Raw genomic sequence first — 60,948 nt, forward strand, 5'->3', positions numbered from 1 at the left:
ACAACAAGACGCTTGACTTGAAGGGAAAACTATCTAGGAATCTTTTTTTTTAAGAGTAATTTACCCCTACTTAAAGACAGATTGCCCTACATGTAACAGCTACGTACAAAAAAGTTATAAAATTGTCCTTGGTTTTACAATGATAAATGAAAAACATTAAAATTCTCCAATCGAACAAGGTATGCAAGGATTTTTATGTTGTTCAGGTTTTTTTTGTTTTTTGTTTTTTGTTTTTTGTTAAAACAGTGAGAGCAAAATAACTTACTGGAATATAAAGATAAGAGCTGAATGAGCATGCCACTAATGGAGAAAGGGGATAATTTCACAGAACCAGTATTTTTCCCCATCCCATCTCCATTTGATGTCAATCAAAACATATCATTGGCCATTTAGTTAAAAAAAAAAAAATGCAATATGCTTGTACACATACACCAGTTACTTTATGTACAATAAAGGAATGGGGAAGGGGAAAATGAAAGAATAGAGAAAACTATACTGTAGTAGTCAGGATGTGGTGGAACCAAATTGCAGTTTTCTAATTAAGAATGTATTCTTGGTCTGTAGGAACAGAGTTCTGAAGTAAAGTAGCAGGTTCCCTTTTTAGTAGACACCTCCTGTCTGCTGCTGGAACACATCAATTGTATCTTCATCCTCCATTTCCAACTGTGCAGGTGTGTCTGTTTCATTAATTGGCTGCCCATCAAATCGGAATCTGATCTGCCTCATCGACAAACCCTGTCGTTCACAATAGGCTTTCATTAGTTTACTAAGTGGTGTATGCCTCTTAATCTTAAACTGCACCACAGAACCATCCTGCCCCGCCACCTTCAAGTTAATATGATCGTTGTTCTCAGTCTTGACTCCTTCCTTGGGCTTTTCGTCGGCCATGGCGAGCGCCGGAGTCTCCTCACTGCCGCTTCACAAAAGAGGTACCAGGTCCGCACCGAACGAGCACACAAGCAGCTCCAGGAGCGGCAGAAGAAGGAGGCGGCAGCGGTGGACGAGGGAGAGGGCGCGCGCCTCTTTTTATTTTTTATTTTGAGACATGGTCTCACTAAGATGCTTAGGGCCTTGCTGAGTTGCTAAGACTGGCTTTGAACTTGTGATCCTCTTTCCTCAGCCTCCTGAGTCACTGGGATTACAGGCATGCACGACCATGCCTGACTTAACATAACATGTTTAAGTATCATCTATGATATTATATGTGTCGGTATTTCATTCCTTTTTATTGCTGAGTTTCATGGATATACTACAATTTGTTTATCCATTCTTCACTTGATAGATATTTGGAGATTTTCCAGTTAAAGGCAATTATGAATAAAGCATAAGTTTTCTTTATAGCTTTATTATTTTATTTAATAAAATTAATATGAGGAGAGCTTTAAGCAAGATCAGCTTTATTTTAAGAGATTTACAACTTCTAAAACAAGATTCTGGCCAAAAAGGGTATGGGGTGGGGATGGAATGTAGGAAATCCTGTTGGATCTTTGGAAGGGTTGGGTCTAACCTCAGATTTTTTTTTTTTTTCCCCTTCTATTTATGCCTCTATACTTTTTTTTTTTTTTTTTTTTTTTTTTTTTTTTTTTTTTGAAATTGACCTACTCTCCATCTCAAGCTAGCATATTCAGATAATCTATTTCTTGGAGATCCCACAACTATTTAAATAAAAGTTATAGGCCTGTTGCAGTGGCAGAAGCCTGTAATTCCAGTGACTCAGGAACCTGAAACAGGAGGATTGCAGATTTGAGGCTTGCCTCAGTAACTTAGCCAGACCCTATCTCAGAATAAAAAAGAACTTGTGATGTAGTTCAATGGTGAAGCGCCTCTGGGTTCAACTATCAGTACAGTAAGCACATACCTACACACAAATAGAAGCGGTAAATGATGTCACACCTTTTTGTTACTTCTGACAGGTTGGGCATGGAAGGACTAGAGACTGCTGAGGGATCCAGTTCTGAAAGCTCAGATGATGACAGAGAAGAAGCACCTAGTACTTCAGGAATGAACTTCTCCTCTCCAAAAAATGGCAGGCATGATGTTGAGATGGCGGGCGAATTGCCCAGCAGTTCTCAGAGGGAGGAAGAATTGAGTACAGACTCTGGATTATCAGAACAAGTACAGAGCCCAGTGACTGACTCTGGGAAGAGTATTTCAGAAGACTTGGGTGCAGAACTGGGAGAGACATCTACTAAGGAGCACGAGGGGAGGAAGATGGTGAGAGAAGCAGAGACCAAGGAGAGAAAGAAAGCAGAGTGTCAAGAACTCATAGAAAGGGAGGCAGCTGGTGCTGGATGGAGTAAGGATAAAGAGAAGAAAGAAATCACTGATGGAGAAATAGTTGACAAGGTAGCTCCTGGAGAGATCAGGGAAAATGTCTCCGTTGACAAACTGGAGGAAAAACAGTCAGGAAACACAGTAAGTACTTATTTTGGGTCACTATCTAGAGCCAATCTCCATAATAAGTCATTAATATGAAAACATGCTTTTTTCCCATCAACTGCTTAGTGAAAGGCGTGTTTAATACTAGGAAGTACAGATGATGGAGGAGCTTGACACACTAAAGGGTTTTTTTTTTTTTTTTTTTTTTTTTAAGCTCTAGTATTTATACTATTTTGCCACTAGGTGGTGTCCTTGGGACCATATTCCATTAGTTCTAAGACGCACATTTTTGACATTTTATCATCTCTGAAGTCAGATGTATAACACACATGATAACTTAATTGGTACCTTTTTCCCACCCCTCTTTTCTTGTGGTACTGGGGATTGAATCCAAAGGTGCTGTACCCCTGAGCCACATCCCCGACTCTTCTTTTAATCTTTCATTTTGAGGCGGGATCTCACTAAGTTGTCCCAGCTGGCATTTAACTTGGAATCCTCCTCCCTCAGTCTCCCTAATCTCTGGGATTACAGGTGTGCACCACTGGATGCAGCTGTTCTTTTTTTTTTTTTTTTTTTTTTTTGTGGTGCTGGGGATTGAACCCAGGGCCTTGTGCTTGCAAGGCAAGCACTCTACCTAACTGAGCTATATCCCCAGCCCTGTACTTCTTAATGCATAAAATAAGTAGGGTACATTTTGATAGATGGCACTTTAGTTTTATATCAGCTATATTTCCTATCACTAGACTACCTGCGTGCAGTTTTTTCTTTCTCATATGAGACATTTTGAACAATAGTTGTCAGCTGGATATAAAGATCTTTCCAATAGAAGAGAAAAAAGAAAGTTATCATTAAATCTAAGTCCCACATTTAACCTTTTAAAAAGTCATTTTCATTGTTCATACTTTTCCAGAGGTAGGTGATTATTTTCTATCTTCAGTGGAATAACTTCCAGCAAAAATCTTTAATTTTACTCTCTGAATTAATGGTTTGCTTTTTTAGAACAAGAGCATCCTGATTCTGCTTGTCATTTGTCTAGTCAGAACCTTCCCTATCCCTGTCCCCCAACATAAGCAAAAATGCATAGATTGCCCTTTCTGTGGAGGACACTGAAATCTTTTATGCTAGTGCTTTAATTTGACCTCACCTTATCTCTGTAGTTGTAAGCATATGATTTGTTTTAGTGTTATGTGTGCTAGGAATTGAACTTGGGACTTCACACATGCTTAGCAAGAACTCTACCACTGAGCTACATCCTTATTAGCTCTAGGCATTTAATTTTTATGTTGCATGTGTACATTAGGAGTTTTTTGTTTGTTTTTTATTTTGATTTTATTTATTTATTTGTACTGGAGATTGAACCCTGGCGTGGTTTACTACTGAGCTACATCCCCAGACCTTTTTATTTTTTTTTATTTTGAGTCAGTCTTGCTAAGTTGTTCAGGCTGACCTCAAATTCATAATCCTCCTGCCCCAGCCTCCCAAGTCACTAGGATTACAGGTGTGCACCACCACACCCAGCTAATATTAGAAGGTTTATCCCAGCTAAAGTTTTAGAAAAATGAATAAAGGCCTGGTGCAGTGGTATACACCTGTAATTTCAGCAGCTTGGGAGGCTGAGAGAGGAAAATCACAAGTTTGAGGCATTGGCAATTTAGAGCTTGTCCCAAAATAAAAAGTAAAAAGGGCCACAAATAGTTCAGTAAAGTGTCCCTAGATGTATGTAATTCCCAGTACCAAAAAAAAAAAAAAAAAAAAGATTAGTTTATTAATCATATGTATATTTTTAAAACATATTTATTATTTGTTCATGAACCTTTTTTAAAAATTTATTTGTATGTGGTGCTGAGAATCAAACCCGGTGCCTTACACATGCTAGGCAAGCACTCTACCACTGAGCCACACACAGTCTCAGTCCCCTAATCATATATATATAAAGAATACCTATAGAATAACATCTAGATGATTATTAAAACTCATTAATAAGATAATGGCAATTACATGACAATTCCTTGAAAAACAGTGTAGTTAACAGAAAACTGTTAACTTGGTTTTAAATGTTTTCTTTTTTTTCCCCTCAGGTTCTTGGTCAGGAAGCTATGGATTTGCTGGCATTCAGCTCTGCTGCAGAACTGGAGTCATTGGGTTTGGAAAAACTCAAGAGTGAACTGATGGCCCTTGGACTGAAGTGTGGGGGGACACTACAGGAACGGGCAGCAAGACTCTTCTCTGTCCGAGGATTGGCAAAGGAGCAGATTGACCCAACTTTATTTGCCAAGCCTTTGAAAGGAAAGAAGAAATGAAATTCACCAGAGCTGAGTCCCTGTGTGTAGTCTGCTGGATAATCTGCCTAATGTGGACTTGTAGCCATTATTCCCATCAATTAAAAGCTATTTTTAACACCCTAATCTTAACTGTCCCTCCCTTTTTTTTTTTTTTTTTAATTACTGCATTCATAGAATTAAGTGTGAAACCATCTGGGCCTAAAGTTTTCTTCAAGTTTTTTTTTCAAGGGCAAGGGTACTGGGGATTAGACCCAGGGCATTTTACCATTGAGCTGCATCCCCAACCCTTTTTACTCTTTATTTTGAGACAGGGTTTTACTCAGTTGCTGAGTCTTGCTCAAACTTGGGATCCTCCTACCTTAGTCTCCCAAATTGCTGGGATTGTAGGCATGTGGCACTGTGTCCAGCCTAAGGTTTTTTATAATAAATAATTTGTTAACTACAGAGCTGTTGAGATTTTGGTTAGGTGAGTTATATTCTCAAAGAATTTATCCGTGTGGTCCAAGTTGTCAGGTTTGTAGACAAAGTTTTTATAATAGTCCTTTCTTTCCTTTTAATGTCTATGGGTACTTTGCGAAAACTACTTTTTCATTCCAATTCTTGTAATTTCTTTTTTTGTTGTTGTTAGTTTTTGCACCCAGGACCTGGTGCATGGTAGGCAAGTACCCTATCAGTGAGGTACATCCCAGTCCTGATACTGGTAATTTCAGTTCTCCATTTATCAATCCAGCTGTAGGTCTATTAATTTTGTTGATCCGATTTTCCAGGAACCAGTATTGGCTTTGTTAGTTTTTCTCAATTGTTTTTGTTGTCATTGATTTCTGCTGTATATAGTTCCTCTTAGTTTAGCTTGGGTTTACTTCCTTTTTAGCTTCCTAAGATAGGTCTTAGGTCATTGAGTTTTAATTTTTTTAGTATAAATATTTAAAAGTAAATTTCCTTTTAAATGCTACTTTAGTTACATCTTGACCATTTTAACATTTTTATTATCAAGTTCTAAATATTTTGATTTCCTCAAGTTCTTTGACCCATGGATTAGCTTGAAGTGTGTTGTCTAATTAGTAAGTGTTTATTTCCCCCTAAATATCTTACTACTGATTTCTACTTTAATCCCATTGAGATCAGAAAATATCCTCTACAGTTTCAAACCTTTTGGTTTTATCAATACCTGTTGTATGACCCAATATTTCTTTAATTCTATCAATTTTTGCTTTATGTTTTACAGTTCTGTTACTGTTTTCCTAATGTATTGAATAATTTATCAGCACTCTATCACTGAGCTTCACCCCAACCCTGTACTAAATGTTTCATCATTGTGAAATTTCCCTCTTTATCTGATAATACTTTTTGTATAAAAGGCTACTTTACTTTATCTAATGTGTATGTAGCCTCTCCAGCCTTATACTTAACTATTTGAAGTGTACCTCTGTACCTTTTTCTGTTCATTTACTTACTACCTCTGAGTCTTTCTATTTAAAGTGGGTTACTTACAGCATATACTTGGGGCTTGCATTTTTTAGTCTTGTCTCTGCCTTTTAATTAGAATCTTTACCATTAAACGTAATTTCTTTTTTTGCCGGGGAGGCAGGGCAGTAGGGATTGAACCCAGAGGTGCTCAATCACTGAGCCACATCCCCAGACCATCTTTTTATTTTTTATTTTGAGACAGGGTATCATTAAGTTGCTTAGGGCCTTGCTAAGTTGCTGAGGCTGGCTTTGAACTTGGAGTACTCCTGCCTCAGCCTCCTGGGCTGCTGGGATTATAGGCATATGCCACTGTGTCCAGCTCGTGTAATTATTGATACAGTTAGTTCTTTGTTTTTTGTTTTTTTTTTTGCTGTTGTATTTTTTTTTTTTTTTTTTTTTTTTTTGGTACCAAGGATTGAACTCAGGGGCACTTAACCACTGAGCCACATCCCAAGCCTTTTTTAACTTTTTATTTTGAGACAGGGTCTTAAGGCCTTGCTAAGTTGCCGAAGCTGACTTTGAACTTGCTTTAACTTCCAAGCTGCTGGGATTACAGGCGTGTGCCACTGTGCCCAGCCAGTTAGATTTAGATCTAACATTTTGCTGTTTTTTTGTTTGGTTTGGTTGATTGTTTCAGAAGTGCATTTAGTTTATTGGCATTTTAGCTGTACTCTGCATAATTATTTTAGTGTTATTTTAAGGATCACAATATATGTTCCCACTTTTTCAGTCTACTAATAGTAAATGCACCACTTCACATAAAATGTAGAAATCCTTTAACTCTGTAGGTATGTTTATCATCCCTTTCTTTTATACTGTAGTTGTCACATGTATTGAATCTATAAGCTCTGTAATACAATTTCTGCTTTAAATAATAATGTATTTTAAAGAAATTAAGAGAAAAAATTTGAAAATGTATCTTTTTATATTTATGTGCGTATTTACCCTTCTGGAAGGTCTGGTATCATTTCTCTTCAGCCTGAAGAATTTTTTATATATAGTACAGGGAACAAATTTTTCTTTTTATCACTTTAAGAATCTTTTTCCATTGTCTTATAGGCTCTGCTGTTTCTGGTGACCAGTCAGTGGTTATATGAGTGATTGCTCCCTTTATATAATGTGTCTTTTTCTGTGGCTGCGCTCACTATGACTTGATGCAGTTTACTGTGTGAATCTTGGAGAGTGATGAACTTCTTGGCTGTATAAATTTATGCCATTAATCAAACTTGGAAAAATTTCAGTGATTATTTATTCAGATCTTTTTCTGTCTTATTCTCATGGAATTTCAATTACAGCTTACAAATAGGCTAAACCACTACACGACTATGACTCCCTTAAGTCCCTGAGTCTCTGCCTCACCAAACATTTCTGGTTTTGGATCCAATTTCTGTGATCTAGCCCGGTTGGTGGATGGAGTCCATCAGCCCACGTTGCCCAGCCTCTCACCAGAATGGGCATTTCTTAGTACCATCACTATACTCTTTGGCTAGAGTCCCTAGAGAGTGTGGCCCTGGTGTGAACTTGGTGGTTCCAGAGAGGCAGCCATGGGACCATCACTCACTTTTGCTTCCCACAACTGGGGACCTGAGGCATGTTTTTCTGATTGCCACAGTATGTTTTTCTGTAGCTTAGAATCCTCTTTCTAGTGTGGGTATTGAAAGCAGTTTTCACATTACTTAGGTACCTATTTAGATCTTTAAAAAGGGGGTTGGGTACAGTGGCACACACCTGTAATCCCATCTGCTTGGGAGACTGAAGTGGGAGTTTAAAGCCAGTCTGGGCAGCAAAGACTGTCTCAAAAAAAAGCTGGGCGTGGTGGTGCAAGTCTGTAATCCCAGCTATTTAGAAGTCTGAGGCAGGAGGATTACAAGGCCAGTGTGGGCAATTTAGTAAGACTTGGTGTCAAAAGGGAAAAAAAGGGGCTGGAGCCGGAGCTCAGCGGTAGAGCACTTGCCCAGCATTGTGCGAAGCTCTGGAATCCATTCCAGTACCTCAGGGGTGGGGATGGGGGAGGAAAAGAAAGAAAAAACATTTAAAGGGAAACATTTAGATTTACTGGAGGTTTACTTTGTAAGATTTGAGAGTTGGTTGGTTGGTTGGTTGTTCTTACTCTCAGGGGATAGGGTAGCTGTGCTTAAAGAATGTCTTTTTATCATGACAGCATGAGGTTGGCCTGGCTAGAGCATCTTCCTACTTGACCTCGCTGTGCTCTTCCGGTTGCCAGAGCTCTAGCTGTGTCCTGCCTTATTTAGCATGGGAGTGCGAGCAGCTCTGGCTTTGCTCCCTACAGGCAAATGGATCTGACTAGCAAAGTTAAAAGACTGCAATTCTGCCTAGCTTGGTGGCACATGCTTGTACAATCCCAGTGTCTCAGGAGGCTGATGCAGGAGGATCCCGAGTTCAAGCATTTTAGTGAGGCCCCAATCAACTTAGTGGGACCTTGTCTGTAAAAATACTAAGGGCTGGGGATATGGTTGAGCATCTCTGGGTTCAATCCCTGGTACAAAAAAAAAAAAAAAAAGAAGACTGGAATTCTGTAATTGGCCCTATCTTATAACATTAAAAGTTAGACATAAGGAACAGTAATTGACCATCTTGCCATTCTACGTGGCTGTAGTTCCCTCAGCCCTTGCTAGTCCATGCATGGGGATAATGGACTTTTGCTATGTCATTTTACTTAACATTTTTTTGATTTAGGGATACCTTTACTTTATAATGCTTATTTTTCTTGGTTTCTGTGTATGAATGTGTACCTGTGTGTAGGTATTGGAGGTTGAACCCAGGAATGCTTTTTCTTTGAACTACATCCCTGATCCTTGTTTTGGCCTTGAACTTGCAGTCCTCCTGCCTCCCAAAGTAGCTGGAATTGCAGGTGTGCTCTGCCACACCTGGCCCTCAGCTTCTGAAGCTAACACTGAACTTCCTCCCAGTCCTTTGGTCACCTGAAGGAAGAGTTTGCAAGAGGGAGATATAAAAATATGCTCAAGATTACTTTTTTTTGGGGGGGTGGGAGGGATATGGGGGATCAAACCCAAGGCCTCAGGTGTGCTGGGCCAGCACTCTACTGCCAAGTTATACCCTTCTTGAACCAGCATTCTCAAGGTTAAAAGCACCCTCTCAGGAAGTCCAGTAACTTAAAACCGGGTACTAATAATTCTGGACCTGGCTCTGATCAAAATCACAAAGATTTTGACTTAAATTGCATGACCTTATTTATGTCTCTGAACTAGAATTTGGGAAAGGGTATTATGGAATCGGTGACCCTGTGTCACAGGTTGATTGCTCTTAGTCACCCAACTATTGGCCTATTTCTGGGAAGAAAATCTGGTTCAGGCAGCTCTGATCCTTGGTAATGAAGAATTAATGTGAATTTTTAAAAATGCTTTTGAGTGTTACTTTTTCTTTTCTTTATTTTTTATTTATTTTTATTTTTAATTTTTTTATTGTAAACAAATGGGATACATGTTGTTTGTACGTGGCGTAAAGGCATACCATTTGTGTAATCATAAATTTACATAGGGTAATGTTTGATTCATTCCGTTATATTTCCCTTCCCCCCACCCCTCCCACCCCTCCCACCCCTCTTTTCCCTCTATATAGTCCCTCCTTCCTCCATTCTTGCCCCCCTCCCTAACCCTAACTCTAACCCTAACACTAACCCCTCCCACCCCCCATTATGTGTCATCATCCACTTATTAGCGATATCATTCATCCTTTGATTTTTTGAGATTGGCTTATCTTACTTAGCATGATATTCTCCAATTTCATCCATTTGCCTGCAAATGCCATAATTTTATCATTCTTTATGGCTGAGTAATATTCCATTGTATATATATACCACAGTTTCTTTATCCATTCATCAATTGAAGGACATCTAGGTTGGTTCCACAATCTGGCTATTGTGAATTGAGCAGCAATGAACATTGATGTGGCTGTATCTCTGTAGTATGCTGATTTTAAGTCCTTTGGGTATAGGCCAAAGAGTGGGATAGCTGGGTCAAATGGTGGTTCCATTCCAAGTTTTCTAAGGAATCTCCACACTGCTTTCCAGAGCGGTTGCACTAATTTGCAGCCCCACCAGCAATGTATGAGTGTACCTTTCTCCCCACATCCTTGCCAACACCTGTTGTTGCTTGTATTCTTGATAATCACCATTCTAATTGGGGTGAGATGGAATCTTAGGGTGGTTTTGATTTGCATTTCTCTTATTATTAGAGATGTTGAACATTTTTCCATATGTTTGTTGATTGCTTGTATATCTTCTTCTGTGAAGTGTCTATTCATTTCCTTAGCCCATTTGTCAATTGGATTATTTGCATTCTTGGTGTAGAGTTTTTTGAGTTCTTTATAGATTCTGGAGATTAGTGCTCTATCTGAAGTATGATTGGCAAAGATTTTCTCCCACTCTGTAGGCTCTTTCTTCGCATTGCTGATAGTTTCTTTTGCTGAGAGAAAACTTTTTAGTTTGAATCTATCCCAGTTATTGATTCTTGCTTTTATTTCTTATGCTATGGGAGTCCTGTTGAAAAAGTCTGGTCCTAAGCCAACATGTTGAAGATCTGGACCTACTTTTTCTTCTATAAGATGCAGGGTCTCTGGTCTGATTCCAAGGTCCTTAATCCATTTTGAGTCGATTTTTGTGCATGGTAAGAGATATGGGTTTAGTTTCATTCTGTTGCATATGGATTTCCAATTCTCCCAGCACCATTTGTTGAAGAGGCTATCTTTTCTCCATTGCATATTTTTGGCACCTTTGTCTAGTATGAGAAGATTGTATTTATTTGGGTTTGTGTCCGTGTCCTCTATTCTGTACCATTGATCTACCTTCCTATTTTGGTACCAATACTATGCTGTTTTTGTTACTATTGCTTTGTAGTAGAGTTGAAGATCTGGTATTGCAATACCCCCTGCTTCACTCTTTCTGCTAAGGATTGCTTTAGCTATTCTGGGTTTCTTATTCTTGCAGATGAATTTCATAATTGCTTGCTCTATTTCTGTAAGGTACATCATTGGGATTTTAATTGGAATTGCATTGAATCTGTATAGCACTTTTGGTAGTATGGCCATTTTGACAAGATTAATTCTTCCTATCCAAGAACATGGGAGATCTTTCCATCTTCTAAGGTTTTCTTTAATTTCTTTCTTTGGTGTTCTGTAGTTCTCATTGTCGAGGTCTTTCACCTCTTTTGTGAGATTGATTCCCAAGTATTTTATTTTTTTCGAGGCTATTGTGAATGGGGTAGTTTTCCTAATTATTCTTTCCAAAGATTTGTCACTTATGTATAAAAATGCATTAGATTTATGTGCATTGATCTTATATCCTGCTACTTTACTGAATTCACTTATGAGTTCTAAAAGTTTTCTGGTGGAATTTCCTGGTTCCCCTAAGTATATAATCATATCATCAGCAGATAGGGATAGTTTGAGTTCTTCTTTTCCTATTCGTATCCCTTTAATTTCTTTGGTCTGTCTAATTGCTCTGGCAAGAGTTTCAAGGACGATATTGAAAAGAAGTGGTGAAAGAGGGCATCCCTGCCTTGTTCCAGTTTTTAGGGGGAATGCTTTCAGTTTTTCACCATTTAGAATGATATTAGCCATGGGCTTAGCATAAATGGTCTTTACAATGTTAAGGAATGTTCCCACTATCCCTATTTTTTCTAGTGTTTTGAGCATGAAGGGGTGCTGTATTTTATCAAATGCTTTTTCTGCATCTATTGAAATAATCATGTGATTCTTGACTTTAAGTCTATTGATATGGTGAGTTACATTTATTGATTTCCTGATGTTGAACCAACCTTGCATCCCTGGGATGAAACCCACTTGATCATGGTGCACTATCTTTTTAATATGTTTTTGTATGTGATTTGCTAAAATTTTGTTGAGAATTTTTGCGTCGATGTTCATTAAGGATATTGGTCTGAAATTTTCTTTCCTCGATGTGTCTCTGTCTGGTTTAGGTATCAGGGTAATATTGGCTTCATAGAATGAGTTTGGGAGGGTTCCCTCCTATTTTATGGAATACTTTGAGAAGTATTGGAATGAGCTCTTCTTTAAAGGTTTTGTAGAACTTGGCTGAGAACCCATCTGATCCCGGACTTTTCTTTGTTGGTAGGCTTTTGATGACTTCTTCTATTTCATTACTTGAAATTGGTCTATTTAAATTGTGTATATCCTCCTCGTTCAGTTTAGGCAATTCATATGTCTCTAGAAACCTGTTGATGTCTTCGAAATTTTCTATTTTGTTGGAGTATAGATTTTCAAAATAGCTTCTAATTATGTTTTGTATTTCAATCGTGTCTGTTGTGATATTACCTTGTTCATTCCGAATTTTAGTGATTTGGGTTTTCTCTCATCTTCTCTTTGTTAGTGTGGCTAAAGGTTTATCAATTTTGTTTATTTTTTCAAAGAACCAACTATTTATTTTGTCAATTTTTTGTATTGTTTCTTTTGTTTCAATTTTGTTGATTTCAGCTCTGATTTTAACTATTTCCTGTCTTCTACTACTTTTGGTGTTGGTCTGTTCTTCTTTTCCTAGGGCTTCGAGCTGTAGTGTTAGGTCGTTTATTTGTTGAGTTTTACTTCTTTTATTGAATGCGCTCCATGAAATAAATTTTCCTCTAAGTACTGCTTTCATAGTGTCCCAGAGATTTTGATATGATGTTTCTTTGTTCTCATTTACCTCTAAGAATTTTTTAATTTCCTTCCTAATATCTTCTGTTATCCATTCATCATATAATAGCATATTGTTTAATCTCCAGGTGTTGGAGTAGTTTCTGTTTTTTACTCTTTCATTTATTTCTAACTTTAATCCATTATGATCTGATAGAATGCAAGGTAGTATCTCTATCTTCTTGTATTTGCTAACGTTAGCTTTGTGGCATAATATATGGTCTATTTTAGAGAAGGATCCATGTGCTGCTGAGAAGAAAGTGTATTCGCTCTTGGTTGGATGGTATATTCTATAAATGTCTGTTAAGTCTAAATTATTGATTGTGTTATTGAGATCTATGGTTTCTTTGTTCAATTTTTGTTTGGAAGATCTGTCCAGTGGTGAGAGAGGCGTGTTAAAATCACCTAGTATTATTGTGTTATGGTCTATTTGGTTTCTGAAATTGCGAAGGATTTGTTTGATATACATGGATGAGCCACTGTTTGGGGCATAGATGTTTATGATTGTTATGTCTTGCTGATTTATGCTTCCCTTAAGCAGTATGAAATGTTCTTCTTTATCCCTTCTGACTATCTTTGGCTTGAAGTCCACATTATCTGAAATGAGGATGGATACTCCAGCTTTTTTGCTGAGTCCATGTGCATGGTATGCTTTTCCCCATCCTTTCACCTTTAGTCAATGGATATCTTTTTCTATGAGGTGAGTCTCTTGCAGGCAACATATTGTTGGATGTTTCTTTTTAATACAATCTGCCAGTCTGTGTCTTTTGATTGATGAATTCAGGCCATTAACATTCAGGGTTATTATTGAGATATGATTTGTATTCCCGGTCATTTGGTTCATTTTTTAAATTTTATTTATTTATTTATTTATTTATTTTTGACATGACTTGGTTCCTCCTTTATTTGACAATTCCTTTAGGATAATTCCTCCCTTTGCTGATTTGCTTCTTTGTTTTTCATCTCTTCCTCATGGAATATTTTGCTGAGAATGTTCTGTAATGCTGGCTTTCTTTTTGTAAATTCTTTTAGCTTTTGTTTATCATGGAAGAATTTTATTTCATCGTCAAATTTGAAGGTAAGTTTTGCTGGGTATAAGATTCTTGGTTGGCATCCATTTTCTTTCAGGGCTTGAAAAATATTGTTCCAGGCCCTTCTAGCTTTTAGGGTCTGGATTGAAAAATCTGCTGATATCCGTATTGGTTTGCCTGAATGTAATTTGGTTCTTTTCTCTCATAGCCTTTAAAATTCTGTCTTTATTTTGTATGTTAGCTGAAATTGGCTATGATAACAGTCTATTTAGGATTAAAGAAACTATATATATTTTAGTTGTAGGTGGACACAATACCTTTATTTTTATGTGGTGCTGAGGATTGAACGTAGGGCCTCATGTGTATTAGGTGAGTGCACTACTACTGAGCCATAGCTCTAGCCCAGGGATTAAAGGATCTTTCAGGGGGTTGTAGCTTAGTGGCAGAACATGCGTTTAGTGTGCTCAAGGTCCTGGGTTCAGTTACCAGCACCATAACAAAACAAAAAGAGACTAAATTATCTTGAAGCGAAAAAGTAATAAGGAAATAAGGGATTGGGGTAAATGCTTAATGGAAATAGGAGCATGATACTGGATATTGCAGTGAAACTTCCAAGTTTACCAAGTAGATCACTTGGTGCACTTCATGATTTAGTATAGGAATGGCGGTTAATCTGGGGAGGCATGTCATGTCCCTGCTGTTTAAAGTTCTGCTCATCTTTCAAGACAGGTCACATGCTACATCCTGCTAGTCTTAGGGGCAGCTTATGAAGTTTACTTAGCAGACTTACAGTTCCAAACTTTTTGAATGTGCATGTTTACCAGTAAAACATGGAGGATATGCATCCCAGATAATGTCACTTATCTGTCGGAGGCCTCCATTTTTTTTTTTTTTTAATTATTGTAAATGAATGGGATACATGTTGTTTCTCTGTTTGCACATGGAGTCAAGGCATACCATTTGTGTAATCATAAATTTACATAGGGTAATGTTGTTTGATCCATTCTGTTATTTTTTTCCCTCCCTCCCACCCCTCCCACCCCTCTTTTCCCTCTATACAGTCCTTCCTTCCTCCATTCTTACAACCCTCCTTATCCCTAACCCTAAACCTAATCCTAACCCAAATGCTAACCCCTCCCACCCCCCATTATATGTCCTCATCCGCTTATCAGCAAGATCATTCGTCCTTTGCTTTTTTGAGATTGGCTTATCTCACTTAGCATGATATTCTCCAATTTCATCCATTTGCCTGCAAATGCCATAATTTTATCATTCTTCGTGGCTGAATAATATTCCATTGTATATATATGCCACAGTTTCTTTATCCATTCATCAACTGAAGGGCATCTAGGTTGGTTCCACAATCTGGCTATTGTGAATTGAGCAGCAATGAACATTGATGTGGCTGTATCTCTGTAGTATGCTGATTTTAAGTCCTTTGGGTATAGGCCAAAGAGTGGGATAGCTGGGTCAAATGGTGGTTCCATTCCAAGCTTTCTGAGGAATCTCCATACTGCTTTCCAGAGTGGCTGCACTAATTTGCAACCTCACCAGCAATGTATGAGTGTACGTTTTTCCCCACATCCTCGCCAACACCTATTGTTGCTTGTGTTCTTGATAACCGCCATTCTAATTGGGGTGAGATGAAATCTTAGGGTAGTTTTGATTTGCATTTCTCTTATTACTGGAGATGTTGAACGTTTTTTCATATATCTGTTGATTGCTTGTATATCTTCTTCTGTGAAGTGTCCATTTCCTTAGCCCATTTGTTGATTGGATTATTTGTATTCTTGGTGTAGAGTTTTTTGAGTTCTTTATAGAGTCTGGAAATTAACGCTCTATCTGAAGTATGAGTGGCAAAGATATTCTCCCACTCTGTAGGCTCTCTCTTCACATTACTGATAGTTTCCTTTGCTGAGAGAAAGCTTTTTAGTTTGAATCTATCCCAGTTGTTGATTCTTGCTTTTATTTCTTGTGCTATGGGAGTCCTGTTAAGGAAGTCTGATCCTAAGCCAACAAGTTGAAGGTTTGGACCTACTTTTTCTTCGATAAGATGCAGGGTCTCTGGTCTGATTCCAAGGTCCTTGATCCACTTTGAGTTGAGTTTTGTGCAGGGTGAGAGATAGGGGTTTAATTTCATTCTGTTGCATATAGTTTCCAGTTTTCCCAGCACCATTTGTTGAAGAGGCTATCTTTTCTCCATTACATATTTTTGGCACATTTGTGTAGTATGAGAAGATTGTATTTATTTGGGTTTGTGTCCATGTCCTCTATTCTATACCATTGATCTACCTTCCTATTTTGGTACCAATACCATGCTGTTTTTGTTACTATTGCTTTGTAGTAGAGTTGAAGATCTGGTATTGTGATACCCCCTGCTTCGCTGTTTCTACTGAGGATTGCTTTAGCTATTCTGGGGTTTTTATTCTTGCAGATGAATTTCATAATTGCTTGCTCTATTTCTGTAAGGTACATCATTGGGATTTTAATTGGAATTGCATTGAATCTGTATAGCACTTTAGGTAGTCCATTTGGTTTTCATCTCCCTTTGAATGCAAACCACACACTTAAAATGTTCTGCATGCCCCTCAGTTGTACCCCTCTCCCCTCTCTGGCCATTTTCTTGCCTCACTGTGCCCCAGCCACCCTGGCTTCCTGGCTGTTTCTTGAACAAACTAAAGGTGCTCTACTCCTACAGTTCAGCAAGGACTCTTCCCTCCACCTGGAACATTCTTTTCCCAGATATCCACAAGGATGGCTCCTTCACCTCTCACTCTGATTTAAAATGGCAGGCTGGGCATGGTGGCACATGACTGTAATTCCAGTGACTAGGGAGGCTGAGGCAAAAGGATCACAAGTTTGAGATCAAGTGGTTAGTCTAGCAAGATACTGTCAAAATAAAAAAAAGGATAGGGATGTAGCTCAGTGGCAGAGCACCCTTGAGTTCAATCCCTAGTACCATTAAAAAAAGAAGGAGGGTGTTGGTGGGGGAAGAGGTACACTAAAACATTGCTGGTGGGGTTGCAAATTAGTTCAGCCACTCTGGAGAGTGGCGTGGAGATTCCTTGGAAAACTTGGAATGGAACCGCCATTTGACCCAGCTATCCCACTCCTTGGCCTATACCCAAAGAACTTAAGATCAGCATACTACAGAGATACAGCCACAACAGTGTTCATAGCTGCTCAATTCAAATAGCTAGATTGTGGAACCAACCTAGATGCCCTTCAGTTGATGAATGGATAAAGACACTGGTATATATACACAATGGACTATTACTCAGCCATAAAGAAGAATAAAATCATGGCATTTGCAGGTAAATGGATACAGTTGGAGAATATCATGCTAAGTGAGATAAGCCAATCCCAAAAAAACCAAAGGCTGAATGATCTAAGTGGATGATGATACATAACGGGAGGGTGGGAGAGAGGCAAGAATGGAGGAAGGATGGATTGTATAGAGGAAAAAGAGGGGTGGGGAGATGGGGGGGAGGAAAAATAACAGAAGGAGACAAACATCATTACCCTATGTACATGTATGATTATGCAAACGGTGTGACTCTTACTTCTTGTACAACCAGAGAAACAACAGTTGTACCCCATTTGTGTACAATGAATCAAAATTTAAAAAAAAGAAGGAGGAGGAGACAGTAGCACACCTCCTTCCATATTTTTCCTATTTTTCTTTTTTTTTTATTTTTGGTACTGGGATGCTTAACCCCTGAGTCACATCAGAAGAGGAAGAAGGAGAAGGAGAAGAAGGAGGAGGCAGTAGTACTCCTAGCTTTCCTTTCTTTTCTGCCTATTTTTTCATAGTATTTATTACCAATTATATTGTTTATTTCACTTACTGAATGTCCCTCTCCATTGGAAATAATCTTTTTAGGACAGAGTTTTGTCTGTTAGTGTTTAGGACATAGAAGATGCTCCACAGATATTGGTGAAATAAATGACATTTTTCCAAAATGGGACCTGAGAGCAACTGAGCACCTGAGGAGCAAGTGTGCTTGGCAGTTCTGTGAAGGGCTTCCATGGGTTGCATACCACCTGTCAATTACGAAAAAGGTTACCCATTCTGTGAAGAAAGACTTTCTTTGTTTCCTTTTTATTTTATTATTATGATTATTATTTTATTATTTTTGTAGTTGTAGATGGACAACATGTCTCTATTTTATTTGTTTATTTGTATGTGGAGCTAAGGATCCAACACCAGAGCCTCACACGTGCTAGGCAAGTGCTCAGCGCCAGCCCTGAAGACTGTCTATGAACAGTAGAGGGCGCTGTGCACCAATAAATGCAGGCAGAGAAGGCGGGCAGGAAGAAGCTCAGAGGAAGATGGGGAGGTGGGAGGGCAGTGGTATGGGGTAGCAGGTGGCAGTAATGGATTCCTAAGAGCCGGTGCAGCTGCCCACTGCCACTAACCCTCATACAGATTATGTGGCAGGCAGATGGTTAGGTGCAGCTGACCCAGATTTGACGCGAATCTGTTCTCTCTGACTTTTGAATTCTCAGATTTCACTTGAGTTTTCAGTCTACAAGCTATGAATAAATCATGCACAGGCATGTTCAATATTCCATAACATTATTATTTTTCTCTTTGACAAGTCTATCCAAATCGTCCACTGTTTTTATTTCCTTTTGGAGGAAATTGAATGTATATGGAAGGCATCCAAATGTTGCTTTACTTTTGTGTTATCCAAACAAAACACTCTTTTTGTCATACAGCTACTTTTGTTGTTGTTTAGCCATGCTGAGGATTGAGCCCAGGGCCTCCAGCATGCTAGGCAAGTGCTCTGCCACTAAGCTGTATCCCCAAGCCCTATGTAGCTGTTTTATAGAGCGATAATATATTTACTTCTCTTTGATGTCTGCATGTCATCTGAGTGGGAAATGTACACACTGATGCTATGCTTCAATTTCATCAGGACTCCAGACCTTCACTGCTCTTAGACAAGGCAGGCAGAAGAGGCCTCTGCCCCGAGACCACATCTGGAAAACATGATGGGAAACGTAAGGTTAACTAGTGTCTTTCTCTTTAAGGCTGAGCAATAGCTTGAGTGACTGGACTACAGGAGAAGTACGGGGAGGACAAAATTCCAGCCTAGGCCCTGGAAAACCAGAGAAAAGTAGCTGCTGTTAAGTCATCTACTTAAGACACTAAGTGGATGTTGAGGCAGATGGGTCCCCAGAAGTGCTGGTTATCCTGGGAAAATTCTGCCACATCTCTGGTCTCAGTTTCTTCATCTGGAAAGACCCTGTACTCACACAAGTTTGAGTTTTTCTGGAGTGGGGTACTGGGGATTGATCCTGTGGGCACTTTCACACTGAGCTACATCCCTGGCCTTTGTTTTTTGAGACAGGGGTCTCACTAAGTTGTAGAGGCTGGCCTTAAACTTGTGATCCTCCCATTTCACTTCCTGAATAGCTGTGATTACAAGCTTGTGCACCAGCGCCCCAGCTCACACAGGGTTTGGGAGAAGAGAGGATGATCACTTTGCAAGCACACCTGACAGTGCTGCAGACACACCCTTAGCATCATGGTTTCCAGCTCTGCAGCGACCCCTGCAGGCTACCAGCGGGGGCTTAGAGTCCATCACAATATCTGCCTCTGCATGGCCAGGAGGGCACTGCCCAGAACCTGAGCCCAGGGGGCTGGTGGGGAAACTCTGGGTCCTCTTTCTCCTCCCCACACATGGCTCTTCTTATTTTCTTCTCCCACTATAGGTAGGGGTGGGGCAGGGAACCCAGAAACCTCACATAATTCCTACCCATGATAATCCCCTGCCGCTGGGCAGCACATGACTTTTTAATGTGCCAGACTTAACAATGCTCCCTCACCGAGATGCTCAAAAGAAAATTGTTTTGAATGTGTGGGTTTATGAAGACAGCTTCTGTAGCCAAGAAGCACTTCCTTCTGACATGTTGTTATTTTTAATTGTAAGGTGACTGGGGTTGTAGTTCAGTGGTAGAACGCTTGCCTAGCAAGTGACAGGCCCCGGGTTTGATTCCCAGCACTACAAATAAATACATACTGATTTAAACAACTCTGCGAAGAAGGCTCTGTCATCCTCCTCCTCCTTCTTACCATGTAGAAATTAAGAGAGCAGCCTGCAGGCACCCTTCTCATGGAGTCGTAGCATGAAGCCCAGGCAGTGTGGCTCAGGACCCTGTGGGCTTGACTAGCACACAGGTACTGGGGCCACTCAGAAACATGTGGGTCAGTGGAGGCTAGAGAGGGATCATCTCTGCCATGGAGAGAAGTCAGTGTCCCTGACGTGGATCTCAGACACAAATTTCATGGAACTTTATTTATTTTTGTGGTGCTGGGAATCAAATCCAGGGCCTCACATGTGCTAGGCAAGCGCTCTACCACACAAATGTGCGACCAGCCCTCAGTCACACATTTCCTGACTTGCTACTTTCTTTCTCTTAAACCTCGTCTTATGTCTTGAGTGCCCTAAGCACCGATTTGTTGACACTGCTGTAAAGCCTGGTCACATTAACTGGGGTTTACAGGCAATAAGTCTGGCCAGTGTCCTTTGGGGTGGCAAGAATGATACTTGCTTTTTATTCCAGGCTGTGACACAACCCTCCAGCCAAGAGGCAAGAGTGCAGCCAGGTCTGAAGGGATTATACTGTGACTCACTGCTCAGGACCTTCCCCAACCCTGGAATGCTCAGTTGACGGCAGGGCTGCATCTGCCCAGTCAACATGGAAGGAATCTGAAATCCTCTCTCTAGGAAGCTAATGAGAATCCACATTAGCACTGGCATTAACTGGGCCCAGCCACGCTTATCCCCTGTATTCTGTTTACTAAACACTGAGCTCCTGAAGGGTGGACCCGTCTCTGTTTTCCCAACTCAGAAGTGTCTGATGACGGACAGGTGTTCGGTAAATGTTGATTGAATGAATAAACTGTGGAAAGGACTGGGTGGCTTCCCAGGTGGTTGGGTTCAAATCCACTAGGACTAGGAGATTGTTTGCCCATAAGATGATGGTACTAAGGATGCAGCCTCAGGGGGTTGAGTTCAAATCCCAGTGGGGACAGACAGGACAGACTGCATGACCTTAGACAGATGAGTGTGTATGTTTTGGCATTGGCTTCCCTTCTCAAAGGCCGCCATTGTTTAGGGGGTAGAAATTATATGTGAAGGCAAGGAACCTAGGCAGATGGAAATATGAGCACAGAACCTTTGGACTGGTTTCTGGGACCCACAGGGTCCTCATACACCCCCAGCTTTGATCCTTGGAGGAAAGGTGACACCATTTGGAGCTCCAAAATTGACTCCCTCCCCTCCTTGAACGTGTTTTCTTTTTAACCCTTTTTCTTTTTTATTTTAGACAGGACCTCACTAGGTTTTTTAAAATCTTGTTAAATTGTTGAGGCTGGCTTTGAACCTGCAATCCTCCTGACTCAGCCTCCCAAGCCACCGGGATTACAGGTTAAAAATGCTTTCCTAAAGGAGGCTCTACCCTTTTGTTTTGTTTTTTTTTGTGTGTGTGTGGTATTGGGGATTGAACTCAGGGCCTTGTGCTTGTGAGGCAAGCACTCTACCAGCTGAGCTATCTCCCCAGCCCGAGGCTCTGCCCTTTTGACAGGGTTTTAGGAGGCAGGACACTGGGGCTTAAAGGCTGCTGGGGATCTGCCTGGAAGTGTCTCACATTGGGCTGAGGCTGGACTTCAGGAAATTCTAATTCTCCTCCCAACTTTGACAAATGCAGAAACCACGATGATGTGGCAAAGTCAGAGGAAGGAAGCAAGCTCCTCTCTCCCTGGTGTCTCTGTTTGACAAGGGTTCCTTTTCCCTGGCATGTTCACAGGCCCAGCTGCGGCCCTCTGCTCCTCCTAGGGCTGGGACAGAGGTGGGTGAGTGGGGACCCCCTCCTACCCAGTGCTGAGTATGGAAGCCAGGGCCTCACATATGTTAAGCACTCTGCCACTGGGCTACATCCCAGCCCAGGTGGACATGAAAAATCTCAGTAATCAAGATAATATTTTAATTTAATGTTTTATTTTTAATTTTATTTTTTTTTTAGACAGGCTGTCCTCAAACTCCTGGGCTCAAGCGATCCTCCTTTTCTAGCCTTCTGACTGCTAGGATCCCAGGTGTGCGACACCATGCCCCATTCTTTTTTTTGGTTAAATTTTTTTTTTATATTTACACAATTGTACCTAATAGTTATCAATTTTATATTTTTATTCAATTTTCAGAATGTTGTTTGGAAAACAATTTCATACAATTTCTCTTTTTAAAAGTTATTTTAATATATTTTTAGTTGTTGATGGACCTTTATTTTATTCATTTATTTCTATGCAGTGCTGAGAATTGAACACAGTACCTCACTCGTGCTAAACAAGTGCTCTACCTGTGAGCCACAACCCCAGCCCCAATGCCCACCTCTTAATTTAATTTTTTTTTTTTTTTTTTTTTTTTTTTTTGGTGGTGCTGGGGATTGAACTCAGGGCCTTGTACTTACAAGGCAAGCATTCTACCGACTAAGCTATGTCCCCAGCCCTTAATTTAATATTTTAAAAAGTAAAAATAAAGATAACAATTATGTACTTACATCTCAAAAAACTACAAGAAAATATTTTGAACATTTTCACCACAAAGAATTGATAAATGCTGGGGAATGAGAATGATCAAATTATGTTATGTTCGAGTACAAATATGGCATAATGAATCCCACCATTAGGTATAATTATAATGTACAATGAAAAATAAATTAAAAGGTCGTGCTGTCTGCAAAAAGAATTGATAAGTGTTTGAGGAGATAAATATGTTTTATCTGATTTAAACATCCTACAACATAGACATGTATGGAATATTACATGATACTCCATTAATATGTACAACTTTTATATTTTAGGGTATAAGTTAAAAATAAAAAATAAAATATAATTAAATAAAAAGTCAAAATCCAAGCTAAAAATCCATAATGAATGAATAAAATAACAAAATTTTAAATAAAGGCAGAATTAGTTGCTCTCTCAGACATTTGCTTTTGTGACATAATGCATTATTTCTATTTGGACATTTCCTAGACTTCTATTTCTGGCCCTGACCTCCTACCTTAAACAAAAGTTGAATCTGTAGCTGTCTTCTGATGCTCCATGGGGAGGTCTAATCAGTGAGGAGCTGAGGCCTCCAGGCAAAGACCTTGTAAGTGAATTCTGGAAGTGTGGAAGTGGAAGTGAGTCTTTCTTTCTTTTTTTCTTTCTTTTTTCTTTCTCTCCCTCTTTCTTTCTCCTTCCTTCCTTCCATCCTTCCATCCTTCCTTCTTTCCTTCCTTCCTTCCTTTTTTCCTTCCTTCCTTTCTCTCTCTCTCTCTCTCTCTCTCTCTCTCTCTCTCTCTCTCTCTCTCTCTCTTCTCTTCTCTTTCTTCTTTCTTTTTTTCCTTGTACTGGGGATTGACCTCCAGGAGTGCTTAACCACTGAGCTACATCCCCACCCCTTTTTAAATTTTGTTTTTTAAATCTAGAGACAGGGTCTCACGGAGATCTCAGTACCTTTTTTTGAACTTGCAATCCTCCTGCCTCAGCCTCCCAAGCCACTGGCATTACAGGTGTGCACCACTGTGCCCAGCTTGGAAGTAAGTCTTTCAGCCCCAGTGAAACTTTCAGTTGAGGGCAACCTTGAACACAACCTTGTGGGAGAACTTGAGCTAGAACCATACAGCTAAACCTCTCCTGGAACAGGGTGCAGTGGGATGCCCTTGTAATCTCACCTACTCAGGAGGCTGAGGCAGAAGGATCACAAGTTTGAAGACAGCCTCAGCAACTTAGTGAGACCCTGTCTTGAAATAAAAAGGTCTGGGATGTAGCTTAGTGGTAGAGCACTTTTGGATTCAATCCCTGGTACAAAAATGAGGGGTTGGGTCGGGGAAAGAGACAAAAGATACTTGGTGTTTAAGTCACTAAGTCCTGAGATGACATTATACAGCAATCTTTTTTTCTCTCTCTGGTGAGAATTTGGTGAGATTTTGGTGGATTTCTCCAGAGACTTGCAAAGTGTCCTTTTTCTATGTGATCTTTCCTGGTGGTGGTGTCTGCCCTCGTGGTTTCAGGTACCACCTCTGGGCTGTGCTGGTGTTGTCTGGTGTCATGGTTTCTCCAACCGAACATCTTCCCAGAGCTTCCCAATCTGCTTCCCCCTCCCAGGTTTCCCATGGGCTCCGCATGACTCAGAGAGAACTGGATGTCTTCTTCCTCAACATCTGGATCCCATCCTCTGGTAGGCACCCAATCTAGGAACCCAGGAGTTACCTCCCCTGCCTCTGCCATATCCCTTCAGTCCTTAGTCACCATACCATTTGGGTTGGTGGTGGCTTCACCTCGTTTGCTACCGCCATGGTTCAGGTCCCATCCCATGACTTTTCTTTTATGTGATCACCACAGCCCTACCTTCTGGTCTCCCATCCTACATTCCCCACAGGGTCACTGAGTAAACTTATAGAACCATGTCTCTGCCCCAGAGATCTTGTTGCCTTTGGAATAAAATGGAAACTTCTTATCTGGTTGCCTACATTCTATACCTCTAATGACCACTCAAAGTTTCCACCAAAACCTTCCTGCCTTCCTGCACAGACAATTAAAGCCAAGCCATGGTAGCCTGAGAGGGCAGGACTTAGCCAGGCTGACAGCTTCTCCTTCTGGGATAACCCTAACAGGCCTGAACCCTGCTATCCTTCCTCATGAGTGTGGGACTGTCTCAGGCCTTTGCTCCATGGTCCTCAGCTGAGGAGAGAACACGAGCAACCCGCCTAAGATGACTGTGTGTTTGTTAAAGAAGCGACTCAGCCCAGGAAGAGAGGCACCATCTCTGCATGGTCTCCAGATGGTCCCCAGACTGTCCTCTGGAAGCCATCTCATCCACCCAACCGGAGCCTTCCTTTATGAAGATTCCACAGGCTTTTTGAAAGCTTTGGCCTCTATATATGCCCCCTCAATTTGCATGCCTCGCAGGCTTCTCCAGGCTCTAGAGACAAGTGGGTCCTCCTTTGCTCAGAGAAGGCTTCCTCAGGAAAGGGCCGCATTGCCCAGTGGTTGTTGCCTTGTGGGAGCCTGGAAGCTGCCCACAGAGAAGGGACCTGGGTGATGTCTTGGGATGCTTCTGCTTACAGCTCCCTGCGATCCTCTGTAGTGGTGCCCCATCCTCCACCAAAGATTCTTTTTTTTTTTTTTTGGTGCTGGGGATTGAACCCAGGGCCTTATGCTTACAAGGCAAGCACTCTACCAACTGGGCTATCTCCCCAGCCCCACACCAAAGATTCTTAATTAAGCTTCTCCAGGAACCCTCACCATCATTGCTTTTATTTAACAAAATATCAGCAAAAATTTCTGCAGAAAAAAAACAATGTGGAGGACTGGGGCTGGGGCTCAGTGGCAGAGTGCTTGACTAGCACGTGTGAGGCACTGGGTTTGATCCTCAGCACCACATTAAGGATCAAATAAAGGCCTGATGTCCATCTACAACAACAACAACAACAAAAAACCACAGTGTGGGATAGGACTTCCTATCTTTTTTGAGGACTAAGTTGCTCAGTCTTGCAAAAGTTGTTTGTCTGCAGACCTGATGATGTTACTTCTGCTTTTGTGATAAAAACTTGTAAAACTCTGACTAATCTAAAAAAATGGGACAAAAAGCACTTGTCATGTAAACCTTCAAAGCCCTCCTCCCACTGAGTATAAAGATCAAAGAATTTCCAGACTTGAGGACCAGATAATTTTGTAGGCAATAGACCCTCTGGACCCTGCAGCCAATAAACCTGCTTCCTGAAAATTCCTCAGGTGTCCAGCCTCTTCTGGCCTACATCACCTCCTGCCTTAGCCTCCCAAGCCACTGGGATTACCAGCATGTGCCACCAAGTCCAGCAGTGACTAATAAATTTGACTTCAACAAAAACCAAAACATTATAAACTTAAAAAGAAGTCTTAAGAAAAGAGAACGTTCTAGCCAGGATCTAGAAGTATATATTCACCATGCATGTAATCAAGAAAGGATTGAAAAAAAAAGAGAAAGGATCTATATGCAGAATATATAAAGAGCTACTGCAAGTCAATAAGGAAAAGACAAGTCAAGAGTGGGAGCACACACGTGTAATGTCAGCAACTCCAGAGGCTGAAGCAGAAGGATCACAGTTTCGAAGCCACCCTTAGCAATTTAGCAAGGTTGTAAGCAACTTAGTAAGACCCTGTCTCAAAATAAAAAATAAAAAGGGCTGGGGATATGGTTCAGTGGTTAAGGGCCCTTGGGTTCAAACTACACAATAGAAAATGGGTAGAATAAATCTAAATGACTCCTGACATTGGAAAAGTTATCTGACTAATAATCTCATTGATAATCAGGGAAATGCAAAATATAGGCAATATCATGATACTTTCAAATTCCCACCCCCACATTAGATTAGGTCAAATGTAGGCACTTAAGTAAGAGAGACAAGGACGTGGAGAAAGAGGTTCTCTCACAAAGACATTTGAGTGGGTGTATAAATTGATAGAGATTTCATTTTTCTTCTCCTTCACTGGGAATTGAATTCAGGTAATTTACCATTGAGCTACATCCCAAATCTTTTTATTTATTTATCATTATTTGAGTCAGGGTTTTGACAAATTGCCAAGGCTGGCCTTGAACTTGTGGTCCACCTGCCTCAGACTCCTGAGTAGCTGAGATTGCAGGTTTGTGGCTACCACAATTGGCTAACTTGGTAGTGATTTCTTGGAGGGCAATCTGCTGGAATCTAACAAATCTACAAAATTTGTACACCCTTCTCAGTGTCTAATCTAGTGTCTAACCTACACACAGGTACACAAAGAGGAATGCTCAAAAATTTTCACTGCAATATTATTTATAACATGGAAAAATATAAAATTCAATCAGGGTAATGTTTCTATATTTTGAAACTCTATTCAGCAATAAAAGAAGGTAGTAGATTTTGCTGTGGGGGGCAGCAATATGGAAATATCTCCAAGACATATAGTTAAATGAGAAAAACAAGTTGTAGGACATGATGTGCAGTTTGATTCTGACAATGTGAAAAAGAGAAAATGAATGCAAAATGTATATTTTGATATGTATGTAATAGACATATTAATTTGCATACTAATATATTTATAGAAAAAAACTAGTTGAAAGAATATACACAAAAATGATATCAGTGGTTAATTACCTTCAAAAAATGTTCAGGGAGTCAGGGGAGATGAAGAGGGGGAATTGGAATAGGAAAGTTCTGTTTTGTTTTGTTTTGTTACTCTTGGGTTGGGAAAGCGGCTCAGTGGTAAAGTGGTTACCTAGCAAGCTCCAGGCCCTGGATTTGATCCCCAATGCCACAAAAAATGAAACAATAATAATAAGTTCTAAAACATCGGTATTGTTTAAATACTCTACAGTATAGCACTTTTTGCCTAATTTTAAAATTTTATAATAATGCTATTTATTGTCTCTCAGCATTTAAAAATTAACATAAACAAAGGACTCAACAGAATGTGAAGGTTACCAGGATGGACAAGGCAAAAGTAAGGATGTAGCCGGTAGAGATCAGAGATGGGAATGGAAGAGGGAGGGAAAATGAGGAACACTTCATAGTCTTACCTGGTGAAGCAGACATTATCTAAAGCTTGGGGAGTGCTAGGCATGCCTGTAATCCCAGAGACTTGGGAGGCTGAGGCAGGAGGATTGCAAGTTCAAGGCCAGCCTCAGCAACTTAGTGAGTGAGGCACTGTCTCGAAATGGAAAGTGAAAAGGGCTGGGGATGTAGCTCAGTGAGAGCATCCCTGGGTTCAATCCCCAGTACCACAAAAATAAAATAAAGCTCAGGGAGTGAGAAACACAGGCTTCAGTATATTGTTTCCATTTTCAAAAGTAACAAAAAGAACTAAAGTAGCAGCTCTGGGATGAAGGGTCTACAGGAGCTCACCTCAGGGAAAAGGGAATGCAGAACCAAGAAGTAGTGCCAAATAGGCCAGCTCCCAGTCACTCACACAGCAGGCCAAGCCCTCTCCAGAAGCATCCACATAAGAAATAAAATAGCAATTAAAAAAAAAAAGAAGAAGAACTAAAGTAACCAATGTATTTATTAAAAATTCAAGGGATGGGGGAGGGGGGGTTGTGGCTCAGTGGCAGAGCACTCACCTAGAATGGGGAGGCACTGGGTTCAATTCTCAGCACCACATTAAAATAAAATAAAGGTATTGTGTCCATCTACAACTAAAAAATTAAAAAACAACAACAACAACAAAACCTCAAGAGGTGGGCTGGGGATGTAGCTCCATGGGAGAGCACTTGCCTAGCACGCTTGAGGGCCTAGGTTCAATACCCCAGCACTGGCAAAAATAAAAATAAAATTTGGGGAGGAGGATGGAAAAAGGCGTCATGGTTTGGGACGTAAAACATCAGACGCAACCTCTGAATGTTGGGAAGGCTGAGGAGGGGAGGATGGCTTTTCATTATAAACCCTTCTGTGCTATTTGATACTGTGTCATAGACGTGTCTTTGATCACACACAAGACCCCAGAAGCCTCCTTAGAAAACTCAGCTCCCACCAGGAAACTCTCAGAGCTCCAAGACCAAGAGGCAGGCCAAATGCTTAGAGGACAGCTTAGAGTTGCCTGGCAGAGGAAGCAAAAAGTGTTTCCAGGAGGTGTTGACTGCGTGGTGGCTGGAGTGTCACATTCCCTAACACGCAGGAAGGGGGTAAAACATGCCAGTGGCTTCTCACTAGTGGATGGCAAAAGCTCGTTTCCTTTCTGTGATAGCTGCAGGCTGAGCTCTTGATAACAAGCTGAGGTTTCTGGAAAGAGGATCTGTCCCAGCAGGAGGGGGCTTGTCTTAGGGATTCCCAAATGACTCCATATTCATTAGTATGTATTCTGTTTGCTCAACCCGCCTTTCCATCACCTATCAGGATGTGCAAATCCCCCTCCCTATGCTATCAGCCTCACTCTGGAGATTAGGGAATGGGGTAATGACCCTTATCATCGTTACCACAGCCCCACCCGATGCTCTCCCCTGAGCTGGTGAGAACTCTCCCTCCTTACTGACCAGCTGGGTACCCACAGCCTAGAAAACATGACCCTTTAAGAATTTTCTATCTCTGGGCTGGGGATGCAGTGCTATAGTGGTTGCCTGTCATGCACAAGGCCTTGGGTTTAATTTCCAGTACCATGAAAAATAAATTTAAAAAAAAAAAGGATTTTCATCTTTAGGCAGTGCATGTGTGCAAGCCTATGGTCTCAGCTACTCTGGAGGCTGAGGCAAAAGGACTGCTTGAGCCCAGAAGTTCAGAACCAACCTGGGCAACATAATAAGACCCCATTTCTTGCCAGGCATAGTGGCTCACCCTTTGTAATTCCAGCAATTTGGGGAAGTTGAGGCAGGAGGATTGCAAGTTTGAAGCCAGTCTCAGCAATTTAGCAAGACCTTGTTTCTTTTTTAAAATTTTTAAATTATTTTTTTTTAATTGTAGGTGAATACAATACCTTTATTTTATTTTTATGTGGTGCTGAGGATCAAACCCAGGGCCTCATGCATGCTAGGTGAGTGCTCTACTACTGAGCCACTACCCCAGCCCAAGACCCTGTTTCAAAATAAAAATGAAATGGACTGGGACTATGACTCAGTGGTAAAGATCCCCTGAGTTCAATCCTCAATACAAAAAAAAAAAAAAACCAACCAAAAACCCAAAACAAACAAACAAAAACAAACAAACAAAAAAACTCAAAAAACAAAAGAAAGTTTTCCATCTCCAAATACTGAATAATTTCACTCATAGGGAGTCTCAAAAGCTGATCTCATAGAGTCGTGGTTACCAGAGGAGTGGGCAATGGGGAGAGATTGGTTAAGGAGCATGAAGTCATAGGCTGGGTGGGTGGAATAAGTTCAGGTGTGCTGTTCTACGGAGGGGTGACTGTGGTTAATAACACTGTTGTAGTGGCTGAGGGTGTAGCTCAGTGGTAGAATGTGTGCTTAATGTGAGGCTCGTGTTTGCTCCTCAGTACTGAGGGAAAAAAAGAGAAAGAAATGTTTTATTTTCGTGCATGCTGAGCACACACTCTACCAGTGAACTATATCCCTGGCCCTGTGTATTGTGTATTTAAGAATAGCTAAAAGAGGATTTTTAAATGGTCTGACCACAAAGATATGATAATTTTTGAAGTGATGGGTAAGTTAAATACCCAGACTTCATCATTATTCAATGTATACATGTACCAAACATCACACACTATACCCTTAAATATTTACAATTATTGTATCAATGAGGATATTTTAAAAATTAAATAATTTTAAAAATTCCATCTAGACCAATGTGATCCTAAAGAAAGGCCAAAGGAATCACATGAAATCAGGAGAACTATGTCTCAGAGGGAAGGGGGTGGGTTGAGTGTTGTCAGGTGAAAACAAGAAACACTGATACCAAATACACGTTATCACACACCTGGCCTTGTGCAAATTTAGACTGTGCTGGAAGAGCAGACAAGATACAGTGCTGCTTGGGAGAAGCTGACCAGGATTTAGGTGTCTGTGTAGGAGACACTTCTCACCCTCTGCTCCTTTGCCAAGTGAATGTGCTTTTTTTCCAATTTTAAAATGAAGGATGTGGGGGGGAGGGAGGCACACTCATACATTGCTGGTGGAAATGCAAATTGGTGCAACCATATGGAAAGCAGTATGGAGATTCCTCAGAAAACTTGGAATGGAACCACCATTTGGCCCACCTATCCCACTTCTTGGTTTAAACCCTAAGGACTTAAAATCAGCATATTACAGTGAGGCAGTCACATCCATGTTTCTAAGTAGTTCAACTCACAATAGCTAAACATTGGAACCAGCCTAGGTGCCCTTCAACAAATAAATGGATAAAGAAAATGGTTGTATATATACACAACTGAATATTACTCAGCCTTAAAGACAAATGAAATTATGGCATTTGCCAGTAAATGGATGGAGCTGGATAATATCAGGCTAAACAAAACAAGTCAATCCCAAAAAACCAAAAGCCGAATGTTTTCTCTGATATGCAGATGCTAATTCACAGTAAGTGGGGACACTAGGGAAGAATAGAGGTATTTTGGATTAGGTAGAGGAGAGTGAAGGGAGGGTAGGGGATATGGGGATGGGAAGGACAGTAGAATGAATCAGACATTATTACCCTATGTACATATATACCTATATGACCGGTGGGATTCTACATAATGTATAACCAGAAGAATGAGAAATTATACTCCATTATATATGATGTATCAAAGGCATTCTACTTTCATGTATAACTAATTAGAACAAATAAAAAGTTTTAAAAATTGAATTGTTGGACTGGATATAGCTAAGCATCTGTGAGGCCCTGGGTTCCATCCCAGCACTGTGAAAAAAAAATTTTTTTTATGTGTTGGCTACTAGATTCTGATGAATACTGGGCTTAATCTGGGCACAGATCTCATGTCTCTAATTTCCCGTTTCAATTTTCTTAGTCAAAAAAGACACGTATCTTCTCTCTTTCTTTTCTTTCTCCTCCGGCTTCTCCTCCTCCTCCTCCTCCTTCTTCATCTTTTCCTTCTTCCCTCTCTCTCTTTCAACAAAAACTATCTGAGCAATTATTTGGCAGGCACGGTGCTGGGCATGATTACAGGATCAAACAAAAGTGCCCTTCGCTCTATAGGGAGAGTGAATCATCTCTCTATGATGCCAGGAGAGAGTGCCATTAACTGTCCTGGAGAGAGATGGGATCGTCAGAACAGGGGCAGGCTCTGGGTTTCAACTTCAGCATCAGAAAAAAAAAAAAAAAAAAAAAATGCTGAGAATTTCCAGAAGAGAAATAGTTCAAGGGTAAAGAGAAGAAGGGCCACAAAGAATGAGCAGATAGAGGATCATCTGGGGCCCATGTGAGAGGCCAGAACGCCAAATGGAGGGGTTTGGAGACGGGGGATGGAAAGTCGGGCTGGGACCTGGAGAAGAACTTCCAGATGGGGCAAGAAAGAGGAACTTCTGCCTGTGATGTGGGAAGTCACAACAGTGGTGACTGATCTGGAGCAAGATAGGAACTGTTTTGTGTGGGCACAGAAATGGCAGGGAAGGGGTCACCAGGCAGGGAGGGACAGTAATCAGCATCTGGTCTCCTCTGATCTCCTGCTTCCTATGTCAGGGTTCTTGGATGTGAAAATTTCCAGAAGTATGAAAACTGTAAAGAAAGACAAAAGAGTTTTTAGAAAAGACAGAGAGGAGAAGAAATGGAACTTTAGAGGAAAATGGAGATAACTACAACTCAATAGATCTATTGAAGCATTAAATATTGTGATACTTAGTTCACATATAACGTGTTGCTTGTTCAGAGTATTTAGAGTAGAAGAACAAAAAAGTTTTCTGTTCACCTGTTCTTCTTCTCATATATCTGGAGAAAAGTCCAGAAAGGATCTCTCAGAAGAAAAAAAGTTTTTTTCCTGGTCATTTTCTTTCCTCTCATCACAGGCAATCATGAAGCTGGGGAATCATCTAGAAGGGCAAGATTTTGAGTAACTTGGATGGTGTAATGGGCTAGTTTTTCACGGAAATTCAGCAGCAGCCTTCTACAAGCCTGCTAGAGGTGCCTCCTCACCCTGCCCAGCTCCTCCAACCTAATAGGCCTAGAATCTTTGGCATTCGATTCTCAGTCTCTGCCCCCAGTGGACTCAGTTCCCCATGCCTGTGCGACATTCCTTGTGCCATTCTAGGCAGTGACCCCTTGATGGAAGGTGGGAGATGCCACAATAGTAGGGTTGTGGGGAAATTGTCTGGGCAGAGAGGAGGTAGGAATAGAGAGCCATCCCCAGAGCTCAGGGGCAGCCTGTATCATGGTTTCGTGAAGGCTACGCTGTGTGGAATGACCAGGCCAGACAACAATGACCGGGAAAGCAGCGGCCCAAATCATGGAAGGTGGTTCTGAGAGAACCGAGCAAGCTGAGACATTTGGGTAGTCTAAAGTCATCCAGGTTGGAGAAGACTTTGGTTGCTTGGGTCTCAGTCCTAAAAGAAATGCAAATGATAGTGCCAAGAATTTGCTCTTTTGGTACAGCATTCAGATGATTACACTTAAAACATTTACAATATCTTGGTAGAAAAGAAGAAAAAAAAAAAAAGCTTCACTTAAAATTGTAAAAGCCTGAACAATTCAGGTTCATAAACAATCTGGACTACATCTTTGGGGGAGAGAGTTCCAATTTAGACAGCTTTCAGCGAACGTTCTCTATTCTCCAAACTTCTTTCCTCCCACCAGGACAGAAGGGGCTATTTTATAATTTTTCTGTTTTGTTAGTCTGACCTGACCCCAAAACCAGACGCTCCATCCAGATCCACAGTCTGAGGGGTGGCCTGACTCCTTCCTCTGCATGACAAAGAGTGACTGCCCTCCCTCCCTCCCGAGGGCTAATCTGTCCATTGTAAAAAGTTTCCCAATCCACATTCGTGTCCTTCTTTTGGCTTTTGGCTAATTGCCCAATTACTTTATTTCCCAACAGAACTCTCCAGGCTGCTGGGAATCCACATTCAGGACAGAAGCCTGTGTCTTGGGGAAACCTGAGGAGTCTGCAGGATTTGTCCTCTGTCTGTCTGCTTCTCACGCTGCCCTGCCCCCTTCCCCTGCCCAGACCCAACTGTGGGTTGATGAATCCCCAGCTTGCCTAAGGCTGATGGATGAGCCCTGCAGGCTTCAGGGGGACAGGGTAGGATGGGCAATGGAAATTATTTCAGGTTGTAGAAAGAACTATGGCCTGGGAATTGGAAGAATTGGCTTCGTGCAGGTGTTTATCATTAACTGCGTGAGTGTGGGGAAGTTGTCATCTCTCTGAGGCCTCAGCTTTCTTAGCTCAAAACCTTGGGGAAGGAGGATGGCCTTGAGACTCCATTTCAGCTCTAAGCTCAATAGTCCATTTCAACTCAAAGCCGGGGAAAGCAGGGTGGTTGGCTGGATAAGTTCTATTGGTGCTATGTGTTCCCAGGCTCCTTACTCAAGGGAGGCTCCCCCAAATTTGGAAGGGGTGTCAGTTTTCCAACCATGTACCACCTCTGCAGGCTCCCAGTGACCACACCCCACTCCCAGAACCACCCTCAGCACCAGGCCTCAGATGCTTGGTCCCATCCCAGGTCCTTGGCAAGACTAGGTGTCGACTGCATAGTTCCATTTCCCACTCAGGGCTCAGTTCTCGACTTGGCTCTGTCCTGACAGGGCAATCCAGAAGCACCAGGAAGACATCTGGAGGATCTAGGAAGGGTCCCTCCACTTCATTGTCTTCTCTGGAAAATGAGGTTTCCATTTAGCATGTCAGTTTCCCAGGTACTCCCAGAGTTCTTGCCCTGGTGTGTCTCTTAGGTGGTAGATGGCCTCTTGTGCATATCTGTAAGTCAGGGAAGCAGCAGCACCAGGGACCTGGCTTCCTTCCCTGGGACAGCATGTCCTTGCTGAACTATAATGGGGTCCACGAGGTCTCATTGTGAGCCTCTGGCCCCAGGGAGTTCCCAATAGGTCTAGATGCTAGAGGCTTGGGGAGGGGGTTGTGGCAGGCAAGGGCAGCCTGGGTGTTATATCCTTGGCACCTTCCTGGCCTGTGATAAGCCACAGGGCTTCCTCTCACCCAGCAGCAAGGGTGGCGGACTATTGCATATTTATGGAACACCAGCCCAGAAGAGCTTCTAGGATTGAGGACCATAGGTCCTGGGTTGCCTGTAAATGTGACACTTCTGCACCTTTTGGCCCGATTTAAGGCCCAAATGTTTGCATCACTTAAGTCCTTTCTCTGATAATCACTTGCAAAGAAAGGCAACAGTATTTCTTTTGAAGAAGGCTATGCTTGTCACCAAGACAGTGGGAGGGTGGTTTGGGCCACATGCAGAAGGATAGCCTTATTTTTCAGAGGATATCCAAACTGTTGAATGGGATATTTATTTATTTATTCATTTTGCAGGGCTGGGGATCGAACCCAGGGTTTCAAACATGCTAAGGAAATTCACTATATCTCAGTTTTGCCCCCAGCCCTATTGGTGTTTTTTTATCCCGCGCCCCCCCCCGCTTCTAATTCTAAGACCACCCTACATACTACTAAAACCTCGCTATGTATGTGTACATGCAAATGAATGTATATTTGCAAATGTTTGTGTATACGCAAATGCCTGAATGTGTGTGTGTGTGTGTGTGTGTGTGTGTGTGTGTGTGTGTATGTGTGTGTAGGCATGGTATCCTTGGGCTCCATCAAGAAGAAATTCTGCGCTTGAGAATCAGAAAGTTCTCTTCTGCCTGGGATGTGTGACATGAGAGATTTGTCAGTGACACAGCATCCCCACAAAGGTGTCAGGGTGCTACCTGCCCTGGGAAGGTGGCAGGGGTGATCCGTGCCCAACCAGTCCTTTGGCTCTCAGACCACAGTCCTTGTTCCTCCACCCCACACCATCATCACTCACCTCCCACATGACAGAACACAGGAATCAAGGTTGTGAGGTTTTAGGAAGGGCTTCCTCTTGTATGCCCTCAAATCCCCTGAGCCAGGAGGGGCCTCTAGAAACAGATGCCTGAATTTTTGTCCTGAGCCTTCCACCAACTGAGCGTCAGTTCACCCTGAGTACTCCAACATTGCATCTGGAAGATGTATCAAGACCTACATGTGTCTCTTGAATACATGCCTGACACATGGTGAGCATCCATGAAACGTTTCATATTCTTGTTAAAGATATTTTTGGAAAGACCACATGCTGAGAATGCAGATTTCAGACAAATAATAACAGCACACACTTCTAGAGTGATTACTTGAACAAGGCACTGGGCTAAACACCTTATTCGTATTCATTTATTTGATCTTCATACTTACTCTATGAAGCAGATCTTGTGGTTATCATCTCCTGTCTTCAGATGAGGGAATTGAGGCACTGAGTAGTTAAATAACTCACTCGCAGGTTTAACATGGAACAAGCATCAGATTCCATATTCAAACCAAGCTAGTCTAAAATGTATTGGAGAAGGTACTGGAGAAGGCACTACCCCCAGTACCTATGGTTTTGGACAGGGCATGTCTCTGTGTTGTGGCTTCTGCTTTCCAGGTTTCTGCCCTTCCTCCCATGTCTTGAAATGACTAAGATTCAAGCTGAGTGCCAGTGGTGTGTGCTGTGTCAGTGGGCAGCCCCTCCCCAGAAAGATTTTGCCATCTGAAGGGGGAAACTCACTCTGTGATTAACTGGAAAGACACCAGCAGGAATTGCTTTTCCAAGAGACCCATGTGTGGAGCAGGAGGGGGTTGCAAAGACTTAAGGATTCAGGAAGATTCCTTTGACTCAAGGGGTATCAATGAAAGTGGCCAGAACCAGCAGGACTGCAGAACAATTTCCCTCCTTCCTTCTGGAACAAACCTAGACCCAGAATGTCTTCCAGGAAGAGATTTAAAGGCTGTCTAATAGGACTCACTTTTTCACTGAAAAATTTGCATTTTTCATAAAACAAGATTGGGGTATGTCCAGGGAAATTCAATGGACACTAAAAATATTGGGAGCTGCCAAGGCAGTACAGCTAGAAATCCCAGGCCTGTTGGCATCCAGACAGTCCTTTGTGCCCTTTCTGGACAGCCCCCTCCCTGGGACTCAAGAGCCTGTCTGGCTGCTGAGCTCCCAGGAGGTCCAAGGGGTGTGACCTACCCCCTCCCTCTCCACCCCAGGGCCAGCTATAAAGCTGGCCAGCCCTAGTTCTCAGCAGACCCAGTCAGGCCCAAGATCCTCCCACAGCCTCCTTGGGGACTCATCCGCCATCCTGAGCAGTACCATGTGGCCCCTATGGTTCTGCTGGGCACTCTGGGTGCTGCCACTGGTGGGCCCTGGGGAGGCCCTGACGGAGGAGCAGGTTCTGGACAGCCTGCTACAGCAGCTGCAACTCAGCCAGGCACCCATCCTGGACAGGGCCGATGTCGAGGGACTGGCCATGCCTCCTGATGTGCAGGACCAGTATGTATCCCTGCTGCAGCGCAGCCATGGGGACCGCTCCCGTGGGAAGAGGTTCAGCCAGAGCTTCCGAGGTGAGCCCTCCACCTTCTGCATCTTGGTCCTTGGTTGGGAGGGACTGACACACTGGCCTTAACCACTCTGGTGGTGTCAAGAGGCCCCTGCCTTGTGGGGCTCTGTGGAGAGACCATGTGGTGCCCATGGTGAGGGACTGTGGCCTGTGAGGGTGGGTGGGCCTGGGCTTCTGGGCACTGGCTGTGCACTGATGGATCTCTCAGGGCCAGGAGGAGGTATGCCTGGCTGGACATACTGACAAAGCCCAGGCCTCAGAGGAGAGGAGGAGATAGAGGAAAGCAGAGCCCCTGGGCTTGGGTGGGTGTGGCTAGGACCAGGTTTCCCAGAGAGCTAGGGTGCAGGCACCACTTCCTGGGGTCTACTTCCACATTGCCACTCTGGTCTGAGGGTGAGTTGGAACAGATTGTCTTAAAAACTTCTCTCAACTACTTACTCACCTGGAACAGTGGAGGACTGTCCTCACCTGTCTCCCTCCCAGCATGGTGGAAGAGAGTGTTGGCTGTGGGGAGAAGCTGCTTGGGTAGCTGGGAATAGAACTGAAGTGTGACAGCAGAGGTGTCCAGTTGTCAGGAATGCAGCTGCACCTCCATCCTAGTGCAGCCTCTTGCCTCAGAGCTGGAACCACCCACTAAGGGTCCAAGCTAAGGGCCCATCCAATGCCAGACACCCCAGGTGCTGATTTTTGATCTTCAATATGTTGGAGTTAGCCAAGGGTCCCAGAGATGCCTCTTCCTGCTGATGTTTACTAAAGGAGGCCCAAACTCAAGGGAGATTTTTAGGTAACTGTGTTTGCCCCAGAAACACAGAAAAGGGGCTGGTCTCTCCTGGCCCTGCAGTCTGCTCAGTCAGTGGGCTTGCCACCTTCAGAACTCCCTTGGTGTCCTGAGAGGCTCTGCTGACCCTGCTCTTGTTTCCAGAGGTGGCCGGCAAGTTCCTGGTGTCCGAGGCTTCGACGCACCTGCTGGTGTTTGGCATGGAGGGACGACTGCCACCCAACAGCGAACTGGTGCAGGCTGTGCTGCGGCTCTTCCAGGAGCCTGTCCCCAAGGCTGCGCTCCGCAAGCAAGAGAGGCCGTCCTCGCGCAGTAACCGGGTTCGGGTCACCATTGAGTGGCTGCGTGTCCGCGACGATGGCTCTAACCGCACCTCCCTCATAGACTCCAGGTGGGGGTCCTGGCTGCTGTTGTGCTGGGGGAATGGAGTGGGAAAGAGGCTGCTCGGTTAAGCGCCGAGAAGGGGGAGCAAGAAAGGGCGGGGCCAAGGGATGAGGGCGAGGCGGGGGCGGGGGGCTTCCTCCCAGGGCCCTCCTGACACCTGTCCCAGAGCCCACCCCTCACGCGGGTCTCTGTCTCAGGCTGGTGTCCATCAATAAGAGCGGCTGGAAGGTCTTCGACGTGACCGAGGCCGTGAACTTCTGGCAGCAGCTGAGACGGCCTCGGCAGCCTCTGCTGCTGCAGGTGTCGGTGCAGAGGGAGCATCTGGGTCCAGGGGCCTCGAACGCCCACAAACTGGTCCGCTTCACCGCGCAGGGGGCAGTGGGCGCTGAGCAGACCGAGCCCCAGCTGGAGTTGCACACGCTGGACCTCAAGGACTACGGGTATGCTTCCGCTGGGAGGCCAGCGACACAGCAGATTGGGTGGTCCGGGTCTCTGGAACTAGCTAGGGGGCGGCTGTGCGGACTACCCCAGGGTAAGACGGATTCCTACAAGTCAGAGTTTCCAAGGAGAGAAACTGTATTATTCAAACGTTTATTCATTCATTCATTCATTCACTCATTCACTCACTCATTCATTCATTCATTCATTCATTCATTCAGGGGATTGAACTCATGGGAACTTTAGGACTAAGCTACACTCCCAGTTTTTGTTGTTGTGTTGTTGTTGTTTCGAATTTAAGACGGAGTCTTGCTAAGTTGCTGAGGGTCTCCCTAAGTCTCTGAGGCTGGTCTCAATTTTCCATCCTCGAGCCTCCGCTTCCTCAGTGACTGGGATAACAGGCATGGGCCATGACACCCCACTTATGCATTTTATTGAAAAAAACTTATTTTTTCAAATTGCCAGTGAATCATACACATTATTATAATCATCTATTTTCACTTTTACCATCATGATTAAGTCTTTGAAAAATATTAACCTTAGCTGTTAGCAAGGCCGAATTCTTTTTCTCATGGGACAAGTTAGCTATTCGGAGCAAACAAGGGCTGCATAGTATAGTCAGCTTTCTGGATCCCTGGCTTTCACATCTGTGAATTCGATCAATCACCGATCATAAATATTTGGGGGAAAAAACCCATCTTATTGAATATGCAGAACCTTTTCTCCTTGTCATTATTCCCCAGACAATACATTGTAACAACTAGGTACATAGTATTTACATTGTATTAGATATAAGTAATCAAGACACGATTTTAAGTATTTGGGAAGGTGTGCATAGTATGCAAATACTACCCCATTTTATACAAAAGACTTGAGCATCAGCAGATTTGGGTAGCCAAGAGGGTACTGGAACCAATCCCTCATGTATACTGTATATTGAGGATGACCATATGGTGGTTAAGACCCTTTGAAATCAGATAGCCAAAGTTCCGTATAGTTCTGCCTTCTACAGGCTTCAGGTCCTCTGGCTTGTCCTCCCCTGAACATCTTTGGGGTTCATTGTCTTCAAGTGTAATAGGGAAAACTTCCCCAAGTTTCAACTGAGGATGAAATGTAGATATCACCTGAGATAATACATGTGGCATACCTAGTTCAATGTCTGGCATATTAGGAGACTTTATGGTGACTTTATGTTCTGAATATATTTATTCATTTGTTTTCTATTACAAACATTCAGTTTTTTGAACATAATGAATGTTGGATCATAAATGTCCTTCCAGATTCTCCACTAAGCTGCCCACTGGGCATCCTGACCTCAGCCCTCCCAGCTGACCTCTGACCCTACCTCTCCTTGCCCCCACAGAGCTCAAGGCAATTGTGACCCCGAAGCACCAGTGACCCAGGGCACCCGCTGCTGCCGCCAGCAGACATACTTGGACCTCCAGGGGATGAAGTGGGCTGAGAACTGGGTCCTGGAGCCCCCTGGCGTCTTGACCTATGAGTGTGTGGGCAGCTGCCTGCAGCTCCCAGAGCCCCTGACCATCAAGTGGCCATTTCTTGGACCAAGACAGTGCATCGCTTCAGAGACATCCTCACTGCCCATGATTGTGAACATCAAGGAAGGAGACAGGACCAGGCCCCAGGTGGTCAGCCTGCCCAACATGCGGGTGCAGAAGTGCAGCTGTGCCTCAGATGGAGCCCCTGCACCAAGGGGGCTCCAGCCCTAGGCACCCTGTATAGCCACTGAGGCCTCTGACCAGACGTGTATAGAAGCAGGTCTTAATGTAGGTCTTAATTTTACAGTGAGCAATTTGCCCTGTTCCAGTTTAGTGCCTCCATATTACTTTTGCCCTGGGTTCTTCCAGTTCCTGTCCTTCTTGTCCATCACCCATCCTAAGCACTTACTGAGTAAATAATGCAGTTTCAGATGCTGAGTTCCAGTAGGAGACCCTGGCCTACTTAGCTGAGCATATGACAGAGCAATGAACAGATTGTCAGCTCAGAGTTTCTATTCTCTGGCAAATTCTCAACTGAGTAGGGAATAAACCCTATCATGAAGGCTGGGGAAATAGAACTGATTTACTCTATTATCTGATGAATTAAAACAATAAACAATAAAAAAAAAAAAACTCTGCTTCCCTTACACAAGGAGGATATCTGAAAAACAGACCTGTCTCCCCCAAATACTGACTGAGACTTTTGTAAAAGTACCTAGAACCCTGTTTCCCTGAGAGGGTGGTTGAGGAGGGAGGATGAAGGGTTTCAGGCAGGGGGTTGGAGATAGGGAATCAGGACACCTGGTTTCTGAATCTGATGGGGCTAAAAGCCAGGACTTCCAGCAAATGCAGACTTTGGATTCCTGTGTCCTCTTAAAAAGGAGGAGTGTGCTTCTGCTCCCAGACTTCACTGCCCCAGGGATCTGACAGTCCCTCACACTATCTTCTACTCCACAGACATTGCCTGTGTGTATTTAGGTGATCCTCCACTGTTTTAGAGAACTTATCACCAGAGACCACATGTATTTACATGTTGCTGTTTTTTATATTTAGCAAAACCAATTACATGTAGATAATATGAAGAAATAAAATAAAAGTGATATTTCACTCTGTGTCTCTGTATTTAATTTCTAGTACTCTTTATATAAGAGTGAAGGGAGTGAAAACTAGGAAAGGAGAGAATGTAATGATTGAAAGAAAGGGGGTGGCCAAGGAACCCCAACTTTGAGGGGCATTGAAGACTGTAATAACTAAATTTAGCTTAGACTTTTATTTATGATTTTTATATTTTCCCACACAACTCTCATTTCAAAAATAGTATTGTGAATGATCACATATTCCTTCTCTTTGAAAAGCACATTGACCCCTGCAAAGATGATTATGGGGTCCAGTGTAGTATTGAGGTAAGCAAGCTTACAGTTACCGAGCATTCATTAGGAATCAGGTAGCTGGGCTTGGTAATGTCACATACATTGTATCATTTAAACTTTCGCAGTTATTCCTTGAATTAAATATTGTTATTCCCATTTTTCAGATAAAGAAACAGGCCAAAGCAATGCAAACCTGTTGAATTTCCATCCCATAGAATGGGTTATATACTTATTCCCACCCCAATTTCCAGTAAGTTGACTATACTGATGATACAGCTATCACATTTGGCAATTCCCCTAAATTTACCTTTCTCATTTAGCTGGGTTTTCTTATGCCCAACTATGGAGAAAGTTATACTTCAAGTTTATGGACTATTTCTTACCCACAAAGCTAAAAAATATCAACAGAATCATGGAAGAAAAAATAGAACAAAAATAATTGAGGAGAGTCAGGATTTGAGGACATAGCAAGAATATTATTGGAAGTAGGGGAAGAGGAGTTGGCTCTGACTTATAAATGGCTAGATCATTTTCATAAGATATCAGAATAAAACCTTTTTATGGGGGTGTTGTAAGCACCATGTGGCATATGGTTGCTTTGTCTGTAAGAAGAATATGGTTATCTCGTAAAGAATTCTACCAGCTACTCAGTGATGTACCTGTGGCTCTAAAAGTATGTGGTCTCCTAGTTAGTAACACACAATCTGTGTTAAGAATGGGCCTGCTTTTACCACCTTGAGTGAGGCAGGAGGATCACAAGTTCGAGGCCAGCCTTGGTAACTTAGCAAGACCCTGTCAAAAAAAAAAATGTAAAGGATTGGGGATGTAGCTCAGTGGTAAAGTATTCCTGGGTTCAATACCCAGTACAAAAATAATTAATTTTAAAAATCCAGGAAGTTGGCTTCATTTCATTAGCTCAGGGAGATAGTGTGGTAGACAGAAGGTTCTCTCCAAAGATATCCAAAACCTGATCCTTAGAACCTGTGAATATGTTATGTTACATGGCAAAAGGGATTTTGCAGATGTAATCAAGATCACAAATATTAAAATAAGGAGATTACATTGGATCATTCAGGTGCACTAAATCTAATTACATGAGCCTTTCAAAAGCAGAGAATGTTCTCTGATTAGAAGCAGGAGAGATAGAAGGGGGAGGTCAAAGGGATTTGAAATATGAGGACTCAACATGCCATTGACGGGTTGAACATGAAAGGGACCATGCACTTGGGAATATGAGTGGCCTCTAGGAGGGCAAGGGCTCTGGACTGAGAGCAAGCAAGGAAAAGAGACCTGAGTCCTACAACCACACAGAACTAAATTTTGCCAGCACCTGAATGAGTTTGTAAGCAAAATTTTTCCCAGAGCCTCTAGGTAAGAGTCCAAGTCAGCTGAGATTTTTATTTGACCTTATGGGACCTGCAACAGAAACATCAGCTGAGCCAACTGAGACTTCTAACCTACAAATTGTGATAGTAAATTGTTTTGTCTTAGAGGCTAAATATGTGGTGGATTATTACTGCTGCAATCAGAAAAGAATTTAAAAGTAAGGCAGATCCCATTAGAAGTGGGATGTAGTCAGGAACAGTGATGCAGGCCTATAATCCTAGTTACTCTGGAGGCTTAGGCAGGAGGACCACAAGTTCAAGGCCATTCTGGAAAACTCAGTGAGATCCTGTCTCAAAATGAAAAGAAAAAAGTACAGGAGATGTAGCTCAGTGGTAAAGTGCCTCTGGGATTAATCCTCAGTACCAAAAAAAGAAAAAGAAAATTAACACCAAGAACTTAAAGAAGAAGGAAGCTGTGGAAGAGGTGAAGATTGGAAGAGATGCCCCTGATAATCTGAATGCTATTGAGGAAAGTGGGGAACGGGAGGTGACAATAAGGTAGACCACTGGGAGTAAAAAAGTGGGGAGAAGGAGGAAGAAGAGGGCTATAGTTAGGAAGATGATGGAGATGAATATGAGGAGGCTGAGGCTGCTAAGGACAAACAGTACAAGATGATGACAATGACAATGTGGGTCCAGGAAGCAGAAGACCAACGAGGATGACTAGACAGCAGAACTTAAAAATTGCCACCTGTGACCTATTCAAGCTTTACCACCCATCTCAGACTCTAAACTCGGTCACCTTCAAGTAGAGAGGCCCTCTTGCCCACAGAGGGCAGAACTACTCATAGATGGCACCTGCTGTCTATCACCCAACCAAAACCACTACAGAATTTACAAAAGGGGAAGATAAAAGAACCAGAAGTTCCACATCCCTATTTTTTGTTTTTCTTTTTTTTTTTCTTAAAAGTACCTTAGGAAATTTTCTTTGTATTTTTTTCAGTAGTGGGGATTGAACCCAGAAGCATTCTGCCTCTGAGCTACATCCAAACTTAATTTTTTTTTCCTTTGGTACTAGGAATTGAATGCAGGGGTGCTTTGCCACTGAGCAATATCTCCGATTCTTTTTATTTTTAATTTTGAGACAGAGTTTTGTTAAGTTGCCAAGGGTGTTGCTAAATTGCCAAGGTTGACCTCGAACTTGTGATCCTCCTGCCTTGGCCTCCCAAATTGCTGAGATTACAGGCATGCATCATCATGCCTGGCTCTGCTTTACGCTACCCGCCCCCCTTTTTTTGTTTCTGCTTTGTATTGTTTTATCTTATGCTTTAAATTTTTGTACATATTGTAGGAGCGAGCTACATTTAATGATCTTGGATGACCAAACTGGTCATTGTGGCATTCTCTGTCCTACTTCTGATTTTATTTGTTGTGTGACTATGTTCATTGTAATCTCAAAGGAGGAGGAAATAAGAAACAAACAAACAATAAAAAATCTTCTCAGTATTCCAGTAACTTTTTATGTGTGTGCTATTAGTAGATGATTTATATGAGATGGTTAAAAAATATCAAGATAAAAGGCTTATTTTATTCCTTTTTGTTGATGATGTTGTTGTTTACTTATTAATACATTTGATCTATGTGTGAAACAATCATGTCCAACAGTAAACTGCAATCTTATTTTGCTGAGTTATTCTAATAAATAAAACGTAAAGTCAAGTTAAAGATGTACTTTACTGCATAGGAAAAAGCAGTGTAGAGAGTTATTTCCCAAAAGAGTCAATAGCAGTTCTCCTTTAGTGGTGAAATTAAAGAAAATGTTTGTGGGCTGGGGTGCAGCTCAGTGGCAGAACAATTGTCTAGCATATGTGAACCCCAAGGTTCCAGTCCCAGCATTGCAAAAATAAATAAATAAAGACAATGTTCATTTTCTCATTTTTTCTAATTTCTAATTTTCCTATATTTAAATATGAATTGTTTATGTAATCAAAAATAAATAAAAGCCAGGTGCATGCCTACAATCCCAGAGACAGAAGACTAATGCAGTTGGATCACAATTTCAAGGCCAGTCTTGGCAACTAGGCTCTGCCTCAAAAGATAAAAAATATAAAGAGCTGGAGATGTAGCTCAGTGGCAAAGCACTCCTGGGTTCAATCCCCAGTGCTGAAAAACAAATGCAAAAATGTATGTGAAACCTTCTAGAGAGGTGTCAGGAAGGACCCGGGCGCCAAGGGCCTTGCCATCTGTGTAGCTGGGGGCAGCTCAGGGTTCACTCCCATTTTGCCTGGATCATCTCAGTTCTTAGAAGAGATGGGCCTGCTGTTTTAGAGATAAGCCAGAAGGGAGGCTCTGAGAGTGAAGAACCAGGACAAATAAAGACAGAAATGAACACTACCCGCTTTGTCTGTGACGGCTGGTGGGGGAGAACACAGGACTGAGGGGAGGCAGGAAAGGAAGAGCAGGGATGGCTGAACCTGCTTGACTGGTGACTGGGAGGATGGGAGTAGAGATGTCCTGGCTGCCTGGCAGACACGTCTGTCTTGTTCAGTACAGCGGGCACCCAAGAAGATAGGTTTTAGACATGGAGAGAACGTGTCCATGGTAGTGCCAGGCTAGGGCCCTCCCGGAGGATGTGTCCAAGGGATTGAGTGAGGATCACAGCCCTCTCCTCTCCTCATTTCATCTCTCTATCCCAAAGGAACTTTAACAGGCATCAGACATAATCTCCCTGGGAGCCAGGGCAGGGGCTAGAGCACCAAGGAAACAGGCCTTTAGCATCAGCAAGGCCCTTAAATCTCATGGGATTTAAATGGGGCTACCGTCCATTAAAATACACAACAAAGTTATGTATATATGGGCTGGGGGTGTAGATCAGTGATAGAATGTCTGCCTGCCTCCCTAACATGTGGGAGCTCCTGGGTTTGGCTCCTGGCAGCAGAAAAAGAGAGAGAGAGAGAGAGAGAGAGAGAGAGAGAGGAGAGAAAGAAATTTTAAAAAGCAAGCAAATAGAAAAACTGTGTACATGCAAATTTGTAGATGAAGCTGGATATGGTGACACATTCCTATAATCCCAGTGATTTGGGAAGTTGAGGCAGGAGGATCTCAAGTTGAAGGCCAGCCTGGGCAACTTAGTAAGAGCTTGTCTCAAAATAAAAAATAAAGGACTGGGGATATAGCTCAGTGGTAGAGCACCCCTGGGTTCCATCCCCAGTACTATAAAAAAAAACAAAACAAAAACACTTTGGAGATGAAAAAATAATAGACCTCAAAGTACTGTAAAATAGCCAGTTTCTTTTCTTTTTAGGTGCTGCAGATTGAACCCAGGGTCTCTTGCATGTTAAGTATGGGCTCTACCACTGAGCTACATCCCCAGTAAAATACCAGTTTCTGGTCAGCAGTTTCCACTTTCTTTTTTTTTTTTTTTTTTTTTAGCAGCACTGGTTATCGAACTCAGGGCCTTGTGCTTGCAAGGCAAGCACTCTACCAGCTGAGCTATCTCCCCAGCCCCAGTTTCCACTTTCAAACTCTGGGGAGCAAGTGTTTTCACTGCTCCCTCTCTTGTGTTGTTTGCTGTGGCTGGGAGCAAGCCAGCACTGGAGGCCACTAACACAGGGTCTCCTTTCTTAAGACTCTTACAGTCCTCCCACTTCACCCCTGTTCCTGAATGGACAAAGAAAATGTGATATATATATAACGGAATATTATTCAGTCATAAAGAAGAATGAAGTCAGGCAACTCCTCTCGGGTCCCTTCTTAGTGGGGTCCCTTCTTAGATTGCGGGAGTTCTGTCTCTTCTCATTTGAATAAATCGTACTCTTTTTATGCTATAAAAACAAAAACAAAAACAAAACCCTTGTCATTTGCAGCATTCTTTTTTGGGGGGTGGGTGGGTGCTGGGGACTGAACTCAGAGGTGCTTTACCACTGCATTACATCCCTCTACTTTTTCATTTTTTATTTTTAGACGATCTTACTAAATTCCTTAGGCTGGTCTCAAACTTGGGATCCTTCTGCCTTAACCCACCAAGTCGCTGGGGATTACAGGTGTGGGCCACTACCAATGGTTTATTTTTGAAATTATGATTAATATGTACACATTGCTTTCCTAATTTAAAAAAAAAAAAAAGATAATATTTGCCCCTGACTCAGGTGCAGAAACAGGTGCACTTCTTGGGAGTGTGGCTCTGTGGTTAATCGCCCCTAGGTTCAATCCCTGTTGCCACAGGGGAAAGGGAAAAAAAAAAAAAAAAAACGAAACGAAAAATCCAGCAAGTGGCGACCAGGGGAGAGGGGCGCCAACTTGTGAAAGAGGAGTCGAAGACTTGCTAGTTCTGAGAGTCAATCATTTCCTCAAGCAGGAACTGGTTCCGCTTGCGATCCAGTCAAGAAAAGAAATTCAGGCGAACCACGCGAGTGCAAGCGAATAAACCGCAGTTGCCCAGCTGCCATCCAAACGTGGGCCAGGAGGGAGCCGGCAGAAACCAGGGCTTTTGAAGTGCGGATCCCGCTAATCCCGGGTCGCCCGGATGCACTTGACCCGGGCCCCACAGATTGTACGATCCCGTCTGAGCTCCGCCAAGAAGGCTTCATTCATATAAAATCGGCAATCTGGAGGATCCCTCTTGGTCATGAGGGGCGGCTGACGGCCAGCGCCAGAAACAATATTAGCCAGACCCCGGCCAGGCCTAGGCTCTGAATCCCACACGGCGTGGGGACCACAAACTCCGTTCAGTTTGCGGCGCTGGACACTTACAGTACTAGCCTCGGTTGCGCCAGAGGCGCAGTGAACCAGTCTGGAGCGGAGGGGGCGGGCACATGGCCGCAGCATGGCCTCGGATTGGTTCTCCCTGAGCTCCTGCCCGCGGATTGGTCTCTCGGAGCTCCCAGCCGCGGATTGGCCGCCCAGGCCACGTGACCTACAGTAAGGCCTACTGCCAGCGCCTCGGGTGAGAGTGAGGGGTTTCACGGGGTCCCGCCCAGGAGTGAGCCCGGTCCATCCCGGTCCCAGAAACTGCCCGGAACTCCCCGGATCCGGCTTCTTACTCCCAGTCCTTCCGCTAGCAGCGTCACCTGGACTGCGCCTAGTGGTTTTCTGCGGCGGCCGCTGGGAGCCAGCCACCATGAGCGTGGGTTTTATCGGCGCTGGCCAGCTGACCTGCGCTCTGGCGCGGGGCTTTACCGCCGCAGGTAAGCGCGTGGAGGCGGGAGGCAGATTCCCAGGCGGGTCCTAGGCCTGGCCTGTGAACCGCCCTTCACCCCACCAGCATGAAAGAATGAATGCGGGAATTTGCATATGGTGGTACAGATGAGACTCTTTTTAAGCAGCAAGTCATCTTATATCCGCGTAAGGGATTAAGTTGGTGTCGGAAACAGGGACGTTAGAGCAGCCGTGCGTTTTGATCCTGCTTTCCCAGGGAAAGCACGGCCACGGAATGGGCTGTGATTCCGTTGAAAAGCCTTTTCTTCTGCAGGTATCCTGTCGGCTCACAAGATAATAGCCAGCTCCCCGGAAATGGACCTGCCTACCGTGTCCGTGCTCAGGGTGAGTGGGGTGGAGGCTCAGTAAAAGGATAACCTTAGATGAACTGAGTCAGGCTGACCCTGAGTCTCTGCGCTGGTCTCTGGCTTCCCAGGAACATCTCGATTCTTTCATCCTTTATGGAGCTGCTTAGGGTAGTGGGAGCCCCTAGGCAGGCAGACCCTGAGTGCGGGAGGGGGGTCTTAAGAGGATTAACTGAAGTAATTATACATGGGCGCATATATATATATTAGGTGCCCAATAAGGACACATTTTTCTTAGTCAGTTAGTTGTGTCATCTTAAAGTATGCAGCCATTGTGAGTCTCTCCTTCCTCATTTACTTTGACCACTTTGTTGTTATCCTGAAACTTGAATGAGCATGTCAAGAAAGAATCTGGGGAGTTAGTTGTTTCTCTCTCTTCAAGCATAATATCTCACCTTCTTCCAAGACCTGGGAAGCATGGTAGAGGATGGCTAAGGAGACAGGTGGCATACACTGTCTAGGCAGTGTCTGTGTCTAGGATTGTCCTGCTTCTCAGTTTGGAGTCCTAGAGGGATGGGTGTCTTCCAGTCACAGCTGAATCATGTAGAGGCTATGCAATCTGATGAACAAGCGGTAGAGGTTGGAATAGGACTTGACCCAGCACTGCCCCCAACCCCTGGGACTAGATTTCACTTTTTCCTTTGCCTATGACACTTTCTACCATGGAGCATTCTCACCTGGCAAAGGGGTGCCTTGGATGCCAGAAGATTGGTGAGGATGAGGGGACAGCCACTTCCTGGCTACCTTGGTGAAGCTTTTCATGTCCCCCCGCCGTATTTATTTGTCCAGTAGCAGAATGGAAAATTTTATGTCAATTGGGGTGGAATCCTGAGGGGACAAGGCAAGGAATTCAGTGCTGCAGCTGGCACAGTGGGCTTAGCAGGGTTTCAGCTGCTCTCTGGGAGGCTTGGGTTTAACAAGTCTTCTCAGCACTGTTAGCCATGCCATCTCCTCTTACAGAAAATGGGTGTGAACATGACCCGTAGCAACAAGGAGACAGTTAGGCACAGTGATGTCCTGTTCCTGGCTGTGAAACCACACATCATCCCCTTTGTCCTGGATGAGATTGGGGCCAATGTACAGGCCAGGCATATTGTGGTCTCCTGTGCGGCCGGTGTCACCATCAGCTCTGTGGAGAAGGTACCTGTCTCACCCCTGATGCCCTTTGTGTGAGGAAAGGGTGGCCTGGGAATGGCAACAGATGGGTGGATGCAGGTGGAAACTATGGCCCTCTGTCTTATTCCAGAAACTGATGGCATTCCAGCCGACCCCCAAAGTGATTCGCTGCATGACCAACACACCTGTGGTGGTGCGGGAGGGTGCCACAGTGTATGCCACTGGCACCCACGCCCTGGTGGAAGATGGGCAGCTACTGGAGCAGCTTATGAGCAGTGTGGGCTTCTGCACAGAGGTGGAAGAGGACCTGATCGATGCCATCACAGGGCTTAGCGGCAGCGGGCCTGCCTATGTGAGGCCCTATCTGCTCAGTCGACCTTTAGGGAACCTAGGCAGTTGGATGGACTGGAAGGCAGTCTTGGGTTGGGGAACAGTGCCTACATCTTGGTCATAAGTGGCTGATGAAGAAAACTGACCACTGGCGCTAGTTACAATCATCACTAAAAAGCAGACCCTGGGGAGGCTTTGAGTGCCTGCTGCCCAGGGCTCAGTGAGTGTCTCCACAGGCGTTCATGGCCCTGGATGCGTTGGCGGATGGTGGGGTGAAGATGGGTGTGCCGAGGCGTCTCGCAGTTCGATTAGGGGCCCAGGCCTTACTGGTCAGTGTCTTTTTCCCTGTACATTTGGGACCAGGGTGTGTGCCAGGGGTTCTTGTGGGTCACTGAGGTGGGGATGGGATGGGCTGGTTTGGAAGTTGGTATAGGGATTGGCTGGGAATAGTGGGTGTGGGGAAGTCTGTCCCAAGGTGCACTAGCAGCTTTCTCCTCTAATGCTCCTTCATGCTGTAGGGAGCTGCCAAGATGCTACTGGATTCCGAGGACCATCCAGGCCAGCTCAAGGATAATGTCTGCTCCCCTGGCGGGGCCACCATCCATGCCCTGCACGTCCTAGAGAGTGGGGGCTTCCGTTCTCTGCTCATCAATGCAGTTGAGGCTTCCTGTATCCGAACGCGGTAGGAGCATCTCGCTGTCCTCTGCCCCAGGCTGTCCACTCCCAGCCTGCCCTGGACAGGGAAGGGCTGGGCTGGGCTCCAGCTTGCAGTCTTCCTGTCTTGGGTCCCATAAACTAGTGCCAGAATGCACTTCCTAGACCATGAATTATTACACTTTGTTTAGCCAAGGGTCTGCAGGCCTTACTTCATTTAATTCTTACCACAGTTTTGATAACTGGAATTAACTTTGATTTATAGATGGGGAAATTTAAGATCAAAACAGGTAATAATTGATGGAGGCAGGATTCAGTTTTATCTCTGACCCTTTTTTAAAAATTTTTAAAAATTATTTTTAGTTATACATCATAGTAGACTGTATTTGAGATATTATACATACATGGAGTCTAACTTCCCATTCTTCTGGTTGTACATGATGTGAAGTTACAGCGATTGTGGATTCATATATGAACATAGGAAAGTTACCTCTGATTCATTCTACTCTCTTTCCTGTTCCCGTCCCCGCTTCCTTCTTTTCGTTCCCCTTTGTCTAATCCAATGAACTTCTTTTCTTTCCTTCCCCACCCCGCCCCTTTTTGTGTGTTAGCATCACATATATATATCAGAGAGAACATTTGGCCTTTGGATTTTGGGGATTGGCTTATTTCATGTAGCATGGTAACCTCCAGTAGTCTCGGACTGTTAAACCCTGTAATTTTCCACACTTTCTCCCTCCCCATGTGGTCACGGATACCACTGGAGCTCTATGTTTAGCTTGGATCAAATGAGATAAAGAAGACAGACCCCTACTTAGTTAAATAATACTAAGAAGCTGAGGGAAGCATTTGGTTTGGGATTCTAATTTTATATCAAATTTTGGGTCTGGGGCTCTATAGATAGGGAAGATTCATAAAGCTCTGGTACCGAGGTTTATTGCTTTCCTTCAACTCTTCTTGGACTTTGTCTGCAGAGAGCTACAGTCCATGGCTGACCAAGAAAAGATCTCTCCAGCTGCTGTTAAGAAGACCCTCCTAGACAGAGTGAAGCTGGAATCCTCCACAGTGCCCGCACAGACCCCCTCCAGCCCAGGAAAGCTCCTCACAAGAAGCCCAGCCCTGGGAGGCAAGAAGGACTAAGGCATCACTGCCCTCCTCTCTGTGATTCAGAGCCCTCACCTGAAGGGCCTTAACTCCTCTGCCCTTTCCCAGCTGTGCAGGGAGGGGCCCACTCAGGTGGTTTCAGGTCCCTCTGATAAACTCCTTAGGTCTATTCAGACTAAGATGTGCTAGTTGCCTCTCCTGTGCCATGTAGGAAAATGCTCTGAGGGGTGGGTAGCCGATGCTGGAAGCCAGACACATCCCTGCACACCTTCCTCTGCTCATGGAGAGCGTGGCTGATACCTGAGTCAGTGCTCAGCTCAGTGGGAAGGTCTGGGGAGAACTTCAGTTGGGGTTCTAGAGTTTGATATCAAGACAAGGAAGTGAGAAAAAACATGAAAGGCCCATCTGAATTGATACATGGAAAGGAAGTGAGCAACTTAGAATTGTTACAGTGAATCAAGTGTGTGGCATTAGGGACTGGGGTGCAACTCAGTGGTAGAGACTTGACCAGCAGTGTTGAGGCCCTGGGTTCCATCCCCAGCATCACAAAAAGAATTTCAAAAAAGAAGTGTGTGGCATTAGACAATGCTTATATTTAACTGTAGCTTTGTAGATGTGCCCTTTAGAATGTGTTATTCAGTGTTAAATTTAGCTGCTTTAATAAAGTTTTTTTTTATTCTATTTTTCGTATGCTCAGTCTTAAATCCTTGTTCTAGAGAACATGAGGCCATTACTAGGTTCTGCCTGTACTGTCCAAGGGCAAGAACTGCAGATGAGAAAGAATAAGGGACCAGGGCCTGAGAACTATAATGATTACTCCAGCCCTGTTCCTATTCCAGGTCAGGGACAAGATGATGTGTTCTAGGATGGGCAAAGCTAATGGCAGAGAAGAACCCGTGGCCCTGGGTGTGGTGTGGGTAGTAGCCACAGACACAAAAGAGAAAGCTGTGGGAGTTGTAGGTCAGGCACCATGCTGAGCATGTGAACCCTCCATTGCCCTCTAAGGTGGGGACTCCTTTTCTTCACTTGGTAGGAGGTGCTGAGGCCTAGAAGGGAGAAGCTCCTTACCCAGGGACACTGAGTCCTCTGTTCTTAGCTATTGACTCTCCAGTCTCCAGAAGCTGGAGCTGGTTACACCATCTGCACAAACCATACTGAGTCTGTGGTTGCCCACATAGGCAGCCTGTGCCTGACAATTGTTCTTAAGGATCCCACTACTTGTGCAGGGGCTCCTAGGAACAAGCTTCCTTTTTTTGAAAAGGTGCAAGCATTGGCATCACCGTCAGCTTGGAATTACCCAGGAGGTCAAGACAAGAGAATAAGTTTGAGGCCAGCCTGGGCAACTTTGTGAGACCCTGTCTCAAAATAATCAGGGCTAGGGATGTAGCTCAGTAGCAGAGCACTTGCCTAACATGTGAGAGGCTCTGGGTTCAATCCACAGTATGGCCAAAAAAGAAAATAAGAAACAGCAATAACGTGTTGCAAAGGATGTGGAGTAAACAGAATCCTTGTGCATTGCTATTAGGGATGTGAAATTGTACCGCCACTTTGGAACACAGTCTGGTAGTTCCTCAGAGTTTAAACAGCTACTGTAGAACCCAGCAATTCTGCTCCAAGGTGTATATTCAATAGAAATAAAAACATGTCTTCACAGAAACTTACACATGAATGTTCATGGCAGCTTTATTAATAATAACCAAAGGGACCTGGGGGTGTGTAGCTCAATAGTAGAGAACTTGCTTAGCATGCCTAAGGCCCTGGGTTTGATCCTAGCACTGGGGCAAAAAAATGCTAAAAAGGTAGACAAATTCAGGCATGGTAGCACACACCTGCAATCTCAGCTACTCAAGAGGCTGAGGCAGAAGGATCACAAGTTTGGAGTTAACCTCAGCAACTTAGTGAGACCCTGTCTCAGAAGATAAAAAGGGCTGGGGATGTGACTCAGTGGTAAAGAACCTGTAGGTCCAATCCCCAGTACAAACCACCACCAACAACAAAATACACAACCCAAATGTCCAGTAGTTGGGTGAGTGGATAAAACAAAACATTTGCACAATGAAATGTCATTTGGCAATAGAAAGGAAGTACTGATATGTGCTACATACAGGAACTTAAGAAAGGATGGGTAAAAGAAGTCAGTTAAAAGGACAATTACTGTGTGATTCTACTTACTGAGGTCAACATCTGATACTAAATCCTGTCCTCTATACTAAGCCTGTCCAAAAGCTGTCCAGGATGACAGAAATTTGTCCCTTTCATCTTCCTTTCCTTCAGCCCCTGCAAGATCACCCCCTTCCCTGGCCTAAATTCGCCAACATACATCTATTGAGGACCTACTCACAGTCAGGCTTATGTCTTGGTGCATTGTGGGGAGCTTCCACCTCGTGTGTTCAGGACCAAATTTGACGTCTGGTGGCCTGGTCCTTCTCCAGGGAGAGGCGAGAGATTCATTCTTGGGAGGACCATGTTTTGGTCTCCCCAGGACCTCAGTTCTGCCTGGAGGTGCTGACAAGAACCCAGGACTCCCCCCTCCCAGCTGCACACTTTCTCACAGGACTGACCATAGCCAGGGTGGCAACTCTCTGAGGTGGACAAGGGGTCCCATAATGTGTCAGGCCTGGACAGAGGTTCTAGAGCTTGTCTCAGTCCCACTAGAAGCCTGAGCCACCAGGAACCCTCCCCTGGAAGTCCCCCACGAGAGCTGGCATTGGGGTCTAGCACAGCCTTTCCGAGTATTTGTTAAATACTTCCTTTGTGGCAAGTGCCCTGCAGGGCCAGAGTGTGGCCTAGTCAGTAAGACTGTCCCTGTTGTAAATTTGCACAAGAACCTACCTAGAACAGATGTGGACACACAGGAAATGTGGCACCCATGGGAAGGAGGAAAGGCAGTGTGGAGAGGTCTGAGAGAGCAAGGAAGTGTGTCTCAATCCTTTCACCCCATCTTGGCCACATGAGAATGGGCCCTGAGCCTGGAACATTTCTGTACCAGGACATAGAGTCATCACAGTTGGTGCTGAACTTGTTGCCTTGTGGGCACGCCATTCCTGTTTCACCATTCCTCTTTCAGCCTTACTGTGTATTTCTTTGTTTAAGCGTATGTGTCGTATGTCACCTGGACAACCCCACTGCTATATCTGTTCCCTGGGATGAGGGAGTGGGTTCCTGCTGTAGCACAGAGGGATATATACAGGCCAATGGCCCTGGATGACTGCTGGGAGGAAGCCCCCAGGCATGGGGAGACCAATGCCCACCACCAAAGCTGATTGTGCGATCTCATCCATGAGTGAAGCCAAGCCACATTCTAGCCAGTGCTTGACTAGTTGTGTTTTCCTTGAGGAGTCCTATAACAAGAGGCAGTGAGTAGAAGTGCTAGGATTTCTGCTCCTAGGAACAGGTAGTGGATGCCACTTGTTTGACACTGACCTCTTCCCTGTCTGCCCACCCTCCCTGTTCCCAGTTCCCTGACTCCTCTCCCTCTCAGGACTCCTAGGTAGGCGTGCCCACAGCAGCCCCCATCCCTATTTCATGGTGGACTTCTCTCAGGGCCCCAGAAAAACATTTTCTTATCCATTATGTATGGATATGTTATATTATGTATCCATATGTTATATTTTATAGGAGAGCATCCATTATTCTCTCCTGAAATGCAGGAACAAAAATTTCTGCACCCATTGACTTCTCACCTGATTTTTTTTTCACTTAATTTCTTGATAGATTTATTTTACTTTAGATCATTTGTTGGTTATAATAAGGAGACATGAGTTGGTAGTTAAAAGATTTAACAATTTTTTTCCACAGCTCTCCACTCTGTAGGCCGTTCAGGAACACATACGCACCCTCCTTTCTGCATCCCTACATGTTTGTTACTAGGCAACGCTCTCCAGAGAGCCACTAGAGAGTCGCCTGAGCCCGAGTGCCTGGTTGTACTTTCCCTCACCATTTCAGGCCTTTCTCTGTATCTAACCAAGATACTTGTAAAGCCTTGACCTGTGTTCCACCTTTACCAATAAAGTAGACAGAACACAGAAGTGTAGGTGTAGCTCAGTGGTAGAGCACATGCTCAATATGTGGGAGTCCTGGGTCCTGAGTTCAATCCCCGGCACTGGGAGAAAAAAATGTGGATATTGTGGCTATTAGATAAGTAGCATTTTGAAGATGAAATGCATCTCATTTCAAGATCCAAACCAGTGTGGATAGTATACTACCTTATATAAGAAGGAATGGGGAGTACAACATCGAATAAGGAAATTCTGGAAGGATACATAATAAACCAATCAACAAAAGGGGCTTCCTTCTGGCAGGGTGGTGGGGACTGGCTCAGGAATGTGGCAGGTTGGGGCAGGACTGGAACAAAACCTTTCATTATATCTCTTTTGGTACTGTGGAATCATATGAAAGTATTACCTGGTCACAAAATACATTTGGAACACCTGCCAGGCTACCTCGCCATGAAAGCTTGGTCTGAGGTGGTCAGTCAGGGCTGGAGTATGCTCTGCCTGCCCCACTTTGGTCTACAGCTGTGTCCAGGAACACTCTCAGATATGAGAACATCATCCTTGGCAAGGGTGGTCAGAAAGATCCTCTGCACCCCATCTCTATTTTCCACATAAGCTCGCCTTCTTTGCAACTATACTCTGAGATGGGCTGGAAGAGCTCCCTGGGCTCCTCTGATATCGGAGTCTCCTCTTCAATGAAACCACATCCATGGGAACCATCTACTTCTGCACCTGTCTTCCCCACTAGGTGATCAGGGTTGCTGGTTTGACTCAGAAATGGAACATAATACTGTATAGCAGAGTTTTTGAGTTGACAAGAAGCATTCTCCCATTGCATCCACTAGGATTCCCGCAAAGATCCTAGGAAGTAGGGACAAGGGGTTGGTATCCCCATATAACACATAACAAGCCCAAAGCACTTTTCAAAGGTGACTTGGGGACTAGCAACAAAACTTGTCTCCAGATCCAAATCCTCCTTCCAATTTTCTTCCACTAAATTCACGGATGCGTTCTCGAGGAAGGCATAAAAATGCCACTTAGGCGGCCAGCAGGAGCAGGAAGTAAGGTGATCGCTGCTGCCCAGCCTGGTGGGTTTCCCCGGCTCAGCAGCCGCGGAGAAGCTCTTTTGCCACTAGGAGGCGCCAGCCGCCAACCATTGAGCCTGCCTTCGGCCGCAAATTTCGCCTGTGCGGTGGGAGAAAGAGCAGACAGTCCAGCTAGGTGCCAGACCTGTCAGTGCTGGTCAGAGAAGTTCCCGAATGAATTCTCTGCTTCCTGTCAGCAGTCTTTGTCGCTGCCCTCCCAGTCTCCAACAAGGCAAAGCAGGAGGGCAACTCTCCTGACTGTCCACAGACCTGGGTCCCTTTTCCTGAGTACCCAGCTTAGGGACAAGAGCATCATCAAGTGTCCATGGTGCCCAGACTGCTCACAGATCATCTGAAGCAAATACCCACTAGTCTTGCTCAGGAAGCAATCTTAAGAGTCAGATCACTTACTACCCTTGACCTTGAGTGAATTCTTGAGCCTCTAGGAACTTATCTGTAAAGTGAGGGTGAGAACAGTCCCCATCTGGGGGAAGGGGTGCTGAGAACTAAATGAGATAAAGGCCTTGGCTTGATGTCTGGCAGGAGTGAGAGCTAATAATCTAAAATTGCTGGTGTTAATATAATCATTAAGAAATCTGAGGCTCAGAGAGACTAACTTGTGACGTCCAGAGCCAGGCCTCAAAGGATCCAATCAAGACCCTGGTCTGGCTGGGCCCATGGCCCTTGTTCCCTGCAGCACTCCTGGTTCTAGACCTGGTTCTCAGACCAACTGATCACCTTTTGGGGGTTGGGGAGACTTGGGTGCAACCCAGGGACTCATGCATGCTAGGCAAAAGTTCTACCACTGAGCCACATCCCCAGCCCCACCTGCTTTATTTAATTAAGGGAAATGAAGGGAAGCAAGCGTTTATTGAGCTCCATTTCTAACCTTATTACCTTGGTTCTCCAAAATGCTCCCTCAGTCTAAACCCCAGACCCCAAAAACTGTGTGTCCCCAGTTTTTGCTCACCCTCATCTTCCACCAGATACACTTTCACATTACCTTGGTTGCCAAAGTGCATCAGACCCTCGTCTCCCACCTCAAAATGCAGAATCAGAATCTCTGAAGGTTCCATAAGAGAATCTGCCCTCCAGCTAGAAAAGAAGCAGTACAGGGCAAGGAGGCCAGGACTGACCCCCAGGGATGGCGTTGCCTGAGCATAGGTGCAGTGTGTGAACCATGCCCGGTGTGGGTAGTCTTTCACCTGGAGTGAGGAATGAAGAGTAAATGTGTTTGGGGGAGGCTGGATGACAGGAGAGGCTGGACCACGAAGACGCTGGACTTGGCCCAATGGAAAGAAAGAGCAGCCACAGGAGGTTTATTTAAAACAAGGATCAGACCTGATATTTGCTAAAGAATGAAAATTCTGGAAGTATGGGAAACCAGTAACTGGAGTCTTGCAGCCATCTGGGTAAAAGAGGAGGGAGGCCAGCGGAAGAGGGTAATCCACAAAGTTTCAGGGCCCTTGGTTTCCCTGAATACACCTCCCATAGCAATTTATTGTTTAAAAGCCAATTTGTTTAATGCACAGATAAGCTGAAACCTCTTCCTGTCTACAGGGTTTACCATTGTATGCTCAGCCAGAGCACAATGACTGTCATTTAGTAGGTGCTTAATGGAGAGTTTGAGCTGTGGGGTAGGGGCAGCTGAGGGAGAAACAGGTGTGGAAACTGGACCAAGCAAAGCTTCAGGCTCCATGACTCCATTTTACTGTTTAAAAAAATTTTTTTTTAATGCAGGGAATACATACTGGAAGATCGGGTTTGAGAAAAAACAATAAAAATAACAGTTGCCATTGGTGGCATGCCTGATATAGGCATGGCTGGACCCTTTTCACCATCTTCCCTGATGCTCGCCAACAATCCTGCAAGTAGATGTTTTCATCCCCATGTTCACAAATGCGGAGACTGAGGCTCGCTAGTTTGCCCAGGACCATGGTGAGGAGTGGTGGCCAGAGCTTGTGTTCACCACATGCTATCATCCAGGGTTCCACTTGGAGTGAGGTGGGGATAGCCTCAGAAGAGGCTGGGGGTCAGATGGGGGCTTGCAGCCCAGCACCATAATGGTAGGGCACATCTGTGTGACAAGAACAGTGTGTTAACCCCCTAGGGTAGATTCCTTTGTAACAAAGTTCCTCAGACTGGGGGTCTTTAGCAACAGAAATGTATGGTCTCATGGTTCTGGACTCTGGAAGTCTGACATCAAGGTTTTGGCAGGGTTGGTTTCTTCTGGGTCCTCTCTCCTGGCCTCACAGAAGGCTTCTTTCTCGATGTGTCCTCGCATGGTCTTCCCTATGTATGTGTCTGTGTTCTGATCTCTTCTTAAAAGGATGCCAGCCAGCCAGGCATGGTGATGCCCACCTGTAATCCTAGGCTCAGGAGGCTGAGGCAGAAGAATTGCATGTTCAAAGCCAGCCTCAGTAATTTAGCAAGACCCTGTCTCTAAATAAAATGTAAAAAGGGCTGGGGATGTGGCTCAGTGGTTAAGTGTCCCTGAATCCAATCCCCTGCTACCAAAAAAAAAAAAAAAACTCACCAGTCAAATTAGATGAGGGACCACCCTCATGACCTCATTTGAATTTAGTTGCATTTTTAAAGGTCTCATGTCCAAATAGTGGCATCTGAGGTGCTGGGGGGCTTCAACTATGAATTTGGGGCAAGATTCAGTCCAGGATAAGCAGAGTCTGTGGATCATCAATATTCAAAGATGAGTAGGGAAGGACAGAGAGGACTGGGAAAGCAGCCGGAGCTCCTAGGATGAGAGCGGGGTCAGCAAATGATGGGGCCTGAGGCCATCCAGGTGAGAAGTGAGAAGGACAGGGTGAGTAGGACCTGAACCCAGAACTTGGAGAAATGGGGGGACGCTCAGGATAAGGATGAGGTTGAGTGGCAACCTCCATCTGCAAGAGAAGCAGCCAGTCAGACTGGGGTCAGACCAAGGCTGTCATGGTCCTGGAGGCCTCTGGTCATCGCCAACCAGGCCTGTGGTCTCTCCATCAGGGAAAGTGAAGACTGACCTACCAGAGCTGCCTGGGGTGGGGGTTGTGCTATTCTAGCCAATTCCCTGCTGGGTTGACCAGCTGGAAATCCAGTCCAGGCTTCAGGGAAACCAACTCCCTCCAGGTGTGTCTTCTCCGGCCTCCTCAGCGCACAGGATCTGCCTCAAACCCAGGCCACACCTCCCACTTGGAACAATAGCAATCATAAGTACCAACAAACCACAGGACTCAGAGCTTACGCCTGACCCATGCTCATGAAGTCTCCAACTCTCCTCATCTCACCCACCTCCAGAGGAACCTGTTTTGTCCTTTTCCTCCTTCATATCCCTGTTGTGTGGAATCTGCCTTTAACTGCTCCCATCTGGTGGCCGAGGGTCATTAGGTTGTAAGATAGGTAAAGACTGGACCCTATTATGGAACACATTCTGGGGGCCTCAGGGCATCAGGCCTGAGAGAGGACTGAATCCTCTCAGGAACCAGTATTTTCTCACATTAACAGCAACAAACCCCCATTTCCTGGGACCATGATGAGGCTGTAGTCACAGAGCCTACCTTGCCACAGGAGCTGCTGCCAGGTGACAGGATCATACACATACCCAGAGTCACACTTACCCCAGAGGATGCTTCCGTTTTACTCTATTGCTACTGACACAAAGTTAACACATCTTAGAATCTTCTTATGGAAAACACTGATGGTAAAAGTGAAAAGTAGAAATAAAACAGAAGTACATCCATCGTAGATGATGGTAATTAGTGGAGACAACCATGATCTAGAACCAGAGACACTGAAGGGATGTGCACATGGTGCAGGTCAAATCCCTCAATAATCCAGAGTCCTGGGCTGCCCAGGGTCACACAGTTCATGGCACTGTGCTGTGTCCACTCCTGCAGACTCTCTTAGCTCATGGTCAAGTTTCCAAGTCAGTCCTGGCCTCCCTTGTCAACACTGACTCTCAAACAGGCTCCGCAATGCTCCCTCCCCCGGCACCGCAGCCTGCTGCTGTGGGGCTTTCTCTGCCCCACAGGTGACTGTGGCCAACCTCCAACCAACTCCCATAGCCCCTGTTGGCTTTCAGGGACCCATGGGCAGGAAGATGAAGCCAGGTGTGGAAGATGAGAGCCTGGCCCCATGGCAGCCCTGGGAACCAACTCCCTTCCTCATTTTATATGTTATTTCATTTTTAATTACAGAACTAAGGTAACAGAGCTTCCCAGGCTGAGCCAGAAATAGTGAGCTTTTTAATTCACTTTTTGTTTTCCCGAAGGAGAACCTTATGGGTCCAAGGCACAGAGCAGAAAGCCAGGGGCTGCAAGAGGCCTGGGCTTTGGGGATGTGGATAGATCCTGAGACCCACATGCTTGTCTCCAGCCTGGCCCCACCATCAGCACTGGGGTGGACCTTAGTGGGCCTCTGTTTCCCCAGCTGTGAGATGCAGGCTTGGACCAAAGCTTGCTGTCGGGTCCTTTGCAGCACTAAT

The 60,948-nt window shown here is 44.0% G+C and overlaps 4 protein-coding genes across 4 annotated transcripts in view; 3 read left to right on the forward strand and 1 right to left on the reverse strand.

Annotated features, from left to right (window-relative positions):
* The window catches only part of Sde2 (SDE2 telomere maintenance homolog), an 18,418-nt gene extending 11,941 nt beyond the window's left edge, over positions 1-6,477 (forward strand). Inside the window, exons 6-7 of the mRNA XM_047521651.1 lie at positions 1,914-2,415; positions 4,458-6,477. Of these exons, the coding sequence (XP_047377607.1) occupies positions 1,914-2,415; positions 4,458-4,679 (724 nt within the window). The 3' untranslated portion in view covers positions 4,680-6,477. The remainder of the gene's footprint in view (positions 1-1,913; positions 2,416-4,457) is intronic.
* On the reverse strand, positions 61-1,013 carry LOC124962343 (small ubiquitin-related modifier 2). The gene has a single exon (XM_047521652.1). The coding sequence runs from the start codon at positions 886-888 to the stop codon at positions 601-603; it is 288 nt and encodes a 95-aa protein (XP_047377608.1). The 5' UTR covers positions 889-1,013; the 3' UTR covers positions 61-600.
* A 30,064-nt stretch (positions 6,478-36,541) lies between the features above and the next one.
* On the forward strand, positions 36,542-41,038 carry Lefty2 (left-right determination factor 2). The gene is made up of 4 exons (XM_047521186.1): positions 36,542-36,839; positions 37,758-38,004; positions 38,195-38,437; positions 39,799-41,038. Exons 1-4 carry the CDS (start codon positions 36,590-36,592, stop codon positions 40,160-40,162), a joined length of 1,104 nt encoding a protein of 367 aa, XP_047377142.1. The 5' UTR covers positions 36,542-36,589; the 3' UTR covers positions 40,163-41,038.
* A 6,498-nt stretch (positions 41,039-47,536) lies between these two features.
* Pycr2 (pyrroline-5-carboxylate reductase 2) lies at positions 47,537-52,072 on the forward strand. Its single transcript, XM_047520826.1, has 7 exons — positions 47,537-47,812; positions 48,097-48,167; positions 49,148-49,327; positions 49,434-49,655; positions 49,870-49,962; positions 50,152-50,315; positions 51,262-52,072. The coding sequence occupies exons 1-7, from the start codon at positions 47,746-47,748 to the stop codon at positions 51,425-51,427; spliced, it is 963 nt and encodes a 320-aa protein (XP_047376782.1). The 5' UTR covers positions 47,537-47,745; the 3' UTR covers positions 51,428-52,072.
* Positions 52,073-60,948: the final 8,876 nt, after the last annotated feature.

Source organism: Sciurus carolinensis, chromosome 12 (assembly GCF_902686445.1).
Source record: "Sciurus carolinensis chromosome 12, mSciCar1.2, whole genome shotgun sequence".
Taxonomy (NCBI): Eukaryota; Metazoa; Chordata; class Mammalia; order Rodentia; family Sciuridae; genus Sciurus; species Sciurus carolinensis.

Excerpts from the sequence above, each read along its gene's own strand:
- LOC124962343 (XM_047521652.1), bottom strand. The coding sequence starts at position 888 with ATGGCCGACGAAAAGCCCAAGGAAGGAGTCAAGACTGAGAACAACGAT.
- Lefty2 (XM_047521186.1), top strand. The coding sequence starts at position 36,590 with ATGTGGCCCCTATGGTTCTGCTGGGCACTCTGGGTGCTGCCACTGGTG. Across the intron at positions 36,840-37,757 it reads GTTCAGCCAGAGCTTCCGAG|AGGTGGCCGGCAAGTTCCTG; the intron begins GTGAGCCCTCCA and ends TCTTGTTTCCAG. Across the intron at positions 38,005-38,194 it reads ACCTCCCTCATAGACTCCAG|GCTGGTGTCCATCAATAAGA; the intron begins GTGGGGGTCCTG and ends TCTCTGTCTCAG.
- Pycr2 (XM_047520826.1), top strand. The coding sequence starts at position 47,746 with ATGAGCGTGGGTTTTATCGGCGCTGGCCAGCTGACCTGCGCTCTGGCG. Across the intron at positions 49,328-49,433 it reads CCATCAGCTCTGTGGAGAAG|AAACTGATGGCATTCCAGCC; the intron begins GTACCTGTCTCA and ends GTCTTATTCCAG. Across the intron at positions 50,316-51,261 it reads GCTTCCTGTATCCGAACGCG|AGAGCTACAGTCCATGGCTG; the intron begins GTAGGAGCATCT and ends CTTTGTCTGCAG.